Source organism: Pangasianodon hypophthalmus, chromosome 13 (assembly GCF_027358585.1).
Source record: "Pangasianodon hypophthalmus isolate fPanHyp1 chromosome 13, fPanHyp1.pri, whole genome shotgun sequence".
In the NCBI taxonomy this organism is placed as follows: Eukaryota; Metazoa; Chordata; class Actinopteri; order Siluriformes; family Pangasiidae; genus Pangasianodon; species Pangasianodon hypophthalmus.
Window position 1 is genome coordinate 10,496,517 of NC_069722.1, and position 65,595 is coordinate 10,562,111.

General features: G+C 38.6%; 2 protein-coding genes across 2 annotated transcripts; one reads left to right on the forward strand and one right to left on the reverse strand.

Annotated features, from left to right (window-relative positions):
• The first annotated feature begins 1,468 nt into the window (after positions 1-1,468).
• bri3 (brain protein I3) lies at positions 1,469-10,236 on the forward strand. The gene is made up of 3 exons (XM_026916762.3): positions 1,469-2,116; positions 4,126-4,240; positions 8,837-10,236. The coding sequence occupies exons 1-3, from the start codon at positions 1,936-1,938 to the stop codon at positions 8,967-8,969; spliced, it is 429 nt and encodes a 142-aa protein (XP_026772563.1). The 5' UTR covers positions 1,469-1,935; the 3' UTR covers positions 8,970-10,236.
• A 1,590-nt stretch (positions 10,237-11,826) lies between these two features.
• On the reverse strand, positions 11,827-53,082 carry baiap2l1b (BAR/IMD domain containing adaptor protein 2 like 1b). Its single transcript, XM_026916269.3, has 14 exons — positions 52,718-53,082; positions 48,904-48,979; positions 48,487-48,573; positions 33,479-33,540; positions 30,998-31,069; positions 30,605-30,739; positions 27,184-27,336; positions 26,242-26,397; positions 25,876-25,984; positions 25,454-25,667; positions 19,639-19,698; positions 18,733-18,898; positions 15,766-15,806; positions 11,827-12,843 (listed from the first exon to the last, which is right to left on the reverse strand). Exons 1-14 carry the CDS (start codon positions 52,766-52,768, stop codon positions 12,771-12,773), a joined length of 1,455 nt encoding a protein of 484 aa, XP_026772070.1. The 5' UTR covers positions 52,769-53,082; the 3' UTR covers positions 11,827-12,770.
• Positions 53,083-65,595: the final 12,513 nt, after the last annotated feature.

Sequence of the window (65,595 nt, forward strand, 5' to 3'; positions counted from 1 at the left end):
CTTCTTAAGCAGGGGTACCTTTCGGGCACTGCAGGATTTTAATCCATTGCAGCGCAAAGTGTTGCCAATTGTTTTCCTGGTGACTGTGGTCCCAGCTGCCTTGAGGTCATACACTAACTCCCGCTGTGTGGTTGCAGGCCGATTTCTCACAGTTCTCATGATCATTGCCACCCCATGAGGTGAAATCTTCTGTGGAGCACCAGACCGAGGTCTATTGATGGTCACGTTATACTTCTTAAATTTTCTCACAATTGCACCAATGGTTGTTACTTTAATACCCAGCATCTTGCTAATGTTTTTGTAGCCCATTCCAGATTTGTGCAGGTCAACAATCCTGTCTCTGAGGTCCTGAGAGAGTTCTTTGGTCTTACCCATGTTGGAGAGTTTGGAATCTGTCTGATTGTCTGATTCTGTGAACAGGTGTCTTTCATACAGGTGATTTGTTAGAACAGGTGTCTTCAATTCAGGTAACAAGTTGATTGGGAGTGTCTAACTGGTCTGTGAAAGCCAGAACTCCTAATGCATACTAGAGGATCAAATACTTATTTCCCTCAATGAAATACAAATCAATTAATATATATTCTTTAAAGTTATTTTCTGGATTTTCTTTTTGATATTCTGTCTCTCCATGTTAGAATACATCTCCCATTAAAAGTATAGAATGATCATGTCTTTATTAGTGGGCAAACCAACAAAATCAGCAAGGGATCAAATACTTTTTACTCTCACTGTATATATATATATATATATATGTAGCGAGAGAGAGAGAGAGAGAGAGAGACTGGTGTGTGAATGACCATGTTTATCACAGCCTACTAATGTAGGTTAGAAAAGGAACTAATTTATCTCTCGGATGTTCTACAACATTAAATCTAGCTATGAGCCGTTAAAATGCATGATTGTGTGGTTCATTAATAAATTAAACATTGTAATATTTTGCAAAGTGGAATAACACTCTGCAGACCGTGCCCCCCCTCCCCTATGGTGCATTCATCCATCCATCCTTCCATTTTCTGTACCACTTATCCTACACAGGGTCGCAGGGTCGCCTGGAGCCTATCACAGGGAACTCAGGGACAGGCAGGGTGCCAACGCATCACAGGACACAATCACACACATGTTCACACACTACAGACAATTTAGATATCAGCTTATAGTGCATGTCTTTGGACTGGGGGAGGAAACCAGAGTATCCAGAGGAAACCCCTGAAGCATGGGGCAAACATGTAAACTCCACACACACACACACACACACACACACACACACACAGGGCAGAAGCAAGAATTGAACCCCCAATACCGAAGGTGCCAGCCAAACATGCTAACCACTAAGCCCCTCCTCTGGTGCATTATTTTCGTATATCAGCTGCTGTGTGTTATTCGTCACATAACAGCGGATCTGGCAACACCGAGCTCGCTGCCGCTCTGCGGCGGAAACAGGCGCGTGCCCCTTTAAGAAGCGCCTCAGTCCCACTTCATCACATGACTGCTGTCTTGTGACAGAGCAGATAACAGGGCAACGTTTTATAAGAGTTCTTCGGAGTTCTGGTCACTAACTGCTGTCGATCTGCTCGCAGGCGGAAGAGATCTTATTTGGGGCTCGTTATGGCGTTTTTTTAGCGTGTAAATATTTCTTATCCACCATTCCTTTCCGCGAGAGTGTGATCTGAGGGCGCTTTTAGCAGCGTGGATCACTCGGGGACAAAGTTGGCGCATGGAGGAGGAGGCGGTGAAGTCAAGTTGCAGTTTCCTTCGTCGTGTTTGCTGTTGTTTTGCTCGCGCGTGTCGTCGCTAAAGGGTCGCGTGACACTTGACCAAACGAGTACTGAAAGGATTGAAACAATAATCTGAGCTTTAGCGAAACACGTGACTATATATTAGATTGTCTGTTTATTTATTTATTTTCTGCAAAGAGCACACATCATTCCGGCGGATATGGATAATAAGCCTCTTCTTCAGGACAGACCCCCGGCGTACAACAGCGTCCCCGGGGCGTATAATTACCAGCAGCCGCAGCCGGGGTACGGAGCGATCCCGCAACCCGCTCCCGCTCCCGCTCCCGCACCTGCAGCCTTTCCAGCACCGCCTCCGCCATACATCTTCCCCACTGCACAAGGTGAGCCGCAGGAATAATACCCCATCCCCCCTTTCTGCTCAGAAATCCACCTCTGTAACACATTCATCTCATTCCAACTCTCAGCGTCACGTGACGGCATCAAACTTCATTTGTGTACTGATGGTAAATTTGGTCCCTGACGTCACCACTCTGTGTTTTGTTTTGTTTTGTTTTTTTTCCTCTCACACATTTCTCTTGATTGTAAATAAGTACTGGGGGATTATACTAAACTACTAGTCACAGTACTGTTTATAATGTACGCGCGTGCGCTAGCCTGTTGCTAATCAACACACGGGAGAAATATGCCGCGGATATGAACTGCTCCTGAAACACACCCAATAAATCAAAACTAAACCTCAGTAAATGTGTAAATCTGTTCCCTCCATCCTCTGTTCTTCTGCTGTTCAACAGGGTTCTCACTACATACCTGTAAAGCGAAGGGGAGAAATGTGCACTAGTTCTCTCTAGCGAGTATAAACAGCCTGATGTCGGTCCCTCCACCACAAGTGATGATTTTTGCTTTTTATTTGCGAAATAAATGAAGCACCCTTTAAACCTAAACTTTTATAATGAGTTTTTCAAGCATGTGGTACAAGCGATTGCAAGTCAAAACCAAATTTTGTGACAGTTTCCAAAAGAGGCTCCACTTTCTATTTGTTGTACAACCAAACTACTGGTAAATCTCATAAATATTTGTTTATGTTTATGGTTTTGGGGTAGGTGGGTCATTTGGCAGCTACATCTGGTTGAAATGTTATCTTGTGTGCCTACAAAAATAAAGAAAAAATATTTCAAACATCCCAGTGGTCAGCTTTGGAGTACAGTCTCGGCTTTGGAGTGAGGTAGAATTTTGGAGTGAGGTGGACTTTGGAGTATGGTCTCGGCTTTGGAGTCAGGTAGATTTTGGAGTGAGGTAGATTTTGGAGTACGGTGGACTTTGGAGCACGGTCTCGGCTTTGGAGTGAGGTAGATTTTGGAGTGAGGTGGACTTTGGAGTACGGTAGATTTTGGAGTACGGTTGGCTTTAGGGCCTTCTGTGGTAGCTAATTTACTGTAATCTAGCAAACATTTTAGCAAACAGGCCAGGAATAACTCTACACAGGTAGGCAAGCAGTTAAATTAATGTGATATTAATGTAGCTAAGCTGTGAACTTGGCAGGAAGGTGGGAATGGCTTCAATGTTGATATGGATATAAGCACAATTCATCATCTATTCAGAACTATAGGGCTCTTGTTCGGCTGATGAACAAGCTGGCTGCCATTTCAGAGAATGTGCACCTTCAAGAAAGATTGTTCATTTAAGTGAGTACTAAATGTGAATGCAGCTGACCTCCAAGGCTGGTTATAAGGCTAATTAACATTTACAATATCTCCTAAGAACTAGCTGATATTAACAGGGTTGATGCTTCCAAGGACAAAGTAAATTCAGGAAATGCAGTCATCCTGTCATCCTGTCAGGGAGATCAGTAGCCAGATACGTTCCTGACAGGAAGTATGATTGTTTGACTATCTGTTTCAGAATGCGGCATTAACAGAGATGATGTTTGAAGATGAAACTGATGTGAACTGAGGAAATACTAATCTTAAAATCACTGCTTGATAACCTTTTTTTTAGGGAACCCCCATTAACGGTTATTTTAGGTGGCCTCTCTGACGATATTCATGGCCCTTTTCTCTCTTCTGCTGCTCAAGACAGCTTGTGCTTTCACTTTCACTTATAATTTACAATTATTATGTACACAGCATTTCTTTTCAATTGATTTAAAAATATGGCTTGTGCTGATTGTTTACCAAGATATTACGGATATAATTTTCTGCTCTCTCGAGATTTCCGTGTTGTTATACCAGAGTTTAAAGGTCACTTGGCCAGCGAGAAATCAGGAAGTTGTTGCTAAAAAAAATAATGGCAATGTTTCAAGCCTTACAAACTCAAAACATAGTCAGTCTCTAAGGCTTAAGAGTCCAGAGTTTCTAATTAATTATAGTTGTGATCTTATTCTTTTCCACAGGTTACCCAGCAGCTCCTGCCCAGGCCGCGGCCACAGGGACTCCGGCAAACTGTTCGAGCACATACACCATCATTCAGCCCTCAGTGGTGGTAGTAGGAGGATGTCCAGCCTGCAGGTGAGAAAATCAACTCAACATATAAATTTGTCTTGTTAGGTAAGTAGAAAATTGTAAGGAGGATGTGAATATGTGCATTTTAAGGTTGCACAGAGAAAGGAAACGGCAACAGGAAGCTCCCAACATTCTTGAACAACGTGGCACCTTCATGTCTGAAACTGGTTAATGAGTGCTTAAGTTAAAGTGTTTCAAGTGTCTATCTACTGTTCAGTATTTCAGTGGTCATTAGCTCATCCTGAAAGTGATCTTTTGTGCTCATAATTTAATCTTAACATTACTGATCAACATAGTCTCATAGAAAACCTGAGCTACACGTCATCCTGTCCACTTCAGCCTGAGAACGAATGTCATTTGGAGGCGCCTTCATTACGTGGCTTGAGGTCTTATTCCAAATGCTTCTCATATGTGGATCCTTGAATGTGGGACATGCTACTGAGCTCATCTACTCTAAATGCTCCCTCTTGCATTATATGTTGCTGCATGACGATGTTACTTAACGAGTTCAAGGATACAAAAAAACAAAAAAGAAGAGAGAAACGTCACTGGATTTTTTCTCTCTTCTTTCCTAACCTCTCTTACACAGTGGTGCTGCACTCTTAACATGACTGCTTTTATTCTTCTTGCCTATGGTGCTTGTAGTCTACCGATTCTTTAGTTCTCCACTCACAACTTTAGTTCCTACCTGCAGTTAGTTCCTGTTTACTTAAAAAAAAGATTTCTGTATGTGTTCATATGATGAGAGAAGGGAACTTTTTTCAGCTGCATTGTGACTGTGGGTATGACCATAGTGGTTTTTATAGGCTCTTTTCCTGTCAACCTTTTGAATGAGATCAACAGTTTTTCAGCTCACACTGACCTTTGGGTCTTTTGAACACTTGAATGAAACAAATGTTTTTTTTAAAAAAAAAAAACAGCAACCAATAAATATAAATAACAGTTGAGAATAGACCAATTTTTTACACGGTCATGTTTCAAAAGTGTCACTTGTACAGATTTTTAAGTTCCTCTGTGTTCGTGTGACCGGGATAAAGTCCAGTAATGCTGCTGGTCATGCTGTTTTTTTTTTTAATTTTTTTTTTTTTTATACACATCAGCATAGTCATGGGTGTGAGAACTCATGACATTTCTGATGTCACTCAGAAATCTAGTCCAAAGCAAATCTGCTCAGTGTGGGTATAGTTGTGTAGTCAAAAAGCCTTTCCAGACTATTAGTTTTTCATGCTGATATATATAATAAAACATCTGGTATAAAACACAGTTATAGCTCTCAATTGGGAATACTGTGGTTTTAAGCAGGAGAGACTTTCCAGCAGGTTTCTTTCATCACACATAGTGATGTGGTCATAATTGGATTTAAATTAATTTAACAATCCTTCAGTTGTGTTGTGTAAAACAGTGTGTCCTAAGTGAGTGTAAAGCGAGGCTTTATCTTTGGAGCTGACATAATAATAGTCCATTTAATTAGCCTGTTTGATCACACTCCTCTGATTGATTTTATCTTCTGTTTCTTTCTAATGGGCTGAGAGTGAAGACACTATGGAGATAAAGCGAATTTGTTCTGCCTTCTCCTTGCAGAAGATTTTACATTATGTTACTTTTTTTTTTTTTGTTCTTTTTTTAGTTTGTTTAACATTGTCTCAAGGGTGGTCTGGTAGTCCATGTACTTCTGGGAATCAGGAAGTTGACTTGGTCTGAGTCATATTGCTTCATCTCGATGTGCTGTTCACTGGGAAGTGCACACATCCCATTGGTCAGGAAAAAAACAAACATGTACAAAATGCTTCCTTTTTGTATTAAGACAGGTTTAGATGCAGAAATTTTACTACGGATGTTGCCATGAGCTGGTGTTTCCTCAGTGGTGGAGGGAATGACACATGATCTAGATTGAAATAGTCTCCTCCTCAGACGCTCCACCCACAGGCCACAGTGTGACTGATACCTTTTTTTTTTTTTTTTTTTTATACTTTTCTGGCCACGAGCTTCAGCATCTTTAAGGTGGAGATCTAATAGGCTCTCTGCACTTCTGGGTTTACACACTTCTGTGTGCCAGTGACAAAACAAACTTTTGAAAATTGCAACACAATGAACTTTTGAGGCAAAATATATTAATTGGACAAAATGAAAGTTCACTGGATCCTGTCTTTAAAAATGATTAGGGTTTTGTTTGAAGCAGTTTGTTTGTTAGTGATGAGTAAATGATGGTTCACGTGTTTGCCAGTGCGCTAAGGGAAAGCGAGCGAATGTTGGTTATTACCTTGTCAGTCAGATTTGATGATGTTAATGGTTCTTGTATTATTTACTCTATATACTGAGGAACCATACCCAACTCTAGGTTTCTAGCAAATACTGGGGGTCTGGGACTAAGATCCAGTAGTATCTATAAAAGATTAAATTAACGCATCTTGAACAGGTGAAACTGATCCTGTCAAAATGCCTATGTATGGGCTACACCACGTGATATTTAAAAAAAAAAATCATAATTAATATTGCAGTAGAAAGCTTTTGCAATACTAATGTCACAGAAGTCATCAATATGAGAATGAGCTGTACAACAAATGCAAAAAATGAATGGCAGTGTTTAATCATGGCACATCATGGGCTCACCAGATTGCTCCTGTATACTGCAAGGCATATTCAGGTCTTTGTCTATAGTGATATATGTGCTATATGCTTTTTTTTGTCCATATTGTGCAGTATACTGCTAACATAATCTCAGAAAATAATAAACTCATCAGTGGTGAAGGTGTCAAAACAGTAGCATCAAACATCCAGAGAGTGCAATTTTAAAAGAATGCTTTAAAAAACATAACACTAAAAATGAATGTGACTACTGTATGGTTGTGCTAGTCTTAGGTTTAATAACAATGTACAATTCTAAGAACATGCATGTTAAATATAGTCTTATATAGGCCTGGAGTCATATACACAGTCCTGGAGTACATAAAGGTGAAACATTACAAGAGTAAACCTGGAGAAATTCCATGTGAGTTCAATAGTCCAACAGTGTCAGATTTTCACTGTGAGACTTTATTTGATGAGTGATGTGTAGACAATAAAGAAGTTATTGTCAGAGGTGTAATGCATTTTTATCAGAGCTCTTCTCTTTTTCTGTTTCCTCTGTGTCTCTCATGGAATGAATGAATAAATAACTGCAGCAAACTCAGTGCGTTAAATTCACCTCCAGCTCAACCTTTATTCTTCTTTTTCCATTTATCGAACATCATATGCTTAAGGGACTGCATTATTTGCATATTTTCAGGTACAAAAGTTTGCACCCCTGTGGTGATAAAAGAAACAAAGATAATTATGTTTACAAATTATACATAATTTTACAACCGTCCAGATTCAGAAACTGCTCAGAGGAAATGAAAGCAGTGGGTTTAAAGGTAAAGAATGGGCATGCTAGTAAGTAGAACATTTTTAGAATACATTTTTAGGTGAAAGTATTTGAACTTATATTGTTCTGTTAGTTTTTCCACTATTAATATCTTATTTCTTGTTCCTGGTGACAATAAAGGACCATTTGTGATCTATCTTAGTATAGAATAAATTTCCTTGTCTTCTTTTTGTCTTAAGAGTCTGCAAACTTTTGCACTCTACTGTATGACCTAACTATGTCTCTTTTTACATCAGCTAATATTAATAGACATATCTGTCTGACGTTTAGTTGTCTGTAAAATGGTGTCTGGGTCTAAAGATACAGATTTATAATACATGATGTAAGGAATAAAACATGACAGAGGCATACTATTAAAATAAAGGAAAAAATTGAGCACCATGCAAAAATTGATTATTTTCCTAGAACAGCATGCCTCCTAAGTGTTTTATTCTTCTTATATCACAATAATTTGCCAACAATTTCATGAAGTAACTAAAAATTGTGACCTCATGCTGTGTGTCCTTTTATACTTACACTTAATGCTGTGGAATGTCTGTGAGACAAGTTAGTTCCTGTTGTTATAACTTTATTAAAGAGAGAAGAAGAGAAATGAGGGATGGAAAGATTTTTTTATATGCTGTAATGTAAATAACAAGACAAAAAAACAAAACAAAAAAAACATAGCTTGTCATATTATGGAGAAACCGGAATGTTCTCTGTCCTGAAGACTTTGCTGTGGAGGAAAACCTACTGATGTTACACCGACACTAGAGACTACTTCCTTAAATGTTAAATAACGTGCTTACAGGAATCTTCACCATGTCACTGATTTTTTTCTTTGTTAGACACACTTTAAATGATTTAACAAGTTGTTACTTTAGAAACAATAACATTAGAATGAGCACATTAATATAAAAGAGTGATTTGTCTTGCAGCCAGCACTATGGACAGAACTGCTCTTTATAGAAAATTAACAAACACATTCTGACCAATCAAAATAGAGAATTTAACAGTGCTGTGGTATAAAAGCATATCAACTACAGTTGATCAGAATATAAATGATAGAAAGAGAGAAAGTCAGGACCAGAACACAGACATAGATTCATATACAGCACAGTTAGTCACATAACATGATTTCTAGAATAGACATTGGGAAAAATGGAGGGGAAATTGCACTGTAGTAGAGGTTATTGAGAGGACTGTGCTCTTGTTGGCAGGGTGGGGGTGCTGGAGGAGGACTTCACCTGTTTGGGGATCATGTGTGCCATTTTCTTCTTCCCCCTGGGCATTCTCTTCTGTCTGGCCCTGCGGCAGAGGAGGTGTCCCAACTGCGGAGCCACTTTTGGCTAGACGGACCAAACCACAGCCACGTCTTGCGGCCCATTGACCATCGCTTGGGTTCTCTTTCTCTTTTTTTTTTTCTTTTTAAATCCATGTTTTACATATCTCTGTTGTTTAAAAATGCAAATCATGCATACTATCATAGCCCAATTTATAATAGCAAGTCGTCATAAGGTTTCTCAATTATTTTTTCTTTAAAGTATTAGCAAATGAAAAAGCAGCTTAAATTTTGTATTTTGACATGCTATGAAAGACTGTTGGTTTGCTTTTCTTTCTGCTTTTTTTTTCGTGTAAGCCAGTCGTCATGTCATCGACTCACTGGTGCCTTTAAAATGGCTGCGATTTAGAACTGCAGAAGAATGGAGACCATAAAGAGACTTAGCAAACAAGTTAAGAGATGATGATCACCATCTGAACTCCTAATTATGTCTCAATCATGGTTATAAATGATAATCACTTTTTTTGTTGATTTCTTTTAATTTACACCGATGAGGACTTCTTGTCTGTATTTCTATGAGACGAGGATCTACGCTGCCTGGCGCCTTGCTTGTGTGTGGTTGGGAATCATTGCCACATCTCATCAGCCTCATTCACAGAACAAAAACATGCTTTCCATTCAACATTTTAAATCAGAATCATGATTAAATCATGATCAGGCTTCTAGAAGACCAAACCACTTCCTCTCCATTCTTCACAGCAGGCCTGTTTTTAGTATGTTCATTATTACCTTTATGCCAAGCGCCTTCATTCCCTCTAGCACAATACACACTGTGCTGCTAGTAAACCTAAACCAGGTAGGAGGTATTTATAATCTCAATCAAAATGGTTTTCCTGAGTCTCAACTGTCACTTATTTCAGAAGCCAAATTCTGATTATAGCACTGCACTAATGATTAACTAATCATTTAATTAAAATGATTTTTTTTTCCCTTAAATGTTAAATTAAAAACTGAAATAATCATCCTGATAAGCAAATCTGCAGGTATAACACTCTAAAGAATCTGTTCATATGACCCACATCTAATGGATACATACAGTATGTTAGTGAGATCTGAGACAATACCATTTTCATTTCCTCTGCAAATGAAAGACAATCAGAACAGAATGAATGTCCCTTTGTGTTCCAGTGTTTTCCATTGATTAAAAAAGTCCTTGCTGCCATTATTTTATCATGTAATTAAATGTCAGGGGTATTTGCTTTAGACCACTGCATGTATAATCAGTTCAGACTTTTTATATGAACAAAACTGTAAATAAAACTTCTAGATATGCTGCTGTTGCTGTTTTTCACTTGTGTAGAGATTAATTTGCCTTTTCTGATATAGTTCTATAAATTTATCTTTATTTGTATATGGAACACTTTTCATTTTATGTCAAAATATGTTACGCAAATGAAAATAATAAGATTAAATAATATTTAAAGTGCAATAATGAAACAAAAAAAAATATCTCTGATTACTACAAATCATGAAAAATATAATCAAATGAAAAATGAAAGAAATACATCTACTGATAATTTTGGAGCAGTAATTCAGAGTTTTGGGGCAAACAACAGATGGAAAAAGAGTGATCATCTGGATTAAGAGTAGGCCAGTCTCAGCTGAGTGATGTTCTCAGGATGGGTTATATGGCTAGATATGCAAGAGCTAAACCATTTAGAGCTTTAACAGTCCTAAACAGGACCTTACTGACAACATGAGACTTGTATACTGGAAGTATACTGGATAATAAATATACTGGAGATATATACACTGGCTTTTTCCTGATGTGGGCTGCTGTACCATTTAGGGTTAGCCAGTGTCTTACACTGGATATCTTTCTTAAATTATAATCTGCAGCTTTGGAGACCATCTAAAAAACACTAAGCTCCTGTACTGAAACTTTGGGCTTCACAGAATTGGGTAACCTTATTGCAGGCAAACTTGGCACCCAACAGCAGTAGTCCTGTTTGACAAGAATTGAAGAGAAGGAAGTTTGATCAAAGCTTTTATGCTTTTTATAGGTCTTCCATTTTACTTATCTCTGTTCCAAGATCTGGCCAAATGGACAAATATGTAGAAATGATGGGCTGGACACCATATTGCACTATTTTATGATGCTAATTAACCGTATACTCCTAATTTGGTCACCACTAGCTCTCACCCATCACATGACAGCTACATGCTTCCTGCAAGACACATAAAGCCAGCCACATGTCACAACTTCTCAAACTGCTGCTCATACCACATTACAGGTCAGCTAAACACTTGGAGGAAAGTGCTATCTGTCCTCTTCAACATACAGACATCAACATACAGGATCAGTTAGTGTCACTTTGACTGACAGGTAGCAATGCCATCCCTCCCACCAAAAGAGCAAGGCCAATTCTGCGCTCGTGTGCTCCTGGCCACGGATAGCTGTGGGATTGTTGGGATTAAAACTCACGTCCGCAGTCTGGAGCTCACTGACGATTTTATTCAGCAATAATGAGGACAAAGTATCACCTCGATGGTTACCTTAGTTTAAATAGCAAAGGGATTCAATTTGTAGTAATCATTAATAACAACATCAAAATGACTAAGATTCACTATGACGATACTACCCCTACAACAACCTGTGGATTTGCAATTGGGAAGGCCATAGACACTGTAACCTTGTATCTACCAGTTTTGGCAGAAACCTTCCCTACTAAGCAGGACTGTCAGTCTGAGTTAGCCTGCTTTTGATTTTCACAGAAACTTTGCTTTAGCCTGGAAAGAGATTCCTAACCACTTAAACAACTCAAAGGTTTGATGTTTAGGTTGCACAAAATAACACACTGTACCTTAAATCCTACCTACCCTGAGGATACATATTCAGCTGTTTTATAATCAAACAGTTCAAAATGATAAAAGAAATAAAACATTTTTATTTTATACAGCAGTGATTCACAGGGCATTGGAAAAGAGACAACTGTGTTGATAAAACGAATAAATGGCTACCTTAAAGCTTCAAAATTAATTTAAGTACAATTTGTCTATGTAATTAAAGTGTGTTTAATCAGTGTGACTCTCGAAGACAAGTGAGGCTGCTTGTGAACTGGATACGGACATTGAAAAATAATTTTCAGTGACATCATAAAATTAAAGAGGTAAATGTATCCTCTCTGAGAAAAAGAAAAAAGGGTATTAAATAGTATTTGGGAATGGGTCTGTTGAAGCATAGCTTTACAATCTAAACACACTATCAAGCATTTGGAATTAAAGCATATGTTTAATCCTAGTGTACCATGATGTTCGAGATTTTAAATAACCTGATACAATTTAAGTAATCCTGCATAATTACATCTGCAACACTATATAACCTGAAAATTCAGTGCCTTGGTCCCATTTTTACATTCATCATTGTCCCATGACAATGTAAAATTCTTAACAATTAATTAAACATCCTAGGTTCCTCTACATCTCAGCACAGGGAAGGCGTGTTATTCTTGCAAATTAAAAGCAGTCATCAACGCCTCAGGTAAAACTCCGGACAAAATATATTATAAGCATATTTACTCTATAACAGATCTATCTAGCGCCGCTCTTGTTCATCGTCCAGGACAAACCCTATACGGCAGCACAAACATCTGAATGATTTTTAAATGTGTATGTGAATATTGGCTTTTATAATGTACAAAGATAAATGTGTAGTTTGCCTGTGTGCAATGAGGCCACCAAGGTATCTAGTCCAACATGGCCTAAAGCTCATGTATAATGTAGTACTTTGCAGAAGAAAGGTCTGCATTCACGCAGCAGTGGTGGTGATGCTGGGGGGAAAAGAGCTGCTGATGGCTAAGGGGTGGTGATAATCAGATCCTAGGAGCCGATCTGTCGTTGGTGACTGTGGGCCTCAGCTTCACGGTGGCAAAAGGGTTCCCGCCCCTGAGGAAGTAACACACACTGTTAAACACTGGTTTCACATGTCTAATCGATCTATATCTTTGTAAGATCAGTTCCCTGATATCAGAGCAATTTGATTTTTTTTATTAATTAAAAACAACAGTGTACTTTTTATCCATTCATAGTTATATTTAATGTTCTGGAACTTCCATGAAACAAGTTAGTTCCTGTTATCACTCATACCGATCAGCCATAACCTTAAAACCACCTGCCTAATACTGTGTAGGTCCCCCTTGTGCTGCCAAAACAGCTCTGACTTGTCGAGGCATGGACTCCACAAGATCTCTGAAGGTGTGCTGTGGTATCTGGCACCAAGACATCAGCAGCAGATTTTTTAAGTCCTGTAAGTTGTGAGGTGGGGCCTCCACGGATCGGACTTGTTTGTCCAGCACATGCCACAGATGCTCGATCAGATTGAGATCTGGGGAATTTTGGAGGCCAAGTCAACACCTTGAACTCTTTGCAAAAATTGTTCAGGAATGGTTTGAGGATCATAACAGTGTGGCAGGGCGCATTATCCTGCTGAAAGAGGCCAGTGCCATTAGGGAATACCACTGCCATGAAGGGGTGTACTTGGTCTGCAACAATGTTTAGGTAGGTGGTTCATGTCAAAGTAACATCCACATGAATGCCAGGACCCAAGGTTTCCCAGCAGAACATTGCCCAGAGCATCACACTGCCTCTGGTGGCTCGCCTTCTTCCCATAGAGCATCCTGGTGCCATCTCTTCCCCAGGTAAGCAACGCACACACACCCAACCAAACGTGATTTGTCAGACCAGGCCACCCTCTTCCATTGCTCCATGGTCCAGTTCTGATGCTCATGTGCCCATTATAGGCGCTATCGGTGGTGGACAGGGGTCAGCATGGGCACTCTGACCTGTCTGTGGCTACGCAGACCCATACGCAGCTGCAATGCACTGTGTGTTTTGACACCTTTCTATTGTAGCCAGCGTATATTTTTTCAGCAATTTGTACTACAGTAGCTCTTCTGTGGGATCTGACAAGACATGCTAGCCTTCGCACCCCCTGTGCCTCAGTGAGCCTTGGGCACTGATAACCCTGTCGCCAGTTCACTGGTTGTCCTTCCGTGGACCACTATTAGTAGGTACTAACCACTGTATACTGGGAAGAGCCCACACGACCTGCCGTTTTGGAGATGCTCTGAGCCAGTCGTCTAGCCATCACAATTTGGTCCTTGTCAAAGTCGCTCAGATCTTTACGCTTGCCAACTTTTCCTGCTTACAACACATCAACTTCAAGAACTGACTGTTCACTTGCTGCCTAATATATCCCACCCCTTGACAGGGGCCACTGTAACGAGATAATCAATGTTATTCACCTGTCAGCGATTTTAATGTTATGGCTGATCGTTGTACATTATAGCAGCTATATAACTATAAGCAGTGACATCAATAAGACAAAAAAAAACCACAAAAAAATTCGGCATGTCACGTTACTGAGAAACCAGAAAGTCCTGAAAACGTACTGCTTGTTACAAAGCAGTGACTCTGGAGACTCCTTTCATAAATGTTAAATAAACATCTCCTTACAGAAAGCTTCACCATATCAACCACTGTTCTATTTGACCACTATTTGAATATTTTGTTCTGGCGATAATAAAAGAACATTTGTAAAATGTAATGAACTAAATGTCTTATAAAATAAACTCCTTTGCCTTCATTTTGACCTAAGGCTGTGCCAGTTTTTGTGTGATGCATGCAGTTACCACCCCCACGGTGATTATTCATTAATGAACAGCACATCTACTATTGTGGAACTTCTGTGAGACAAGTTAGTTCCTATTATCACTTCCATTACAGTTTATTTTCTATAAACAGCATTACAGGGTCGCTCCCTTACAAGCCTCTCTTTTTTCTCTCAAGTTATAAGACCAAAAAATGCAGCTTGTCATGTTACTGAAAAAAAAAAAAAAGAAAATGCAAAGTCTTTCTCATGACTGAGGCAAAGCACTGACACAGGAGACTCCTTCCATAAATGTTAAATAAACATTTCTTTACAGAAAACTTCACACTATCAACCATTATGCTTTTCTTTGTTAAATAATAGCACATTTTTAGTCATTTATTGTTAGCCTTACATTATATGAAGCATCTACGTTTTTACTACAGAAACAATAACGCAGTAGAACTAGCGCATCAATAGAAGCCTATTTATTTTACAGACAGAACTACTGTAAGAGCCATGCTGTTACAGAAAAATTAATCCATCTGCTGATTCGAGGATTCAACAGTGCTGTCTATAATAAGCATTAACAAAGAGTAGGTTCAGTAACTAGCCTAAATATCCATAACTACAAGTCAACATTTTATTTGTTAAACACTTAAATTTTCCAATGGAACTGTATGTGCATCTGACTGTGTAATGACTGGCACTGGCGTCTCCTTGGCAATGTAAACACTCCAATAACAGTGATGGAAAAGCCGGTAAGAATGACGGAATGTTTCCCGGAATGCTTTTGTTTTATAAAAGTCATGAGTCAGGCATGTCCCAGGAGTGTTTTGGATGTATTTCTAGGCCCATGGTGCTCAGAACAAGTGTAGGCTTGATTGCTGTTCTTCCACTGTATTACAATATAGACTGGCCAAACTCAGACTGGCCAAAAGGAAATGGCAGAACAAAGAAAATCAGATATTTCTCAACTAGAAATATCCCCATTGTTCTTTTGCAGTCAGTGAGTTCATCCCAGTCGTTCTAGCTAATATTAAGAATGTAATTATAACTTGTGTCTGATAGGAAGCTTCTGCTGATCACATTGAGCTGTTGAATAACATGGTGGAAAACATGGTTCAAGAAGTTGTTAATATAAATGCTCTTTATGTTGCCTCTGAGTATTAAGGATATCAATCCAGTGACAGGATAATCCACATTAATTGCGTACTCACCCTAGAAAAGGCGGCTTTGAAATTCCATTTGGCTGAGAAACCTATGAGAAAAAAGACACACATCATCTTATCATGCTGTACCCAATTAAATCCCCAAACACATACTTTCTGACATCGAAATGTGTCTAGAGCAACATTTAGGATGTGCTTATTTAGGATGAGCTGTGCATTTTGAAAAGTAAAGGTCAACAATGATAACACAAAACCACAAAAAACTACCTGTGATCATGATCTCAGGGAGGGGCCTGTGTTCAGCTAGTTAGACTGGTCTGATGGCTAACTCTGTAAAACTTTCACCTAGACTGAACCACAGCCTGGAATCCAGCCCTGCTGCCTGTCAGCTTTACCACAAATTCTGTTACAGAGCAGCTGTGTGGAATAGTTTATATCCAGTATAGCTGAACTAATCTATACCTGGCTTTTCCTAACACACTCTTACAGCACTATTCATGATCATGAATATTCATGATCAAAATAATTATAGCTGTAGAAATAGAGTATTGTAAGCTAATATAAAAATTATAACATAGGACAGTGCTGTAAAATTTAGGTTTTAAATGAATCATATTTAAATGTTTGAATCACATTACATAAAGTCAGTAGCTTGAAGCACAATGCAGTGTGGTGCACTGACACAGTGTCAACACAAGATGGCAGACTAGATAGAGGTCTCCACTAGACTGCAGTCTTCAGAAGTAATAATTGTGAGGAAAAACAAAGTATAGCATGTGACCAGTCCAGGAGCAGCATTTAATATACTAAACTTATCAGGGTTAGTTCTTTCAATACACAGCTCTACATCCCTTTTGAGTGAAGCTAACAGAAATTGACAGAATTGAATATTTATATATTTTATATACATTAATACGTTCTAGAGTCTGTACTGTTAAAATAACTTATCTATGATTGATCACATACTCTATGTTTACTTATTTGTGACTATCTCACACTAGCACAATTCAGGACTCTCATTCCCCCATCTTCTGGCTTTGCTCTTCCTGACGAAAGAAGTGCTTGTGGTGTGCCATCTCTGTGCTTACCTCAGTTTTCCAAGACTATTCAAACCCAAGCCCTGTCTGAGTAATTACATGCCACAGGGCTGGTGAGTCAATCCTTGGCAGGTGTTGGCCAACAGGCCTTTACACCTCCATAGTTGACTTTTTGTTGGAAATACTTAATCACACAATGTGAATAGCTAAGTAGCTGAATGAGTGACTTAGTCCAGTATGGGGGGTGGTTTCAGGTTGAGCTCAGTGTGGAATTCCATCAGCTAGGCTGAGCCACGACCCGGATGTGTGGAGGCTCCGGGGCTCACCAAGGATTGGGAGGGCAATGAATATTTCACTGGGTTTAGAGAGGAGTATCCCCTTTCACTGCATCAACATTCAAGCTTCCTACTGGCAAACACCACAAAATCAAGGCTGTCTTTATCCTCATATAATGCTTCATGCCAGTGCTAGTTAGCTGCCTCGCCCATTTCATCATACACTTTACATGGTGACAGAATCTGAAGGTTAATAAGACCACACACATGAGGTAGCTGACAGCACCTGTGTTCATTTAGTTAAACAGATCATATTTCATGCTATTCTAGCACTGACAGTAAACCTGCTGAAGGGGAGAACAGATCTTGACTACTAACAAAGATCCATTTTATTTTGTGATATAACAGGCTTTTGTCAGTGCAAACAAAATTATTTACATGTAACCACATTTTTGCTAAACTTTGCATAAATGCAAAATGTTTAATTCCTAGTTAGACTTCCTAGAGGGCCCTAAGCAGCCTTCAAACATTTTTGAGCGACATATATAGGCTAATGCCAATATAATTCTAGAAAAGGTTTGCATAATACACTTTAAAGCAAACAGCACAGTTCACCTCAATGTATGTAAACACAGCAGAGCTTTCAGGGTGACTCTCAGTAAAAAGGCTTTTTTTTTTCCCCAGTTATTGTTGTTAATGCCACTGCTCTGGTCTAGCGTTAAGGATTCAGCATTGTTCCAAAGGCAATCCTCTTTAAGGTGTAGCTGATCCTATGATCTACTCAGGCACATGGACTGTAATGATATCTATGTCACACTAATGCGTTCTGTATCTCTGCCAAGGCACACACAAAGCAGATGCACACTACAGACTCATCTAAATTCGGTCATGTTGACCTAATGGCTCAGACAGCTATGTGATTTATCTTCTTTGTTATGTGTGTGTTTATTCAAAAAATCCTGTGCCCACTGTAGCCTTAGATTCCTGTTCCTGGCTGACAGAAGTGGAAAATGACGTGCTCTTCTGCTGTTGTACCCCACCCACCTCAAAGTTTGGTGTGTTTGGTGCTTCTGAGATGCTCTTCTGCTCACCACAGCTAGAAATAGTGGTTATTTGAGTCAACGTAGCCATACTGTCAGCTGGAACTAGTCTGGCTATTCTCCTCTGACCTCTTATCATTATCCAGGGCAGTTGAGGGTTAAGGGCCTTGTTCAAGGGCCCAGCAGTGGCAGCTTGGCGGTGCTGGGATTTGAACTCACAACCAGTAGTCCAACGTCTTAACCACTGAGCTACCGCTTCCCAACAAGGCATTTCCATCCACAGAACTGTCACTGACTGGATGTAATTTGGATTTTTGCACCATTCTGTGTAAACTCTAAGGACTGTTGTGTATGAAAATACCAGGAGATCAGCAGTTATTTAATTACTCAAACCAGCCCATCTGGTACCAGCAACCACGCCAAGATCAAAACTGTGATCATATTTTTTTCCTCATTTTTATGTTTGATGTGAACATTAACTGAAACTCTTGAATTGTATCTGCGTAATTTTATGCATTGTGCTGCTGCCACACGAATGGTTGATGGGACAATAAAGTGTACACCTGTTCCTAAAAAAATGGCCAAAGAGTGTGTATTCAGATTTTCAGTCAACTCAAAACAGCTCATTCTACATATGAAGAGATGAGTAAGAGAGTTACTTACCGTGTTTTCAGAGGAAGGCACATGTGTCTGAATCAGGGACTTGGTTGAGTTCCTCCTGACGGCAATGTCGCTGTAGTCAGGAGGAGGCAGCAGCATATCATCCTCGGGGTCCTGCTGCGTGAGGTTGGCCACACTCTTACTACGTGCCGGAGGATTCCCAACAACACTTCAACAGTAGGCCACAAGTCAGAACACACCACATACTGATGCACAAAGGAATCCATATAACACTTTTTGCATGTTTAATAATGCAATGCTTATAAAGAACGGACAAATAATATGATCTTAACACTGGAATGTTTCTTTCACTTTAAGTGCTGGTATAGGTCCAAAGCTGTCCTTTAACTCTCTTCTGTCCTATATACATAGGCTGCCTGAGACAATAATGCAATTTATTGAACATACAGGATCAAAACAAAAGGGTGGATCATCTACAGGAAGGCATATGCAATGTACTATACAGAGAGACCCTTTTAGTGGCTTTACTTTCGTCCCCATGCACACATGCAACCCAGCTGAGCTTTTCCACCCAGCTGGTCAGTTAAGCACCAGCACACTGAGTGAGCCATGTTTTTAGACTCTCAAGTACTTCAAGAGAATCAAGTTGAGGAACACAATAGACACACAACGTATTGTTTTCAGACTGAGGTCCTCAGGTCTTTAACCTAGGTTACTTGGTAATGTATTTCCTCCTAATGTGCCTTTTATGTTACTATTCAGGAGCTGGGGCATTGCAGTACTTTCTAACAATGGGGAGCTAAAGGTCTTTAAATGTAATGATCCTAAAATAGAGCCTGAACCTAGCTTGGGTTTCCTTGTCTTCAAAGGAGAACTGATCAGTATCAGCAGCAATCAAGAGGATTACAGAGAAGTGTGTGAGTGTGTATGAGGGGGGAGTCTGATTACCTGTTATTTACCACAGGTTCTACATATGGACGACAGTAGGATGATGGAAACCAGCCCCTTCTGTGAAAAGAAAGCAGAAATTAATACAGAGTGTTCAGTTATGTACACTGGACAAAGAAATAATAAAATGTTAATCAATATGCTACAAAGCTATAGGCATGAAACTCATACATGTCTTTCGCTTTGCATAATACATCAGAAAAAGAAATTATAACATGCAAACATATCAAAAAAACATTTAAGGTGAACTGTTTTAAATGACTGCTCATGCACAAATAAAATGTGTGGTAAATACTGAGAAGACAGATTACGACAACTTGAAAGTTTGTGTAATAAAATTGCACTAAATTCAGAGTCTGCAACAAAAAACAGAGTGTTTAATTCTGGTGCTATTCTGGCGTTGTTGGTTTGGGATAGTAACACTGTGAAGGTCTATATTATTATGCAACACATAAAGAATAAAGAAAATAACTTCATATCTAGGGCAAGTGGGTAAATATCCTACCAGACAGAGAACCCTGTTGGAGAAAGAAGTTCTAATGAAGAGATTAAATTCTTCCATAAGACCTTAAAGTGCAGGATCTGATCATGGCAACAGATCAACAATCAACTATATACTGAAGAATGAGGCAAAAGAGGTCTGGATCAAGATTTCTGCTGAGCTTCTTTAAATACATGGATATTTTTTCTGCAGGCAGAAACATAGAAGGAACAAGCTCAACCAGTGTTTCCTCATCATATCCAACCAATATATGGAGGAAATAGAAAAGAAACTCTGACTCAGTGGTCACCATAATTTTCCACACAAGAAGAGGAACAAGTAACCAAACTAGCTTTTTTTGAACAGTACAGTGTACATAAAAGTGGGCAGTAACTTGGATATAACTTGGGGATCAGATGAAAAGTGGCACAAAGTACAGGTCTCTTTTATCAAGCTAGATACGGATGGATTTAATCGTAAACCTTGACTTGATCGACATCAAATCATATAATTTAATGGACCTTTATACATGGAATATACTGCTGAGTTTAAATTGCTTATTTTTATTACATTTACAGTATTTAGTGGACATCCTTATCCAGAGCAACTTATAGAAGTGCTTTGGAGTCTCTGTCAAAAATACATCCTCATGCTAGTTCATTAGGCCAGAGACAAATCAGACCATCAAGAAACTTTTGTGAGCCAACACAAACCCAAAAAGACAAAACTAATCATTCAATTATGACAAAAGAAATGCCACCGTATAAATGTAGGATGGGCCAGTCTGTCTGTGCATAGCCATAATCCGTAAACAAATTTCTCATCTGACAGTGGATTAGCACTCACTTTTTATTATTTATATTATATATTATAAAATATTTTTATTGGCATAGTAGTGAGTCAAAATAATTTCCACTTCTGTTTATCAGGCTTTACCCTGATTGTTCATTTTGAGTTTAAAAAAAAAACAAAAAAAAAACAAAAACTTGCACTTCAGCTTTCAGGCCTTACTCTTGTTTCATGCTCACAGGTGTCTGTGCACGTGAACTTTTATTATAGGCATCACTATCTTTTTATAGGCATCACTATCTGCAAATCAGCTGTGATGTGCATGCTCTTGGTAATTTATGGGTGATTGGCATTGCAAGTACGACTTTTGTAAAAAAAAAAAAAAAAAAAAAAAAAAAAACCTTTTTTGGTTGGTTTGGTTTATGCAAACATTTACACACAACATTACTAAAAGACTGACTAATTAGACCCAATTTGGATATACACAGAAGATCCTGAAACTTGGCCAGAAAAGTACTATACACAAAAGATATTAGATATTCCATGGCTGATGTGCAGGATGTCTGAGTCAAATACTACCTGGCACTTTGTTAAAACAGCAAAGGCCCCACATAATTGTGAAACCAAAATCCAAAAGTGAAAAGTGAAACAGACTGACCATTGCTGTCTCCTGCATTGATGGTGTGGCTAAGAAACGTCATTGTTCAAACCAACTAATAGGACAGAACTTGTACACATAAAAGATCATACACTTAAACAGAAGCCAAGGAACATCGTATATAAAGTACAATGCAATTAAGAATGTAGACCTGGCCAGTGGAAAATAATAACCAACACATGAGGGCTACCTCCTCTAGTCAAGACTCTCCTGTGGACCTGCAGGTATAGAACAAGAGTTTTGAGATTTCTTCACTGTACATATTTCAGAGAGGAGAAGATCTGCACCTCTGCATCTCTCCAGACTTCAATGCCTGACTTGTAACCTTAATAACCTTTATCACATCAAAGGTGTGAAGACCCACTTGAAGTGATGAAAACCCCTCAGATGAGTCCAGTCACGACTCCAGCCTGACTCACTTCTACCACACAATTCAATGACCTTGATGACTGAAAACATAAAGATACAGGCATGAGTACCTTCTCTTTTAAAATGTTTTTCTCAAGACCAAAGATAAGATGTTCTGATAAGCAGAGACAATATATCATTTTCAGTACCAAATACCACCACTACTCTGCTGCACAGCCAGACAGACAGCTGTAATGAGTTTCACTCATCTGGTATCTAATGGATGCATCACACAGTTTCACCCAAGTTCTCAGCCTGAAATTACACTGATGCATCTACTGAGTGTCAATCCATCCTCTGGCTTACATAACCAGTAGCTGTAAACCCTGCTAGAAACCGGCTGTATATACAAAATGGAGTTAATCTGTCATTCATTTCAAAGCATGTTTCTTGTTCTGAGTGAAGAGCTATATAACTGTTTGACTTACACTAACAGGCACCACAAACTTCTGTATAGGTCAAAGTGAAAACTCTTTTGGTCTGATCGTAAAAAGCAGGGATATGTGATTGAGCCCCCTTATGCCAACAAGTTTCTAATTTTCATCTTGTGACTGTATTTGACATTAGAAAAAAGAAGAATGTTTTATTAATAAAAACATTACACAAGGATGAAATTTATTTTAAATAGAAGCACTATGTCCAAGTTAATCTTACTGTTCTCAGGTTTTAGATGGCACCCATCTCTGCATAGCTAATGTAATGGTAAAGCTGCCGGTAAGTAAAATTGCATTATACACTAACAGTACTCTGCCATGCTTTAAAGTAGAAAATACTGTATATAGATGGGAAATATTCTTGTGCAATACACTGTCTTTGTCACTGCACCCTGACAATAATGTGAAAACTCAATTGGTATTCCTAAAGGACAGAAACTGATTGGTTTAACTGCATCTCATTAAAACACATGCTTACACCATCTGGAAGAATTCACTCTAAGGCTGCTGAAGTGAAAGGCTTCATAAATATTTGGAGTAATGGTGGAACCCAGCAATTTTCTCCCACATAGCTGTTAGTCTTCCGCAGCTGTGCTCTGACTGGTTCTGTTCATCTCACTAGAAAACTCTTCAGAAGCTGGTGGCCCTGTCATGTCTATAAAAGCTATTCAGTGGACATGAATGAAATCAACGTTCTTTCTGCCACAGATGATTTGCAGAAAAATCATGGGCAGTTGTGTATACTGATGTTCTCCACTGAGCCTTCTACAATAGCCCTAGTGATTATGCTGGATCACTGAAAAGCCCTGAGCAGGTGCAATGCAGCATGGTTGAGTTATCTGTCATGGTAGTGGATATGCAAACAATTTGGCCCTTGTATATCTGCACAACTTAAGTTAGACTTACTACCAATTTTTTGGACAGGAATTGGCCTTGCTTTTCCAATACTTTCAGAGGGGATTGTATGTAGGTCTTCCCCATCTGTTGCCACAAATTTGGAACTGTATAGAATGTCTTTGTATGCTGTAGCACTACAAATTCCTGTAGCATGACAAAGCAAGTGCACAAAGCAAGCTCCATGAAGACATGGTTTGCCAAGTTTGGAGTGGAAGAACTGTACTGGCCTGCACAGAGCCTTGACCTCAACCCCACTGAACACCTTTGGAATGAATTAGAATGCTGACTGTGCCCCAGGCCTCCTCGGACAAAATCAATGCCTGACCTCGCTAATGCTCTTGTGTCTCAATGAGTAAGTCCCCAAAGCCACATGGCAAAATCTAGTGTTAATCCTTTCCAGAAGAGTGGAGGCTATAATAACAGCAAATGGGGACTAGATCTGGAATGGGATGTGCAACAAGCACATGTGAGGCTGATGAACAGGTGTCCACAAACTTTTGGCCATATAATGTAGTGGCATCTCAGTTAGTGGATTTGAGATCTGAATTGAAGAGGGACGTCCACATGCACCAAACTATGAATAGAAAGAAGTGATCTAAGTAAAGAAGTGCACAAAGGAGTAGTCCTAAATCTTTCTATAAATGTTTCCAACCTTGTTAGACTTTACAGGAAGAGACTTTGAGCTATTATTCTTTCCAGGAATGTCTTCACAGTTAATAATTGTAGGAGTGCCAATACCAATTGTCTATCTCGTACCCTCCTGTTATTCCTCCTTTTGCGTGTGTGAATCTTTCAGCAAAGTTACATAGTGACCTAGTATTTGCAATAAATTCCGCAGTCATACAGCAAACATTCATGTTCTCCTTCTAGCCTGTGATCATGTCTGACTACATTAATACAATATGGAGCTTTCGGCTTAGCAGCTGGTGACCATGGTCAAAGCTGCAGGTTTGTGTATGTTCATCTTTATAGGCTTCATGTGCATTGAATAGTTTCCATCCGACCGTATGGTGAGCGATGCTTACTGCATATCTCCTTTTCTGCTGAGTTGGTTCCTCCCTCTGCATGTTCATCAAATATACTACATAGATGATTAGTAGAACTTGTGCCTTATACATTGTTCACGTGGTGGAGTTGTTTCCCCATAACATGCACTGTTTATATAAGTTGCCTTGCATGCCTTGTCCTGGCTGAATCCATGATTACTGGCCCGGGTCAACTTTGGCTCAAGGCCTTGCAGAGCCTAAAGAGCATACTTTGCTATGCCTAGTATGCATGGTACGGTGTTATTTTGATTAAACAGTAGCCATCTGATTGTCAGACTGTTGCTTTGCTATGTAGGTAAGACATGGGGTCCCCTGTCTAAGCAAAGGCTGGCCCACTGGATGTTGGACATGATCACCTTCGTCATCACAGTAGAGAGTGGACACCCACTCTCTACTGTGACATGCCACTCTATATTAAGATTAACATGCACTTTTTTCCAAATTCTACAAGGTCCCTCCCAGTGGTGTAAGCATGGTGATCACCTCTGAGCACCTACAAGGGCAGTCCTAAGGTGAGTCCAGTTTCTCATGACATTGTTAGTATACTTTATCCAAGTGTTAATGACAGCCCCTGGCATGTAAGAGTGGTGAAATAGAATGCAAGTTACTTACATAACTGTGGTTTTATAAACCCTGGAGAGTTGCAAGTTTTGATTATAATAAGGAACCTGTGCCAGCTTGACAAGGGAGTTCTAGGGAGTGATTGCTGTATCATGGCGGTATTTACTGCAAACAATGTGTCATGAACCACTGTCTCACTTTGCTGGAAGACTTGCGAGCGCATTTGCACAAGGTATCCAGGTGTTACACGCTGCCCTTGGTGGTTATCGAGGGGTTCATACAACCAGAATTACATACGTAACTAGTATTAAATGCACTACCTAGGCCTTTTTCATATGAAAAAATAGTGTTACAATAAAACTAAATACAATACAATTTATTTTTCATATATTCATATTTGTTATTTATTTTATATATTCATATTTGGTTGTATTCATAAAAAGTGTCAATAATTCTGAAGTCAACTTTATACAAAATGTAAACAAACACTCCTATGAATACCAAATGTAGCTCAGCAAAGTGAATTCATATGATGCCTTACTGTTTGGTCTTCTCCAATTCTCCATAAAGCCAGCCGTCTTTCTCATCAGGGATGAGCAGGATGATGAAGTCACCCTCATCAAAGCTCAGCAGGGTGTTGTTATTGCCAGAGTTGTGGGGGAAGATAGTCCTGACGCGTGGCCTCCGGCTCATATTGTTCAGCCCTGTAGCCATCGAAATTGACCTGACCATTTGACTCCCATCATTACTATTATCTGCCAATTAAGTGGGAACAAAAAATACTGTGATGATCCTGATCCCTGTGGTATGAAGTGTTTTACCAATTTCATGTAGTATGAAACTGTAAAGGTGTACGTAGTTATAGACTTGTAAATTAAGAGTTATAGTTCTTAAATCTTAAATATCCAGTGTTTTCATGTAGAATAAACTCAGTGCAGTAGGATTTGTTAGACTACACCTTACCAGTCACAGTCTCTTGCTTTGCTGTGTCTTGGTTGAACATGTTCGCTAATGGACTTGTTTGAGCCTTTAGTGGGGGTGCAGGAGGTGGAATCACTGCATCAGAATTGTTCTGTGAAATTATTACAAAGGTGTTGTAATAACAGAAGCATGGTTAGAACTTGAATGAACAAGATAGGAATAAATGCTGTGGCATCTACACATATTACTATGATTTCATTCTGGTCATATATTACTATGATAGCATTCTGGTAATTATGCTGATGGTATGACATGGTAATATGTGTCTACCTTGGGAAATACATAGATTACAACAAAATATCTTTTGTACACAAGTCATTTCTCGTTTTTAGACTGAGAAGCACCTACCCTGCTGTGGCGCTTTACGGCTGGAGAGGCCTGAGGGGTTATAGACACTGGGGTGCGCAGACCTTCTATCATTGACATCACACTGTCTGGAACGTTGGTAATATCAGTACATTTATCTTGCCAGTTAGGTATCTGGTCTGTTAGAATATCCTTTGCCTTTAAAGTGAGAACACAGTATACCAGTTAATTAAAAACTACTGACAACATATTTAGTAAAAGATTCAGGGGTAATAATTTTCTCTCGTTTTCAATAACCATAATGAAACCATTTATCTCATGATAATTTGCTTGTCTTAGAAAACCCTTAGTCTGGAACTGACTTTGTCTTCTGAATGCAATATATGATGTACAGCACAGGCTTCCAACCCCGGTTCTGGAGTACCCCCTGTCTTGTATGTTTTAGTGTCTTCCCTGCTCTAACACACCCACTTCAACTCAGGAAGGGCTAATTAGCTGATTAGTTGAATCAGGTGTATTGGGAGAAGGGAAAACACTAAAATGTACAAGACAGTGGGTATTCCGGACCAGGGCTGGGAACCTGTGGTGTATACTACATGAGGAAACTACTAGTTAAAAAAGCTCAATGGTATTATTCAAATATTTGCCCTTCTCTGTGATCCTCTCAGCTATAATATTTCATTTATTCATTTTAAATATCTGGTACAATTTCTTTTGCTTTCTTCTGTTCTGGAGACTGAAAATGTCATGGTAAGCCTTCTTGCCTTATGTTACATGATTGTCTTGTTGCAGGATACATCTGTGTTTTATGTGTTCTTGTAAATCTGGAAATTCTATTTTTGTAGATAAATTGTTACATTTTCCTTTTTCATTTCAAAAATATACAGGAAGCAAACTGAAAAAAGTACCCTTAGATATGGCTTTATAAAATAAACATTAACTTATCTAACAGAACCTAGACATGACATGCTTAATATAATTAACCTTTTCATGGAAAGCTGCTAACTGGTAGGAGAAAGTACAATGTTTGTCCACCAGGAAGCAGAACCTCCTTTTCTCCTCAAGCAAAGCCTCTTTACAGCCATCTGCAATAAACTTCTGCATGTCCATCTGGCGGTGCGTGAGGGTCTCCAAACACTGTTGAGGAAAAAGATAACGCTTATCGGCTGTCTCACAAGTCTAGTGTGCTTTCTTCGCTTTCACAGAAAACAAGCCATTGTGAAGAACAAAAATGAACAGAAATGGCCCATATGAGGCCTATTCATTGTCAACCACAAAGAGACCAATCAGAGAGTGTCATCTCTACTCTCAGCCTTTTTAATGGAAAAGAATACTTAATCTTAAGTCGCTGTTATCTTTTAAGTCAGGAAGGGTGGCAGTGGAATGAGACAAGGATGAGGGATAGACTGGAGGTTATTATGTTATTTTGTCCAGAGTGCAGTTCCACTTTCAAAAAGATTTATTAATAAAGAGGAGTGATAAGATTCATTAATGTCCAGGTCTAAGCTGATATAATGTGCCTATGCCTACCTTTTAGAGGCTGTAGAACACTGTATATATCATTGTAGACTACTGTTGGACAAATGACAGAAAAAAAATATGGTATACTGCTAAAATTTCCACAAGCTTAATGATGACACATGGTTATGGGTGATCAATCAACAGCATCATGAAAGTGTATTATTCACACAGACCCACCCTGATTTATAAAACACAGAGAATGACAGGGAGTGTACATATCACTGACTAAGAGACTATAGTCAACACTGTTATCTTGCCAACTAACATAAGGATTATTACAAACAATTACATACAGCCATTCCCCACCACTACCCAGTATTAACGTTTTAATGATTCATGCTCTCTCTTCCTTCTCCTACCCTCTGTCTCATTTTCTCCTTTCCAATTTGTAGACTGATGAGACATGATCATGCAATATGACTCAACTATATTTCAAGTCTCCATAAGACATGTGAAACAGTTTCTAGTCTTGGGTAAAAGTCCCTCTGATGCATAAAAGATCATCACAAGACAAAAGTTGGTTTTGTTATTTAAAAGATTCCTGGTTATTGTTAGTTAAAATGCATAACACTAACCTTCCATCGCAGTTTATGCATGCTACATGCTCAGAGTGTTTCTTCTTTTATCAAATGAGTGAGTATTCTCTAAAAAGGGACTTCATTATATTGTTTTTGAGGCACAGGTAGTTTAGATAAATGGCTAAAAAAAAAAAAAAACTATTAGATTCAGTGGTACAGGAAGGACCTGGGCGATGGTCAGAGGGCCCACTGCTTCCCTTTTATAAATACGCTTCCTCCTTTGAATGCCAGCACGTTCAGCTAACCATGTCTCATCCCTGTGCAAACACAGCAATGCCAAACAAACCGTGTATTTCTCGGAGAGACGCCAGAGCATGTGAGCCAAGTGGGCGAAAACCCACAAATACACATGCACATATACACACAGACACACACGCACACTATCAATGACAGAACAGCCAGGCCAGCTGTGCTAATATCTACTCTGTATTCTCCTAAACATTACAGGAAGAGCCACATAATTTCCACACCAGCCTGTTCTGCTGTACTTTATAGAAAAAAAGGCATTGGTAGCTCCTGTTCTCTCAGTAAGCTCTTAGTATCTCTGATAGGGACATACGAGACCCAGCCTGCTTATAGAAAGGACAGGTGGGAAAGCATTACACACAGCTTCACGTTTATCACCCGAGACCCTCTGTGATAAACTGATAAATGCTGAAGCCTGTTGCTATGGATACGTAAATTTCACCAGGGGAAGAGAATCAGCAGTAATGTCAGACACAGTGAGAGACACACCATTCTAGTTTAAGTAAGTCTTTTTTCATTTACCTAAACTACATGGAGATTCATTGTTTTATATTGTATATATACAATATGATTAGAATTGCTAATTGATATAGTTTTTATCCAATGTGGCCAATCAATTATGAGAAATATTAAATACACAAGCATTTTCTCTCAGCTGATTTATTTACACGTTACAATTTCAAGCCAAAATTATGATTTCAGAAATTAATAAATGTGAAGAAATGCTTTAATTTTTCATATAAATCATCTCATGGAAAAAATACATGATAATCTGACCTTGAAAAAAAATCCCCCCAAACACTCAAGCATTAAAAACTACACCTACATGAATGATGGCTCTGAGTGAAATATGAAAATCTATGACTATTGTACTGCTAGTCTGTGGTTGTACTGAATACTCAAGGATCAATCATAACAAACAAATGTGTGTCAGAATCCTAAAGAACTGCAGAAGCATTGTTGTTTGTTCATGTTACAATTCTGATTTTTGCTTAGACTGGATCTGTCCATCTTGGTGGTCCATATTCGTAACTGCAAGTGATCCATATCTGTCTTTAATGTGAATATACCTGTCCCCTAAAATGGCTTGCATACACACACTGATTTGCAGGGCAATTGTTTCAAACACTAATCAGTTTCAGTAGTTTCCTTCTTGTTTTGCTTGATTCCCCAGATATGAAATAAATCTCCAATTTCCCCGTCCTTCCACTGAATATAGTCACCACTGTTGCTGTCCTCCCTTGATGTTTTGTCATGCTACCAACATCAGGTGATGGCAGCAACAGTCTTATGTGCAGACCTGTTGGGAAAATGCGACATGACTTTTGATTTGATGTTCTCATTCATGTCACATGGCAACATAGCGAATAGATATCTAATCTAGGACCATATATGAACGTGCTGCAGGTTTGATTTGAAACAGTCAGTTTTGTGTGTCCACAACACTCCTGGGGGGAAAAAAACCGAATCTTTGTCACATTAAGTCACAAAATCGATTTGTGTCACTTCATTCTGGTAATGTGAATGTAGCCTTAGAGATGACTCAGCTAGTGCTTTATGTCTGGACTGGAAAGGAGAATCTATGTCTTATTATAACCTTTGCAGGGCAGACAGAGGTGTTCTTTATCAGAGAGGGTCAAAATACAGTGTACAGAATGTACAGAATGTAGAAAAATTCACTGAGTCGCATGGTCATGCGGAGGCAGAAACACAGAGAAGCACTTGCTCTTTGTAGATTACCCTCTTCAGCCGCTGACAGTTGATGATTTCCAGTTAGCATGACATTTTGTTGACCTTAAAAAGAACAGCCAGAGCCATTTTACATTTGAATTATGTTGGCAATTTAATTCACTGTTAACTGCCGCATTGTCTGAGACATTTATGAGTCAAATAAATGTGCGTGTGTGTGTGTGCGCATGTGCAGGTACGGGTGTGTCTGTGGATTTCATAAACATAACAAAGTCTAATCACTGTTCATCATTCATAAACACATGAAACACATTTGTCTCTATTCGAGAGATGGTGATTTGAATATGGCATGATTGCTCGAGCTCTCTCACCTCATTCTCTTTGCTCTCATACTTCAGCGCATTCTTTCCTTGGCTCTTCCTCCTCAGCTTTTTCAGGTCAGCCTGAGACCTCTCCAGAGAGTCCTGCTTCATCTTGTGCTCCATCTGATACTTCTTAAACGTGGCCTAGGGATGGACAGAAGACTCGGTCACTGCCTCCACTCAATCAGAGTGTGAAGTGCTTGGCAGGCAGAGGCTTGTACTACAGGGACTGTCCTTGTGTCTCTAGTTAAGAGTAACCACAGTGTGTGTTGTGTACAAAGATGAAGTATGATTCAGAGACAAGGTCTCTGGAGTGAAGAACTTGTATGATTGATTGTCACTGTCTATTTCTAGTGAAAAACTCAATTTCCAGGCTCCCTGTAGAGTTAATATCGCACTCACCGTCATGTATTTCACATCCATATCTGTCTTCCTGTCCAGCTCAGCAATAATCTCTCGATGGAAGCGTCTGAACTGTGGAGAGAAGCAGAGATGGATCAAAAGAAGGAAGAAAGTACAAGGTATTTCATAAAGAATTGCATTAGTGCTGGGACTGTATTAGACATACAAACAGACACAAAGAGATACGTGAAAAGAGGTAATTGAGTAAAGCACTACAGGCCTTGGCTGCTGTTTGTAAGTGTTCAGTGATGAGAGTTTGAATAAAAAAAAGATGAATCACAGAGAGAGACCAGGGAAGACCACAGACTCCCAGTTTCATTATACTGCTTATTTTTAGCCTCTGGTTTCTATGTGGAGATAATAAACAGAAACCCGGAGGTGGATAAACATCAGATAAGTCACCTTATCTCAGACAAGCCTTTACATATTGCAGTATAAACAGTATAACAATATAAATATATAAATATATTACACTATTAAAAAACATGGGGATGATAATCTTGTGTTTTTCTACGTATTAAATAATATTGGTGTAACACCAGTGCAGTATAAAATGGGAATGTATAGGACCAACTGTCATATTCCATTTACTGAGAATCAGACAGTATGCTAAGTAAAATTCTTTACAATGCTGATAGTAAACGCTGGACCATGGCACGTGTCTAAGTTGGCCTTGTCATGATACTTTTCAAATTGGTTCTTGAAAGAATCAATACAGTCAGTTTCCTGTGCGATGCAGGGTAGTGCAAGCATACAGCATCTAGTAATATCACTGTACACTTTATTTGGAACACCTATACACTTGCTCATTCATGCAATTATCCAATCAGCCAATCAAGTATCAGCAGCTGCATAAAGTCAATTTCAATTCAGTTCAATTTTATTTGTATAGGGCTTTTAACAATGGACACTGTCACAAAGCAGCTTTACAGAAATAAATGGATTCAAAAAATATATTGTAAATATGTGAATTTATCCCTAATGAGCAAGCCAGCGGCGACCCTGGCAAGGAAAAACTCCCTGAGACAAAGTCATGCAGATATAGGTGAAGAACTTCAGTTAATGTTCACATGGGGAATGGATAAAATGTGATCTCGGTGACATTGACCATGTCATAGTTGATAATGTCAGAAGGGCTGGAATGCATGTTTCAGAAACTGTGCTTTTCATGCACACTAGTCTCTAGAGTTTACACAGAATAGTGCAAAAACAACAACAACAACAACAACAACAACAACAAAACATCCAGCAAGTGGCGAGTGGTTCTGTGGATGGAAATGCCTTGTTGATACATCCAGTCAAATGACCAAAATAATACTGATTGTGACAAAAATGTGGACTCCACCACTGAATCTCTCTGGCAGGTTTTAATTTCCTACTTTGTGTCTTTATGTCCAAGTTCCTTCCATTTTTGAATTATGACTTTTACTATTGGTAACAGCATCCCTTATCATCATGTAAGAGCATCCCTTTAAATCTGATGTCCTTTTATACCTTTCTCTAACTCTACGAAAGGTCAATATTGCCTGTTTTAGGACTTCTGAAACCTGTTTTCCTGTCCCCACTGATCACAGTAAACTGATTGAGAGCTTGAGCCTTCCTAACCCTTTCATCCCTTCAATAAGACTTACAAGAGAGTCAGCTGATGAGGAAACTGTAACTGGTTTGCAATGAAACAACACTATTAAATGGGAATTCTGCTATGTATATACTGTAAAATGCAGGAACATTGCTCATTTTTATTACCCCAAACCGTGTTTAAATATGAAAAGATGATCTTTAAGGTACTACCTGTGAATGGTCATTCATTCTAATACATTAAACTGCTATCTAATATATTAATCTGCATTCTAATACATTAAACAGCTACTTCAAGCCGTACCTGATCTATATTTAATAAGCACAAACCTTTAGAGTTTAAACACCAAGTCTTTTGTTTGTACGTTTGTGGGAATATCAATTAACCTGCCACACTTGGGACAGATGAGCCAGCAGAAAGCATCTGGGTTGCATTAACGCTGTGTGTTGTTCTTTCGTCAGAGCTGGCCACAGGTGCAGCACAAGGCATGCTCAAACCTGTTTGCGAAACGTTACTATCCAAGCAGGTACACTTATTCCCCAACTTGTGTTTGTTTAGAGCTCCTTACATGTTTATCTCAACTTGAATCTGAATGTTGAGTTGAGAGAAACCTGAACTGAATATGGGAACGAATAACTGAGGAAATTGAAGAGACTAACCATATTGTGGGGCTGTGTGTTTGAACACTACAAAGAACAAACCCACAATGATAAGCAAACAAGAGCATTCTGTATCTGTAGGGAAGTGTGAAAGGTCCTCATCCTTAATTTAGAAACCAAAAAGTGTGCCAACAGAACAATTGACTCTCTGATAATAACGTTAAGTGACAGGGTAAGGAAAAGGAAATTCAGAGGTTTCGCTCAGAAAACAAGTGTATGTGGAGTTTATTAGAAAAGACTCACATTCTCTTCCAGCTCAAGTAGGACCTTCCTGTGGGCTTCGGAGATCTCAGTCAACACCACTCCTATGGAGATAAATCACAGTAATCAGTCTCTCTCTCTCTATCACACACACACACACTTAGAGCTGAACCACCTCCAGGTACATGTATCTGCAATATTCAACACAATCAACCACTTAATCAACCGCAACCCTCCCATGACAATGAATCCCAGCTGGCCTTGTTTTCCAGTACTCTCTCTTAGAGTAGGTTACTGTAATTAAAATGGTGCTCAACCAGCATGGATCTTGGGCTCATATTCCTCCCAGCATGCTCCTTCACACTGCAATCAAAGAGGCATTAAAATGCAGTCACACAAGCCTAGAGTAAAAAAAAAAAATATATATATAACACTTTTTTTTTTTTTTAATAGCGAAAGGATCCGCCCACAACATGCTTAGTCAAGAGCTATTTGTGACCTGCCTATCAGCATGCATAACAGATGCATTTGAAGGTTGAGTAGAAACACAAGAGTTCGTCCTGGCACTAACACAAGCCAATTTGCTCAGAAATCTGGACAGAAAAAACTTGTCTTGTTCCAGGGGCTCGGTGCCCATTCAGAAACGAGGGAGAAAAAAAGTTTTCCATGGAAACAACAGATAAGCTGTCTTTCTCTCTGCCTCCTCATTCTGTGTCACTCTGCACTGCTGGGTTTGTGCTATCATCTGGCCATATGATTCTTCAAGACTCCAAGTTTCCATCCATCTTTCTAGAACAGATACTATGGAAGAAAACAAAACACAAACAACAACAACCACAAAAAAAATGCAAGCGCAGGATGATATTTACATGTAGTCAGTTTATGTGTGGTGGTATTGGAAAAACCCTTCACACGGTAGAATGCTGATAAGTTCTGAACTGAAACTGAAGTATACTTCTCTTTTGCCTGTATGTCAAGCAGAAGAAACATTATAGCGGTTTAAAATCCGCAACTTAAGATTTCAATCCAATTCCACTAAGACACACCAATGCATTGATTGTCCAACGGCAAATAATATTTACTGATTTCATTTAAATTGAATTCAATATGCAAGTAATAAGATATACAAACGATATTTTATATGTTAAACCATTTGTCAAAGTATTATAATTTGAAAAACTTATATGAAAAAGTGTCACTTGTGGCATTTAAACTGTTTCCACATCAGTGCTGAAATAATCACTGATTAATTCACTCAGTTATGTTTCTTATATTTCTATTAGCTCAGTCAAACTTTTTAGAATTTTGTTTGCTGTCATCAGTGCAGAGCATCTAAGTGCTCTTCTCCGTTTTGATGCGACAGTGCAGGAGCATTGTGGGCATTTTGAAAGTCGTACATATCTATCCAAAAACTTCATCAAAGTGTGGCATTCACAGTGTGAGGAAATCACAGCAAGGTTTTAGACATCTTTAGGCAGACGGACAGTTTTTAATCACCATGGTGGTTAAACTGGATCCTTACCCAAAATTATCTTTGCAGAAAGCCTGGGCACAATTATAAATTAAACAAATATAATCTTTGTTTCTTATAGTACATTATTAGCCAAAAACCTAATTTTGGTCAAAATTTGATTTTTCATTATTTTTGCCTGATTTTGAGAAGTCAGCCATAGCAACATTTGATGCTTTTCCTAGACCACCAAATACGTATAATTAATTCATGTGTATGTGCAGAAGTAGCTGCGAATTCAAAAATGTAATGCTCCCTTCTGCGTTCTTTCTAAAGCCAAACCCCAAATACCTAGGATTCTAAATTGAGAGACAGAATGATTGGCAGGCAAATAGACATACCTCCTTGTCCTAATTAGACCAGATCTTTTAAAAAAAAGTGCTTAGATCATGCTTGGACACCATAGAGACGCAGTTTTTTCCAAGCATATACTTATATATTATTGTCAGCTTCTAGCATGTGAACGACACCAAATATTACAAATCTTAAAAACAGCTGACCCAATCTTTAATAATGTTTCTACATTAAAAGGGTCTAAAGCTACTTTCTAAACTGCTATGCTTTTTACCAAAATACCTGATATTTACCCATTACACTGTAATATGATGGAGACAAATACACCTACTGTCAGACAAAAAAACCTACTGTATGCTGATTTGAAAAACTGAACCTTAATACGTCCCCTGCCTCGAAATGAGTCACGAGACTCTCAAAGCTGGCAATGAGCAACAGGTGTGTGTTGCGTTTTTCACAGCCCAGCTGATCAACGTGGTGATATCGGTCTTCCTATCTCCCACACACTTCTGCTGAAAAACACAGACCTGCACAGGTGTAAAATGTCATTAAGTGTTCCTTTAAGCAGAGTGTTTACTGTGTAATGCATCTCAGTTCATGTCTCTATCTGGACGCAAAAAATCCACAATCATGGACCTATCAATGGAAGATTTTTTTTCTTTTCCTCTGCCTTCAAACAAGCTCAGTGGAGGATCATATAGCCGAAGTTCATGATGGTTATATACTTCATGAAGTCAAGAAGCAGCCCTATAAAAAGTCAGCCTAGCTGAAGTTTAACCCATGATCTTTGGAACCATATTTTGCATGCTTAAGAAATGAGTGTTATGGAATATTTGGCACTCACTCCCTTTCCTTCTCTGTTATAGATACAAGCTGCTCACATTTACAAACCTTATTATGTGCCTTTCAAGTAAAACTGCATCTTTAAACAGCTTTTATTTTGATGATGATGAAACCCCTCACAGGAGTACTGAAATGTCCGTACTATCGAATAAGGTTTCATAAAAGACCACTAGCACTGCATTACACTGATCTGTGTACTTCACTAGGCTCTCAGAGAAATGTGCAGCTAATTATTTAGCAGACCATCTCAGGATTCCATAAAATCGCTGTGCTTCTAATCATTAAGCCTGAATTTTGGACAGTGTGTCTGCGTAGGGAGTGGGAGGAACGTTTACAAGCACACGATCAAAGCAGCACTGTGAGCTGAAGACTGAAACTTCCACCGCTCAAAACAACAAGTCCAACGAGGGTGGATTACACAATGGGGAAACGAGCATGGATAAACAATCTCGATTGTAGATACATTGCAATTACAATAGATCATAAAATGCTTGATCTTCTGTATTATGGCAGGAAACAACAGATCCAAGATTCCAGTACGGAACACTGACGTGGTGATTCACACCCATCCTGGTGATTCACACCCACATATTTATACATTTATCAGATTTTAGGTGGTTATGTTTGATTTCGCACCGGCAATTCACATAACCAAGGACTCAGACTGGGACTCAGACTCAGTTATCGATAGTTTCAACAATTTTGAACTCGAGCGTATACTTGAAAAGTATAAACAGCCAATCGACAAACATTTAATTTTCTTCTTAGAGAAGCCGTGATGGTTCATGTTTTAAAAACTGGAGTCACTAAACTATGGTCATTTTTTAAATACATTAAAAATATATCACAACAATTACAAAACTATGGGTGATAACAGCTCAGGGTGTAATGATATACAGAATCTCTTTCATTCAGAATCTCTTAATGGCCCATAACAAAACAAAAGCTATGCATTAGAATGTAACAGAATGAAAGATGTCTAATTAAACATTAGCTCTCTGGCCAAGCTTTCAGTGGTGTGAATCTAAAGGGGGCGTGTCTGAAGCATGGGGCTACCCATTCTGCCATCATGCCTGCATTCTGCATCAGGCTACAGAAAGATCTCTGTAGCCCTAGATGTGCTTTTGAAGCCTGTTCTTTAGTGCAGAGTAAAGGCTGTCTGGATGCAGCAGAGAGTTTGCTTTGCATATGCACGTGTGTTGCTTTGCATTTTCATGTACATGGTATTAGTGCCAGTGTATTGTACTCACATTTGTCTGATCTGGCACAATGGTGCTTTTCCAGAGCTAGTATACTGATTCATGAAAACCAGCATGCTTAAGAGAACCCCAATAGCTGCTCCTGACTTGAGATTAAAGAGGAAGCTACTTTTTCCAGAGGAAAGACTGTGGGCTTGATTTAGTTTAAACGTTTATTACACTACACAAAATCGAGTCTCGTATCAAACTATACAATATGATACAATATGCCATATCATTACACCCCTAGTGACTGCATATGTTGAGGTAAACACATTTGTATGTAAATGTATTCTAAAAAATGACCACTGGAAGATTAGAAGATTGCCACTTTACTTAAATTCAGATATAACAAGTTATTGGCCTAAGATGTTAAACACAATTTAGATTTTTTTTAAAAATGTGAATAATCATGGACCATGTATGTCCATGTAATTTGTCATTCCTTCATTCATCTTCAGTAACTGCTTTTTCCTCATCAGGCTTGTGGTAGATACAAAGCCTACACCGGGCATGAGGTGGGAATACAGCCTGGATGGAGCACCATGCACACATACATTTTTTTCCCAATAACCTATTGCAAGCTCCATATAAATCATTGCAAAGCAATTTTTTCATTGCTAGATATTCTCCTTTATTTTACTGTTTATGAATTTGAGGAACCCACAGCAGTCTTATGCCTAACATCACAGATGTTGCACTTTGGTGCTGTGACTACTATGTTTTGATCACAGTGACCTCACACCCATACCATTGTCATTTGCTTGCCACTCAACCACGAAAGCATGAACAAACCTTAAAGGGAACGCTGCTCTCCAGGTGTATGTTCAGCAGTTTTTTAAGCTAAACCTATATATCGGATGCGGTTAACTGCAACAGAATCTGGCTGACCATTGTACTAGTTCATAGACTAATTTATAGCGTTTGAGCTTAATTTAGAGCAATGTGGCCACCCGAAATGTGACCCTGTGGTCATGTTAATCACAGCTGGTCTATCAGATTGGCTCATCCCTGCTGGGTGTGTTTTCACTGCTGTCCAACAGCCTGCTCTGCTTAGCTCCGTTTAAACAACATGAGAGACTAAAGGTCACCAGAACAGCCTGGTAAAAGCTTTCATTGTGGCACACGGGAAGAGAGAGGGAGGGTGTGTGTGTGTTTTCGTGTGAGTGTACATGTAGGGATGGTGGCCACCGCTCCTTTCAATGCTATACAAATGACCCCAGTGGGGTGTGGGCATCAGGAAAGGACACAAAAAAGAAAGTCAAAAACAAAACCTATTCTTTATCACGAGGCCTTTTCTGAGTTAAAAATAAGTATATAAATGTATGTTCCTGCAAGGTAAGTGTTGATATGTGTTGACTAAATTTGATTGGGTATTGTTCTCAATAAGGCTCAATGATCGTGAGAGATGAAATCAGTTAAGGAAGGAATAAAAGAGAACGCCCACACTTGTAACTTGTTAATACTTTAGCAAGATTTTTTGTCCCTCATCTTCTATCACATATGGAAGCCCAGCAGGAGGAATGTTGGAGGAGCTCTGGGGTTTACTAGAGGACACAACCTACTCAAAAGCAAGAAATATGAAACTCCAACTTTCTTGGACCAAGAACCTTCTGCTCTTTTCCTTGTTAGTTCCTTATTATACTGCTTCCCTACAGCAAATATTACATACCCCAGGGATAAAACAGTTCCACTTATAGCAAATATCTGAGTAATAATTTGCATGAAACAGAATAAACACTGTGTTTCTCATACAGCACAGTACAGCTCATCTATTGCTGATTTTCTTACCTGTTATCGTTGTCCGTGAGAGAAAGTGAACTTCACACACCCCAATAAGCCATTAAAATTAACCAATTATATCCAGCTTTAAGACTTGAACAACACAAAGTTCCATATCAGAGGGATGTTTTGTACAAAGATTTGCAAATGTCTTTTTTCCCCATTTTTCTCCCTAATTTGATCATCTCCCAATTCCCGCCCACCACCCAGCTCTGCCCTATCATACAACAACCACCAATCAGGGAGGATGAAGGCTAACACATGCTTCCTCTGAGACAGGTGAAGCCAGCCAACCACATCCAAAACCGTTGTCCATTTGGTCCTTTGCCCCCACTTCATTACACATCCTTCCTCTATCTCCACCAGCAGTGCAGAAAATACTTGTGAAACTGATACTTTTGGTTCATTTTTGTTCATTGGGTCTCCCACTGCACAGATTTAAATGAACCAAATGAACAAAACACATTGGCTAAGGGGCATGTGGGTAACGCTGAGGATGAAAACCTCTCGCAAAAGCCTTACATTCTTTAACCATAAATATGGTGATGAAAAATAAAACAAATCTATTCAGTATTTCCAAAACATGTGATACGTGGGTGGGGTGCCCAGGTATACTGTTGACAGCCCAAGCACATTTTGTTTTAATGTCTTATTTTATCTTATGTTGAAAAAACTTTGCTCTGATATGAATCCAGGAAGAAAAAGAGAGTGAGAGAGATAGACAGAAAGACAGAATTAGAGGGAGACTGTGTGTGTGTGTGTGTGTGTGTGTGTGCGGCTGGAGTAGCAAACCCCATGGTCTTCACCTCATGGTCCCATGACCACCACCAAAAACTGTGATTGGTGTTCTCGATGAAGTTCACATGGAAGCAAACTCAGACCTCAGGTAGATTCAGAATGACTGTGTGATGTCTGCATTCACATCACATCAACAGATGAACCACACTGAGGGAATCATGTGCAAAATTGCCAATCAGTATAGTTCTGAAGGCAGCTTTCCTGTCTCTCAACCCATGGGAGAAAGAGTGTATGGTTTATATGGGCTACTTTATGGAGCTAGGCAGCTTTCTTAGTGTGTTTTGAAAAAAGAATTTCTGATTGATATACAGGTCAAAAAAAAACCCTGAATAACTGAGTGAGAGATGATTAAGCAAATAACATCCTACCTTGCTCTGTGGCATGTATTAAAATGCTAGAGCGGAGCCAGCTGACCTCAATTTTGGATCAAACGGGAAAGATCCAAATGAAAAGAGAGTTCATTATTGGATGTTGTCCCACATCACTTGTCTAAGATATATACAGGGCTTTATCGTAACCACCAGGCACTTGGGGGAAAAAGCCTGTCTGTTTTAGTTAAGATGTAGACAGTAGAAAAGTTTATATGTAGAAAGCTTAAAATTAGAAAAGTTTACTTTCTTTCTTCCTATTCTAGGAAAAATATGGAAATGCATGCAAAGCAATTAATGTGAATATAAACTTTTGTAGTGTCTACATCTAAACTAAAACAGCTTGGTGGTTACTGTACAACTCTTTATATATGCACACTCCAGTTTCTACCGCAACAAGCTTGACCATGCTGTTTGAACACATCCATACTGACTGGCACAGGAGATCAAACAGCATTTACTATTACTTCAGAATACCATTCAATGTGCTTTTTCTTTTGTGGCCATAAAAGTGCAATTTTTGTCAGCTGAAGCTTTTTCGTGGCATCATTAATAAATATAGTTAATTGATGTTAAATTTACACTCATCTGTTAGCTAAGTTGAACATACATTGATAGATTTTTATTTATTTTTTGCATTAATGAACTCAAAACATTCCCCATTTACCTTGACAGAGACAAGGGCACCACATCATTCAAGCAGGAAAATCGAGACGAGGCAACAGATTACTAATGTGAGATTCTAAAGTGAGGGGATACCAGGGTGAGGGGGTGTCAGTTTATATCAGAAGTTCGAAAATCTTCACAACTGTCAATCATTCCCGATTCATACGTCAATTGGCTGACCTGCCATTTTACTGAGGTTAAAAAAAAGACTGCTCTTTTTGTGCATTTTTGAATGATAACTCACAGCAGCATACTCTCATGTTCCTATGCAAAAGGTATAAATGTAGGAAAGTCTAATAAAAGAAACTGAAAAAAGATGTTCACCTTTTTACTAACCCCATACAATGATGAGCCAAAAATATTATGAACACTCACAGATGAAGCAAATAACATTTATTTTCTTGTAACAACAGTGCATTTCAAGGTCTGGGATGTATTAGACAGTAAATGAACAGTTGGTTTTTGAGGTCGAAAGCCTGAGCGACTTTGACAAGGGCCAAATCACTATGGCTAGACGACTGGGTTGAAGGATCTCTGAAATGCCAAGGCTTGTGGGGTGCTCCCAATCAGCAGTGATGAGTACCTACTGACAGTGATCTAACGAAGGACAAACCACAAACCGGGGACAGAGTGTTGGGTGACAAGGCTCATTGATGCGTGAGGGCAACGAAGGTTATCCCGTCTGTTTTGAACCTAAGGAAGGGCTACAGTGGCTGGGTACGTGTGCGCTGATTTACCTGGGGAAGTGATGGCACCAGGATGCACTGTAGGAAGAAGACAAGGCGGAGAAGGGATTGTGATGAATTGGGCAATGTTCTGCTGGGAATCCCTGTGTCTGGGCAATCATGTGGGCATCAATTTGACATGTGCCATCTACCTGAATATCACTGTGGACCAGACCTCTTTCAGCAGGATAATGCTCCCTGCCACACTGCACACAGTGTTTGGGGAAACAATAGTTTGAGGAACATGACGAAGAATACAAGGTGTTGCCCTGGCCTCCAAATTTTCAAAATTTCCTGGAACAAGTTCGAACCGCAGTGGCTCCACCTCACAACTCACAGGACTTAAAGGATCAGCTGCTAACATCTTTGTGCCAGATATCACAGGCACCTTCACAGGTCTTGTAGAGTCCATGCCTTGGCAGGTGGGAGCTGTTTTTTTGGCAGCACATGGAGGACCAACAGCATATTAGGCAGGTGGTCATAATGTTTTGGTTCATCGGTATATAAATAACCTGCTATTTTTACAGTGCATCAAAATTAATGAATTAGAATTAAGTTTGCAGTGCCACCAGGCCAGCAAAAAGCACTCCAAAGTAAGTTCCATTAGCTGTTTGAACCAATAAATGTCATCCTACAAGGTAGAGATGCCCTCAGAACGATTTGTCACCAATTCTGTATAAGCAAAATACAACTGGAATCAGTTTAACCCAACTCAACACTGAATAGGTACCCTGAGGTATCAAAAACATATTAATCGAAACAGGGATCTGAGCAGAATGATAGTAAGGAGATGCCATGTTTCATAAACCGGTTATCAAATGAGTTTTAAATGATGAAATGTCATAGCATAATTTTACCAATTACCATTAATGTCAGCAATCTTCACCTATACTGTTTTCCATCACCATGACAACAATGACACAACAATGCATCATTATGAGGCACTGGAGTAACACCTCCCCTTCCTTTCTCTTGCAGAACGCACACATTTTCTGAAATAGAGGATTCTTGATAGGGTTTACTGAACAACAGTGAAAACTGATACCAACCATAAGGAATGTGTATGGGCATGAATTGTATGAATGCTGCTTTCACACACCACTCACAGAACATGACATTCTACAGTAAACCACCACATTCTGATTACATTCCACAGAAGATTTCAGTGCTATCTGATCTGCTGTATATGGCTAATGACGGCAGCCAGGAAGTGAGACAGGATTCCAGGATCCAAAAACAAATCAGCAAAGAAAGAGTTTCTTTTTGCACTTTGCCCCTTTCTGTCTTGTACACAGCTGTGAAGGAGAGTCTCTTATTCCTCATGGCAGCATGGAGGGAAGTCTGGGTTGTTGGGCAGGTCAGTGTAGCTTAGGTGGGAAGGTTAAGAATGGTTTCTGCCCCTCTGATTCCTGACTGTGGAGGTGGAGGTGGTGGGAGGTGCCCAGGTCAGTGTCGTCAATTTGCCCATGACTCTCAAGGCTATCCGATATCAACTTTGCCACGTCACGGGAGCTCCAGTTTCACCTCGCAAGAAAAGCCAAGAGTCATGATGTTCCACTTACTGAGTGACATGGAGTGTAAGGTCTTTTATACAGGGGTTATCTGGGCAGGCAGGAGCACATTTCTGCTCTTATCTCTGGCTAATACCATGTGCATTGTGTTAGCGGACGTTCTCCAATGTTAGTGTTTGCAGAAGACAAGGTCATGGAGGGAGGACAGCCTGGGTTTCAGTACAACAGTTGCTTATGACCTGTTAGTTTGGTCTCCTTAAAGGCTTTTGTAGCATGGCAGTCAAATCACCTTACAAACTGAATACTAAAAAAAATGTAGTATTCAAACGCACTTCATTATTACTGAGCTCTTACTAATATACTATAAAAAACAGAACAAATATTAGCAGTAGCACTACACCGTGTTCTTACTGTATAAACCACTGAAAATGAAAATTGCCACTTTACTAAGCAAAAAATGTATCACAAACTTCAACATTTCAGTCATTTTTATGTATTTAACCACAGTAAAGTTTTCTTGACACTGATATTTCTTAGGCTTTCACAGATCCACAATAAAGTTTCAGACATAAAAAAAAAAAACTACTGGAAACTGTGATCACGTTTAGGAAGCATTCTCTGTTCTTTATATTTCGATTAAGAATGTAATTTTATTTTAAAGAATGCATAATGAAGTCCTTTTCCTACATGAAGCAACAACGGTCATTGTAAGCAAAACGTTTAGCAATTATGAGAGTTGACAGCTATATATTATGCGACTAGTAAATTGATATTTGAATAGTATTTAAACAGTGTCATTTGTTGTGACAGCCCTGTTGTATAGCGTTCTTAACACCATATTTGCACAAGAAACTTGTTAGAATAATGTTTATAATTTCGAAATAACCTCTAATCTCAAGTTAGGAACACAGGTTTAAGTTCCTCTATAATAAATAACTGTCATAGATCATATTCAGATGGGATTTACTCTGTGATTTTATTTCCGTTCGGATCGTCTGCATTAGTGTTTGTCTCCTTCCTCCCAGAGAGAAATTACAGACTAAATGTACTGCTTTGATTCTGCTGCTTTCTGATGAACTCTGCAGTGGTCTGAATCTTTTCATTCTCATCCGAACAGACACCTCTGTGATTCTGCAGGCAGAGGTCAGCTCTTGTGTTGGTGAAAACTGACCATTGATACTCGCCGTATTTAGTCGCCTAGCATGCATATCTACATTAAATGCTTCCCAAATCATGAAAAATTGCTTTGGATGAGTCTCTCAACCAATGACTTGATATGGGTTGTATAACTTTGTGTTACTATATACACTGGGAGCCCAGCCCCTGTATACACTGGGAGAAAGTACTATAAATTAGCAGAGCAAAATCCCATAAGATGATTAAAAGGGCTCTTATAATGACAGATACAGATAATGACAACATTCATTTATTTCTGAGATATAAGTGAATATAAAGTGGCTTTGTACCTGTATAAAGCCACGTTATATTCACTTATATCTCAGAAAAAAAATAAATGTTGTATAACTTAGCATCTTAGCATCTCCCAAATACATAAATATCACTGTAAATGTGCCCATAATATTCTCTGTATTAAAACCACTACTGCAAATAAAATAACACATGACCCCACGTATGAACATAAACATCCGGGGTTGTAGGAAAAACAGGCCCATAGGAACTCACTCATCCCATGTTAATTTAATTGCAGTCCGGATGCGAGAGTTTGATCACTGAGGAGACATGTTTCACCCAGAGACACCAAGCTCCACATCTCAGAGATATACTCAGCTGTATTCTCACCACTTTCCTAACAGGACTAGTTTAGTCATAGATTAAATACATCAGTCTGTACACTGCAGCAATGGCATGAATGAAAATCTCAGACAGTATATGAGCAGCTTTATTTTCACCTACTAAACTATACAGCTTCTCCATCTCCATCACCTACTCTGCACTGATTAAAGCCTGTTCATCAATCAGCACTGCAGTATAGACACACACACACACACACACACACACACACAGCTCTCTTACATTATCATAACTCTCTTATCACTATCTCTCTTTTCTATTAAGAGATTTTCAAGTAATATTTTCTGTAGTACACAGAATAGCAATTAAAACAGAAACTTTGTCGCTCTCAGATCCTAATAGGACTGTAAATGAGTGCTTTATTAAAGGCAGATGCACCTAATTGTAAACCAATTATACCAATTATATTCTAAAAAAATTAAACTGAAATAAAAAAATTAAGTTCCATTGTATTTATAAACAAAAAAAACCATTCTGGTCTAAAATGGGCAAAATTATTTAAAAATATATATATATAATTGTTTAAATCAAAATATAGCAATATTCTTGACATTTATAAAAATTGTTGCAGTTTAGGACTTATTTGATTCAGCTGAATTTGAAGCAAAAAAAAAAAATGCTATGCCATTCATTGGATTCTGGCAGAAAAGTATTTTATTTAATTATACCAGAGCCATGCTGTATTGAGTCTAGAGAGCAACAGAAATCAGAAAGAGTGTTCTGGAGGTCTTATATTCCTAAAAACAGCATTGTCTATCCATAAGTGTGAACGCCATGCATGAAAGGGTTAAGGGAAAAAAAATGCTACATTATAGGGTATTAAAAAACTTATATCCAACATATCCAAGTCTCATGTACAAGTCAGGAACAAGTCTGGATTTTAAAAGACACCTGAGAGTATCTCAATTTATAATACTATAAGAATACAATAGAGTCAGATGTCTTTCAACACATAAACACAATATGCAGAAGCATATTGTTGGCAGATCACATGTTCGAAACTATACAATCTCTGCGAATAGGACTCCAAGAGGACAAAAGTGGCTCTGATCTCTGGAGGGGGAGGGATGACACTCTCCTGTTGATCAGAGTGACTCCAGCCAATCACAAACATCAGTTAGCACATGTATGCAAAAGTGGAAAGCCAGCATCTCCTCCAAGCGTGCCTTATGATGTTGTCTGAGCGACCATTTTGGATTCATATGTCTCTGAGAAGAATGTTAACTTATGTTCTTTCAAGGGTGGTAGCTGTCATGCAAGAGGGAACTGGCAATTAAAATAAGAGGAAAAGGGTTAAAATGAAAAGGAAAAAAATCAGATCATAAAACAATTGCATTATGTGCCATCTGCCATTATGTCAGTACTGGCACAGGCTCAGGTTTATTCAGCCAAGTTAAGACTGTCAGAAGCAAGCTGAACAGAAGGAAAACCAAGGCCACGCTGACACATTGACGAAACCTCACCACTCAGGCTAATTAAAAATAACTCCATAACTTAAGAGCAAAATGAAATCATTTGCAAAAAAAGTGCTGAATGCAAATGGATGGTGATATTCGCTAATTATAAAACCTAACAGCACTCTTCTTTAGTCTGGTGTAAGAGCATGGGAGAAATGGTTCTTTGATGTAAGTTCAAAAGTATGCTTTACTGGCAACACAGCAACTGAGTAAACATAGTACTCAATTTGAGGAACTTGCTGAACTTGTATAAAACTTGCTTAACCATGGTGTTCTAATGTGCATAGGATCAGTACTCACAGTCATGTGCTGTTTACGCCTGGTAAACTTCACAGTATAACTCAATAGCAAGTCTGAGTGCGGAAACAGAAACTTTCACAGTACACTAACAGAACTGCACTGCTTAACAAAAGTCACATAAGGTAAATTTTGCAAAATCACATTTGACCCACAGTCTGTTCCTCATTACCTGCATACCAAGCCCACATCTTCTCTGTAAATCCTACTCCTATTACACAATTCAAGGAAAATACAGGCACTTTAAAATGCACACAAATGCACCTCCAGCCCATGCTTTTTTCCCTGAGACTTAACCTACACGCTCTGGCATGCTGTCTGTAAACAAAGCAATCTCAAAGTGAAATCAAATGGAAAGGAATATGATAAGTCTGTTCTGCTTTACAAACAGGAATGGGGATCAGAGGTATGTCAGTATGGTGGTAGTGTCAAGATTATTCACAGAAATTCCTTTAAACCTAAATGAACACTGATGTAGTTCTACTATGACTGCCAAAATGAAAACGATTTTGCAAAGGTGATCAATAGGTACATCCTATTTACTTTATCAGTACTTTTAACATGTACATCCTGTATACTTTTTTGTTTCCAGACTTACTTTAAAGCAGGAAAGTAGCAGTGAATAACTATTCTCAATACAGCCAATACGTGGAGATCTGTGGGTTCCAAGCACCCTTTGCAAATATCGAATAGTTCTTGCCAAGCTATATAGAACAACACAGAGAACAGAGATGAACCTACTTTTCAACTACTTTCATGAAGGTAGCTCAGTGCTAACCCTGTAAAATCCCTGCTACACTTTACCGTTTTGGCTGCATGATTTGTTTTAGCGGAGAAAAAAAAATATTAAGGAGAAAAATAAAAAAAGCCTAACGAAAACAACAAGGTTCCCCTAGTAGCCTACCGGACCCCTAGTAAGCAATAAATCTATGGATTAGTGTTTCAATTATTCAATTCTTTGGGTTATTAAAAAAATACTATATACAAAAATATTTATTCCAATTAAATAGGTAAAATACCACTACAAAACTCTTAAATATACATACCAAATAAAAACTTCTCTGCTTTGCAAAAGTCAATAGTAAGTAGGGTAGATTTCTTTCTATAGTTGCTGAATCATACAATAAAAATAAACAAATAAATAAATAAAATAACAGTAGTGACCATTAGCCTACTGAGCATACTTGTCTGCTGGGCAACTATGAATAAAACACCAGTAACCCAGACATGGAAGTTTCTTGTTCCAGGCACTTGGGCTTATGATTTCTCCGCCCCAATTATGTATGGGGAGAAGAAAAGAAAAAAAAAAAAAATAAAAAAAAATAAAAGAACAATGTTTATCAATGCTCCTAAGTCTTAACTAATTGATTCAAATTGTTTCACTGCTTATGGTTTGAAGGGATGTACTGCGCACCAATAATGAAATTCTTTGCCAACTATTTTCATTATTGCATTTTTTTGATTACTTGTTGCAGCACTGCATTAAAAGACCTGAATCTTGGCTCACTGATGAGACTCCAAACAAACATGGTTAATTTTTTTTTTTTTTTTTTTTTTTTTTAAAGTGAAACCATTGCATCTGGTATTACAGCATCCCATGAAGCAAACTTGCCATTTATTATTTGGCATGATGTATAGTATATGTGAAATGTTTTCACAATGGAATTGTCTGCTTAGTAGCATTACGCTGTGGTTGAGAGCTGGGACACACCCACGAGTCCTTTCAGACGAGGCTTTACTGACACTCACCTAATTCTCTTGAGACCGGAGATACAGCAGCGTTCTCCCCGATCTTACCCACAGCTTCAAAGTACATCTTTCCAGCCAGGGTCATGGCTATAAGAGAGGAAACACACGTACCATCATTTAAACATGCATAGATAGTTAGCTAGACAGACAGACAGGCAGACAGACACAATTACAAATCTAATTATGCTTCATTGGTTTATGTCTCATAAACAATTAGGGTAGCATTTACTAAAATGGTATGCAAATGAATCAAAACCATAGGGGTGAAAACCTTTGTACTCAACTCTATGTTTTCATGTAATACTACAAAGTATTACCAAAATTAGCTTGAATACATAATTAAGCTGAACTATAAATATATACCAATGACACACAATACTGAACATTTAAAAAATGAACACTGAGACTTGTGCTTACCCATGACGGCTTTCTCGTAGCTCTTTCCAAGGTTGATAAGGTTCTTCAGCCCCGGGTTAAACTGTTCCATAACATTCTGGAGAGAGCATTGCAAGTAAACACTTGGCACTAATGAATGTGTGAAGTCTAAGCCTGATGTAATCAGTAGCATCTGGTTAATACCATATGGATTGGGCTTTTAATGCCAGTTCATTTGTTTATAACCAAAATACAACCAGGCCTATAAAGCATGAAGGATGTGATGGCATCAACCTGCTGAAAAGCTATGATGAAAAATTATGCAACCTATGAAAAGTCAACTCACAAGTATGTTTTGGACAAAACACTGCATAAAGTCATGCTGCATGAACACATTCTCATTGTGGGTGATTGTTTGGGGACTGGAATATAACTAGACTAGATATTAAATGTAATAAAATTTTATGGCTATCTTCCCTTTATCTTCCTTTTAAGTTTATTTTGCCAAGACAGTATATTTACATTTTACATACACTGCCAGTAAAAATATTTGCACATATTCAGGTTTTTATTTTTTATTACAGTTTATCCACTACTGGCAAATAAATAAGTAACAAATTTGACAAGTGTTCCATTAAATACTGAAATCTTTCTACTTAAGGACTTCATTATCCAATATCAGATTCTAGTGGGACTTTATGGGCAAGTGCACTTGTTTGGTGAAGCAGTTGCTGTAAGACTGTAAGTTATTGCAAGCATAAATTTGTCTCATAGTTCATATTAGACAATGTTAGTGTCAACTGTAAGACAAATAAATGCTGTAGAGAGATACAAACAGAGTTTTTATAGCTAGCTCAAAATTTTTTTTCCCAATAAAATAAAAATAAAGTCACAAACAGTTCTCAGTTCACTTAGACCTATTTCTAACTTAGATTTTTCATGATTTTGAAACTATTTCTTGAAGTTTTAAGGTAAATAATGTACACACACAGGGTTCAAAAACTTCTAACTGGCAGTATATAGTCAGATGCTAATCATGAGTAATTGCTCATGCATGTCTGGACTGATGTTACACACTGGTCAGCTGTAAAGCATTTTGGGAACCAAATGTATTGCTATGTAAAGGACTTGTCTGCTGTCTTTTGAAAACCGACAGGAGTTTTCAAGCAATGTATTATTGCATTAATATACGGCAAAACAATTATTTAATATTCTGTAGTTTATAAGCTCATATCTGAGTCTGTAGTCAGCACAGTGAAAATGGAGAATTATTTATGACGATATCAACTAGTGAAGTGAATCCTCCTAGTGCTGAGCATGAGCTCAATCAGCTTTCAGTGCTCACACATGAGAGGAGCCATATTTGGCCAGAGAACAAACAGCTAAAAAAAAGTTTAAACCAAGTCCAACAAAAGAAAGAAGACTGCAAGCTCATGAACATTTAAAGGGGGCCTTGCTAATCTTTGGTCTTTTCATATGCATGCACGGTTTATGGCTCAGCTATAAAATATGCTAGTAGTACAGAAGGTCAGATCTCTACTTCTTGAAGCTCTATACAGAGGTTAAGGAAACAGTAAGATCACTATAAGACCTCCTGTTATCTTCACTGCACAGCCCCTGTGTGTGAGAGGCTCCATCTAAAGCGTTCCTTAATTTGTCCCTCTGAAGATGAGGTTCTAAGTAGAACCATACCCATGCAAAGATAGCTTCCCTTTTAGAACAAGTTCCACACAGGACCCTTTTGGGAAACCAGAACCATTAAACATCTAAACAAACCTTTGTGAACTCAAACCATCACAACCATTCATGTGACCAAATCTACATTAGAGCCCACAACTATCAATGAAATGTAATATGTTTAATGAAAAAGTATTGCGTTGTTTTTCAAACCATCCTTGGTTATTTTATAATTTACACGCCATACAAACAGCATTACACTGACCCACTGTAAATGTGCATATGGATGGCATTAAAAAAAAATCTATTAGACAGTTTGGTTTTCTGTACACGTGGAAGTAAAGGGAAGGAAAAGCAACTCAATATTGCACTGGCACGTGGTTTCTAACTAATTATTCATTTACAAGGCCCTATAATTGCTGTCAATACCCTTCCAGGTAACAAGCCCTCTTCGTGGAAACGCAGTAACAGTATCACAGCTGTATGAGAATGGCTTGGATGTATTTATGGGCAGGGTGTGGAAGCAAGGCCTTGAAAACTGCAACCTCCCCCTAAGAAAACATTTTTAATGTCTGTGCCTGCATTAAGGTCAGGACGATGGGGGACGGAAACAGGAGTTGATATTTCGGTCCTATTTGTTTGTCTGCTGATAAGACAGGAGATATTTCTTTTGAATGTCTGTATGCTGAGTAGACAGCAGCTTATACAGCATTCATGTCCTTTCCTTCTGGGGAAAAATAAATCCACTGTTTTTCAAGATTGTAAAGTTCCATTAGAAATTGTTTCCGTGTTCGGTTTTCTTCAACAGTTTTCAAAGATCATTAACTGTGTCATCAAAAAGGAAAAAAAAGAAATGGGATATGTATCAAGAGAGCTATTTCAGTACAGGGCACAACCAAAATAAGGGTATGTCTGAAGAACAACAACAGATAAAGTGAGTGTTAAGCTGGAAGCAGAATATCCATCGTTTGTCCCAGAATGTTAGGTTAATTTCTAGATATTTTTTTAAGACCTTTAAATTCTGTTTCCAGACGGTCCAGAACAGATTTATCTGATACCTTACTGTCTTATTTTGACAACAACATATTCCAAAATCTTTCAATAATTCCCATACTTGTTTTAGACCTGGGACTGAGTACCTTTAATGTTTGTTTCCAGACTTACCAGAACTGTGGAAAGACGGATTTAGAACCTTAGTATGTTGAGTCTTACTTTCACAACAGAATATCCATAATTTTTCCGACACGTTCTGTTAATTTATATACTTTTCTTTTGTTAATTTAAATTCACTTTTTAATACTTTTAGGGATCCATTACTTTTAAGTTGTCAGACTTTCCAGAACTGTGTAAGGACGAACTCACTTGAGAGTATCTTGAGATCTCTCTGAAAAAAAAAATTATTTTGTGTATTGTTATTGAGTATGTTTTTTTCCAGACTTTCCAGAACTGGGAAAGGACAAACGTAGAATCTTTGGTTACTGACTCTTATTTCGGTAGTAGAATATCCACATATTTTTTTTTCCCCCAAAACATTTTTCTTAGTTTACATACTTTTTAGGCCTGGCACCAAGTACCTATAAATTTAATGTCTAAACACTTTCGAAAACTGTGGAAATCCAGATAGATCCAGATATGTTGAATCTTACTTTGACCCAAAAAAAAAAAAATAATCCATAATTTCTCCAAAATATGCTTTTTTAATTTCCATATTTTTTCCAGGGGAGCAAGTACCTTAACATTTCACATGTTTTCAGACTTCCCAGACATGCACAAGTATTTAGTAGTTATGTGGTAACTGATTTCAGGCTATAAAATGTCTCTGTGGACATTTAGATGAGCTTTGACCTTTTACATCATTTCTGCTTGTTACATTTAGGTGTGCCTCACCTGAAGCCTCGACTTATCATAGCTATGAGTTAAGTATGACATAAAAGCAGATAACCAACACACTGACAAACTATGAACAGATGCTAAATCATATTTTCTTTCATATTTCTTCTACGTTTTAAAAAAGCTGTCATGAATTTCCCCCAAACAGTCCAACGACCTGTACTTCGATAACGACCTACTTTTGCTTGGTAAGCAGGTAAATTAGAGCGAGTGGTCAGGATATTATATTTCTCTAGAGCTACTACCTGTGAGAGTGTAAGGAGAATATGAGGTGACTTCCGCCGCTTACCTTATAGGTGCTTTCAGTCAGTTTATTCACCTCGTCTGGGTCTCGCGACATGTTTCAGTCCTTCGCGAGTTCGCGCGTGTAACAAAAATACAAAAACTTTCTAACCTGTCGATACTCCCAAGTAATGAAACAACGACCAAAAAAAAAACCCTCCGTTAGAGACCGGTCCTCATAGCTAGTCGATTTTCCCCACACACCACACTTAAAACTACAGAAAGAAAGAGGAAAAAATCCCCAAAACGACGAACAAGGAGGAACAACCGGGCGTTTTCGGTTCAGTTTCAAAGCTGTGCTGTCAAACTCGCGCATGTGTGAGTGAGGAGAAGGGGGCGGAGTCAGCATAGGTAAGGCTAGGTAGAGCGCGTGACGTCAGGCTGGATTTGGGAACGGCGTACCGCGCATGTTAGAGCTGAAAGTGAAGAAACCGCGCCCCCTGGTAGTGCACAGCAGCACTGCAAACACCTGCGCTACACACACACACACACACACACACAGAGAGAAAAAGAGAGAGCCGGCTGATGATCATAGTAAATGGGAGAGCTAACATCTAATATATATATATATATATATATATATATATATATATATATATATATATATATATATATATATATATATATATATATATATATATATATATATATAACACTAGGGGGAAAGGGGAGAGGGAGTTTCGGCACACTTGCCTCGCATTGTGGGTTCAATTCCCACCTCCGCCCTGTGTGTGTGGAGCTAACATGTTCTCCCTGTGCTTTGAGGGCTTCCTCGGGCACTCCAGTTTCCTCCCCCAGTCCAAAGACATACACTGTAGGCTGACAGGCATCTCTAAAACTGTCTGTAGTGTGTGTGTGTGTGTGTGTGTGCGATAGTGCCCTGTGATGGGTTGGCACCCCACCTTGTGCCCCGAGTCCCCTGGGATAGGCTCCAGGCTCCCTGCGACCCTGTGTAGAATAAGCGGTAGGATTTACAGAAAATGGATGAATGAAAATGAATTATTACACCCACATAAAAGCAGATCAAACAAATGGGATGTCACATGCAAATAAATCCAATTTTACAATTCAATTCAATTTTATTTGTATAGAGCTTTTAACAATGGACATTGTCACAAAGCAGCTTTACAGAAATAAATGGATTTAAAAAATATTGTAAATATGTGAATTTATCCCTATTAATTTATCCATTAATCCATATTAATTTATACATTAATCTGCACTCATTTGGAAAACTGTTATGCTGGACATGCTTCATGGGCCTACAGAAAAACAAATGTGTACTTATTTCATACAAGGACATCGATAGAAATGAAAACATTATGTAACTACAATAGTTTGAAAAAGTATTAGCTATTAGTCATCAAAAAAGTTAGTGCCCAGTAATGCCCAACTTACCCCTTAAATAAGTTGACAAGGGGGACGGAGATGTTAGGAGATAAAATGTAAGATTAAATAAAGAACAAAAATTTTAACTCTCCTTAATGACTTTTTTAATTGGACACATTCAATATTTCAACTTTGTAAGTTTTAACATTGTAATGATGAGCAATGTTTAGCATAACGGAAGCAGTGTTTTGTGTGTGTGGGTGTATGAGTTTGTGTGTGAGATAGATAGATAGATAGATAGATAGATAGATAGATAGATAGATAGATAGATAGATTACTGTGATTTATCTCTTTAGGTAGGGGTGGTGTTGACTGAGATCACACAAAGGTCCTATTTGAGCTGGAAGAGAATGTGAGTCTTTTCAAATAAACTTCACCTACACTTTGATGTTTTCTGAGCCAGACCTCTGAGTTTCTTTTTCCTTACCCTGTCACTTAGCTTAGAGATTTAGAGAGAGAGAGAGAGATGGGGGGTTTGATGAAAAGTGATTTTGTGTTCCATCTTCTGTGTTTGGTCCTAACCCTTACTCTTGAATGGAAAGACGAACCATTGTTCCTTCTTACTGTTCCACAGCTGTAAGAGGATGGAAAGACCCTTCATCCATTGGCTTGACTGGAATATTTTACTTACCAAGCATAGAGCACACTTAAACACACTTAATGTATTTTGTCCTGTGTTTTTTGTTTCAGTGAAATGCTTCCAAAAATATAATTTTAAAGGCTTATTAGGCTTTAAAGAACAAAAATAACAGATTGCTATCAATATTTGCTGATATTCAAGGTTTCAGTATTGGTATCGTTATCAGAAAAGTGGTATTGTGCCATCTCTACTAAACACAGAAAAGGTGCACACCTTTGGGGAACAAATGAAGGGGCACAGACAAGGGGCTGAGATAGGACCAAAACGGAAATCAAAACACACACTAGCACATGGAGGTGAAGGGAAATGGGATTATTTGATTTTTGTTTTATTTTATCATTGACTTGTTATTATTGATATTCCTGCTTTTATTATTATTCATTTTTATTTGTATCAGTATTGTTTCCTAATGCTTTGGCAACATTCTATTCCAACAGACTATATACAGTCATGCCAATAAACTCACTTTGATTTGAATAAGACCAGATGACATTTAGGTCTACTATGCACTGTATTAAATTGCAATTGCCTTCCACAAGAGGTCTCTCAAAAGCAGCAAAATAAATACATATCTGAGAATGAGGAATGGTCGGCACACGCAGAGGGCACTGATAAAAACACTTGTCGTGTATGGATGTAGTGGTATATAAATCCATGTGTTATGTGGAGTTTATTTATCCATCATCCATGCCACTGATCACGTGATGACTGTGCTATTGTGAATTGAGTCTGTGGTGGTATACACTATATTTGTAGTGTATCGTTCTCTGCTGAAGGACACTTATATTATGGAATCTAATATAGGTATCAGGTAAGTGTAATATAAGTACACTTATATTATGGAATCTAATATAGGCATTGGGTTGTGTCTTATTTTGTAGGCCTATACATACCGTGCGAGTAGAGATTATTGCTCAGTCAACAAGTCCACTGTCAAAAACTCAAATAAAAGCCAATCCCTGAAGTCTGAAATCTCTCAAGGCTGCTATCTGTTGAAATGTCACGTTTTTCCTTTTTAAACTCACTGCTGAATACAGCAGTGACAATGCAGAGAGGCAAACAAATAAGCTGTCCCTCACAGACCTTGGAGCTGTAAGGATGGACAGCTTTCTGTAAATTCTGTGGAAAAAGCAAATAGAATACACTGTCTAAGGAATATACAATCCCCTCAGAATGTATAGGAATGGCAAGGCCAATTCTGTTCTTTTGACTATACACTGAACACATTTGGGTGAGATGGAAAGATGAAGATGAGATGACAGATCAGAATTTCAGCTTTCATTTCCTGATATTTACATCTAGATGTGTTAAACAACTTAGAACATGGCACCTTTTGTTTTTTAGCAAGTGATCCAAAATATTGGAACATATGTCTGACAGGCATTTCTTGTTGCCTGGGTGTGCCCTGTTAGATTATTTAAACGATTAAAAGCTTTGAATGTCTACACTTGGTTTCAGCTCTGGGTTTTGCCTGTGAAGAATGCATTTGTTGTTATAAAGGAGATGAAGAACAGAGAGCTTTCTATGGAAGAAAAGCAAGCCATTTTGAAGCTGAGAAAAGAGTGAAAATCGATCAGAGCCATTGCACAAGCAGTGGGCATAGCCAATACAACAATTTGGAATGTCCTGAAAAATAAAGAAACCACTGGTGTACTAACAACCAGACATCTAACAGGTCAGCCAAACAAAGCAACAGCAGTTGATGACATTGCGAGAGCTGTGAAGAAAAACTCAAAAACAACAGTCAGTGACATCATCAACAGCCTCCCCAGGGTAGGGGTGAAGGTCTCACAATCCACCATTTGAAGAAGACTTAGAGCAGAAATATTGAGGCCATACCACAAGCAAACCACTCATCAGCAGTAAGAATCAGAAGGCCAGTTTGGAATTCACAAAGAAATACAGGGATGAGCCACAAACGTTCTGGAACCAGGATTAACCTCTACCGAAGTCCTGGAAAGGCCAAAGTGTGGAGAAAGAAAGGATCTGCTCATGATCCAAAACATACAAGCTTGCATGGGCTTGCATGGCTGCTTCTGGAACAGGCTCACTAATCTTTATTGATGAGGTAAGTCATGATGGTAGCAGCAGAATGAATTCGGAAGTCTACAGAAACATTCTGTCTGCCAATTTACAGAGAAATACATCCAGTCTAATTGGGAGGAACTTCATCATGCAGCAAGACAATGATCCAAAACACACTGCCAACACAACAAAGGACTTCATCAGGAGAAAAGGTGGAAATATTTAGACTGGCCAAGTCAATCACCAGACCTTAACTCAATTGAGCATGCATTTCACCTCCTGAAGAGGCGACTGAAGGGAGAAACCCCCCGAAACAAACAACAACTGAAAGAAGCTGTGGTACAAGCCTGGAAAAGCATCACAAAAGAAGAATGCAACAGTTTGGTGAGGTCAGTGGGTCTCCAGCTTGATGCATTTATTGCAAGTAAGGGATATGCCACCAAATATTAAGTGTTATTTTAGTTAGTTTAATTTACTTTAAGACTATCTGTTCCTAACCTTTGCTCACATAAATATTGGGTGGTCTGCCACCAAATGTACCACGTTCTAAGTTTACCACAACAAAGGCTGAAATTTTGATTTATCGTTTCATATTCATCTTTTGATCTTCAATGCAAATGTCTTCAGTGTATAGGAAAAACAAAAGAGTTGGCCTTGTCATTCCAATAATTTTGGAGGGGGACTGTAATTTCCTTTATGATGGTTGCACTATGTATTTATGTGTTTTACACATCCTTCCATCCATTCATCAGTTTGAATTTTGAACCTCAGAAACCATCCACTCACTGCATTTACTCAATATTTCCTAGCTTCCATCTGGAGAATAAGAATTTGTTCAGCCAAATGTTCTCTTCATAATGTCTTCTTGAATAGCATCCGAATGAACAACACTCTGTGTCCCTATAGAGTTCTAGTCTGTGATCTGCAAAAGTCTATGATCTGCAAAACTATGGCAAGCAATGAACTTCACAATGACTTGCAGATCAAACAGAACAGGTTACTATGAATTTTATGTGCATAGGCTTTTGATCTATGTAGTTTGTTTTAGGCGTTATGTCTGTAGTTGAGGTTATAATGGTTTCCACCATGCTATTTCTCAACTATAGAAAGCCATCATCAACCGCCAGAAGAATGAAGAAGAAAATATTCCATTCTTGGAATATTAAATGTTGTACTAGTACTAACACTAGTAAAGCTGTTAAACAGTAGTCTCATTTGAAGCTAAAAGCTCTTTATTTGACAGCCTTTCCATGTTTTGCTATTGGCATTGTGAATCTTGTATACTTGACTTTGGCATCTCATAGCTTTAACACTCTAGCAGTGCAGTCTGCTGCAGTATAAATTTCATCATTTGAGTTAACACAGAGTGCAGAATCTACAGAGACTGGCCCTGCCAGATGAATCGGCCCTCAGCTGTCACTGTTTCACCACCAACAAAATACAGAATGGTTCTTCAGTGTGGAAACACTTCTTCCATATGCTGCAGCCCACGTCCTCAGCTTGAATTTTAATCCGCAGAAACAACACAGGTGCATATGTCCATGGAAGTTTAGCTGCAATTTCAGTGTCTTCTCTAACATTTCAAAAAACTTTTGCCTAGATGGAAGTGGAATACAAAGCGGGAGTGCACCATGATTTACATAAACATGCATTTGTTGTGAAAGTATCGGCATCAGTAGTAACGCTCCTGTTGGGTTTATTTTTGGAGCATTTTAAAGATAGCTGAAGGCATGGTTTAATTTTTCTTTTTACATTTATTATTATTATTTTTTACATTTTTATTTATTTTTTGGCTAAATGACAGTTCTAGCTAAAGTCAATCATTTTAATATCCTCATGCTCCTTGGGCAGTTAGTCTGGAATAGAGGCAGAGTAATTAAGGATGGATGCTGCTTTAAAGGGCGCTCACGTAAAACCTTTAGAAGCATCTTTCATCCACTGAAAACTACTGTCTACATGGTTCCAACAAAAGATCTATCACTTCAACATTAGCAAAGGGTTGATTCAGTAAAGAACAAATTTTTTATTATAATTAAATGCTACAAAAACGCATTATAGGGCATACTGATTAGCAGTGATGTCTACAGAATATTTATACACAAATCATGAGCCAAAAAGGATACAGAGGTGTATTTTGTACAGATTTTTGGGGCAGGTTGATTGCAACAAGCCAGAAAAAGAGACAGGATAAGTTTGCACTTTGGGTACCCTCAATGCTGCTTTGCTGCTTTTCTCATTTATCTGGTTTGAAAAACTACAAAAAACTCACAATGTTAGCAAATTTCTGGTTTTGGTTTCAGAGAGGTCCTGTGACTGTTTTGAAATGAGAATTATGACACCGAGACAACATTCAAAGATGTCCATACTCTATATGCACTATTCTTCCACTCCAACCTTGGCAAACCATGTCTTCATGGACCTCGCTTTGTTCACAGGGGCATTGTCAAGTTGTAATGCTACAGAATACAAAGGCATTCCTATACACTTGTGGGCTTCCAACTTTGGGGTAACAGTTTGGGGAAGAACCATATATGGGTGTGAAGGTCAAGGTCAAACTTTCGGCCATATAGTGTCTTTGTGCCTGTGCTGGTATTACATATTATCTTCTTTATAATAGCAGGAAGACATTCTTGGAACTTTCTGAGGACATTGGGAAAAATAGTGGCTCACCCTATAACATTTGAAGATGTGTTGAGAAAGTCCTGTTAACGTCACTTTGTTAGCCAGGATTTGTAAACCTAGGATGGTGTTGCAAGGAGGGCAGTTAGCACTTCTATGTTATGCTAGCTTGATATAATCTGAGTGAACTGAGTGAGAAATAAGTCACTGCAATGTCTATGGTTGGCATAAAGATGGTAGCTGAAGTAAGATTTTTGCTAATTCCTACAGTATATATTGCAGAAAAGCATTCTTTCTTTCTCAGTTGATAAAGTTCACTGCAGAAGCTATATATAATAGCAAGACATTAGCAAGGAAAATCAGTTTACAGGAAGTTTAAGTGCTGTGCGATGATCGTCAAACTTCCATGTTAAGCTTTTAAACATGGGCAGGGACTAATTGATCAGATCAATATCTCATATTGCTTCAGTGCCCACAACACAGTTCAAATATAGTTCTCCCAGAATATATTTAACAAGATAACAGACAAAAAAGATAATTAAAACAGTAGCCAGCAGTGCAAAGTCCATAAATGTATACAGACAATAAACTATACAGTATATTATACAATAGATAAAATGAAATAAACAGAAATTTGTAGTCCATTCATTTCTGTCATATATTTAATATTGCCCTCAAATATTTGCCCCGATAATATTGTCCAAAATGTGCTTCAGCACAACATACTGTGGTTACTCTAAACTGTCAGACGGTGGCGCTGGACTTATTACTGCTCCTTGTTTGTGCTGATATTGAGCAAGAGAATTTGATTTTGATTTAAGATTATTATTTTGCTTAAGTGTGACATGCCTCTGCACTGGACAAACTTTGCCCTGCATGCACAACTCCCACAACTGTCCATGTAGCATTTTATATTTATATTTATATTTGTACTGTACATATTTTCCCAGATTTTCACAGGTTCCTGCATTGCATCATACTAAACACAGTATTCTATTGTAGAAATCACAGAAATTCTTGAGTGCAAATAACAGAATATGTAGGGTAGACTTGGCCTGGAAGCTCCATAGCCTTCTTTCAGATGGAGGCTTGCCCATGGGAAGGGTGAAAGGGATCCTTCATGTTGCTGCGTGCCTCCTTTATACATTGCTTGGTGTAGATGTCCTGAGTGGCAGGAAAATGTGTCCCAGAGATGGACTGGGAAAGCTTCACCACCTGCTGCTGTGCTTTCTGCTGTTTGAGATGAAGTAATTTCCATATCAGACCGTAATGCTTCTGCTTGGTGCTTTCTACACCTGTGTATCACCTTCTGCAGCTGTGGATGGTCCTACATGGATAAATATTTATACTTCTGCACAAATCTCACCCTTGTTCTCATGGATAAACCTACCTGAATACTGTAGAGTTGTACCCAAGAACTGTTGCTATAATCGTAAAGAGGGTCTTGTGCTCACCCCAGGACTTATCCACAATATGCTCATACTGAAAATCCTTTCATTGCTACATGTCAGTATGCTCTCTATTACACACCTATAGAAACAGTTGAGTATGGTATGCACATGCTGGCCCTCTTTAATCTCCTTCACTAATGACGAGGTGTTGAGGGAACAGTTTGTGTGCTGCTCTCTCCCAGTGCAGTTTTGTTCCACTGTCACATTTTCATCCTTTGATTGAGAGAAAGAAGGAGAGTGAGGGGAAGGGAAAGGACACTGCTTTTGTCATGGTGATGATGTGGAGATGTCAAAATCTCAGCAGACCTCTCCTGTTGATGTGCTTTGAAATATTCCCTTTGCAGTAGTGAAGGTGTCATTCAGGCTGTGTTAAAGACTGTGTGTTAGAGGTGAGATGAGCAGCTGGAGTAGACGGAATCCACAAACCAAAACTGCCCTTACACTTCATAAATCATTAAACTGGATTTATATGTCTCTTCTATGTCTTTTTAATCTCACTTCCTGTCTCTCTAGCTTTCTCTCAGCATATGAATGTCTATGAAAGCATGTTTACAGAGACAGAGTCTCTGGAGAGCATGCTGCAACCGGAGCAGGAATGAGATCATTGGACTGCACTCTCATTGGCTGCCTGAAGGAAAAATGATTTCTGCACCCAGAGCCCTTACTTATTTGATTCTGTTCCTGTTCCTGAGACTGTGCATTAACTAATACAGGGCTACAGGCAAGGGACTGAGGACTGTGTTAGTGTAAGAAAGAAATGGTGCAGGCAAAAATGAAACTGTGAAGTCATTTTATGAGCTATATTTCAAATTCCTGCATAATTGGATGGCAGTTAAACAGGGAATATACATTAACCAACCACTGTATTAAGAACACCTGTACACCTGGACTTTCATTCAATTATGTAATCAGCCATTCATGTAGCAGTTGTGCAATGCATAAAATCATGCGGATACAGGTCAAGAGCTTCATTTAATGTTCACATCAAACATCAGAATGAGTTAAAAAAAAAAAGTGATGTCAGAGACTGTAGCATGGATGTTGGTATAAGGAAGGCTAGTTTGAGTATTTCAGAAACTGTTGAGCTCCTGAGATGTTCACACACAACTGTCTGTACAGTTTATATAGAATGGTGCAAAAAACACCCACTGAGTAGCAATTCTGCCTTATTGTTTATGAGAGAGGTCAGAGGAGACTGGTTTGAGTTGACAGAAGGTCTATGGTAACTCAAATAACCACTCTTTACAACCGTGGTGAGCAGAAAAGCATCTCACAAGCTGAAACCTGAAGCAGATGGGCTACAATAGAGTAGAAGACCACATCGGGTTCCACTCCTGTCTGCCAAGAACAAGAATCAGAAGCTACAGTGGGCACAGAGTTACTGTCGACTATTACAGGCCAGGAGTTACAGGCCACCGTCAACTATTCCTATAAAGTGGCCGGTGAGTGTATGCAACAGTGCTGAAAGTTTGTCTTGCAGCACACAACCTTCTCTGCTCTGACCTTGAAACCCTAGGGAGGGTTTTAAGTAGCTCACTCACAGATCAGTCAAACGAACCCTAGAACAAATGATCGATGAGTAGCACAGAAATCACTGCCAGCTTGCAGTCTCCCCTGACTCCTCCAGATGTGAAACACATGGCCCGATTGACTGACCTTCAGCAGGTAACTTGGCTTGCTTTGGGCTACTCCTTTCTCTTCTGACCTGAGGCCAGTTTTGCTTACTCAAAATGGATCCTTGGCCATGGAAAAGAGAAATGATTTTCTCCTAGCCTGAAACAAAGCACTGCAGTGGAATTCAATACCTGCCCACTGTTCTGAGATGGAAATTAACCAGTGTATGTTGCATGTTGAAAACACAGTGACAATAATACAACTAATGAAAATTCTTTTCTTTCAAAACACGAACAAAACTGAGAAGAAGAAGGAGGAATTGTGCAGCTTGGAGTGTTAAATTAGAGTTGTGGAGCATTTGTCTGGGCTCTAGCCTGTCAAACGTGGCAGTGTACAAAGGAGGTGAATGATAAAGCCTGTCCAGTTATTCAGTTCATGTTTTATTTTCCAAGGTTTTTTTTTTTACTGTTTGTGTGACAGTCTCCAAAAACCCTGTGGGTTTTGACCAAAAATTGAGTTTTTCTGCTTCTACTATACTTTGACATCTTTACTTCAAGAAAACAGAATTTTTTATTTAGGGACACTATCTAACATTTCCTTGGTTGTCTGCCTGCAAAGATCATGTCAGGTAAAGGTCCAGTTTAACAAATGGTAAATGCAGTCAGTCCGCCTAAAGACTGCCTTGATGGCTAAATGTGATTTCCTCATGATTTGATGAAGTTCGTGAATAGTTACATGTCATAGCAAAATAGACATAACCCTAATCATTTCAGTTTGGAATCAGATTCTAACTCTTCCAAATGTTCACAATGCTCCTGAGCCATCACGACATCGTCAAAACAGAGAAAAGTTATTGCACAATCTGTAAAGATGCCAGTGGACAAAGTTTTAAATGTTTAAATGACCTAGAAGAAAAACATTAATAACAAGAATTTTAGCCAACAGAACAGAACTAACTGAATTAATCAGTGATTTTCCCCACCAATATTAGCAGAAACAGAGATCAGTTGGGAGAAGAGATGAGCATGTACTTGTGCTTTGATGGTGTGAGTGCCTCTTACCTCAGGTGATGAGTCAGAGACTGATGTAGATGATGCTCCTAATCAAAGTGAGAACTCATTCCCCATTGTAAATGCTTTTAATGCTTTAAAAAATTTTTTCATAAGCAGATTAGGCTATAAATGTAGAGGTAGTTGGGATCATCTTTCAGTGGAAAATCTTCAATAGTACAATGCTATCACTTTACTTCTGGCATACTTGAGATACATACAAAAGGGAAACCTGTTGTTTTCAGAACTATATACAAGACAAGACAAGACAAGACAAGAAAAGGTAAAATAAGACTTTAATGATCCCAAGGGGAAATTTGTGTTCCAGCAGCACAGGAAGACAAGGCATAAATACACATAAGAAATAAAGTAAGAATAAACTAAAGATAAAATAAAGTAACATAAATATTGAAATATTGAAAAATAAAACAAAACTTAAAGGTAAAAATTTTAATATGTATACATAGCATAGATATAATCTAAAAACCTATAGTCAGGTCCATAAGCATTTGGACAGTGACAATTTTTGTAATTTTGCCTCTGTACCCCACCACAATGGATTTGAAATGAAAGTGTAGACTTTCAGTTTTAATTCAAGGTGTTTAACAAAAATATTGCATTAACCATATAGGAATTACAGCCATTTTTTACAGAGTCTCTATATTTTCACAGGCTCAAAAGTAATTGGACAATTGACTGATAAGCAGTTTCATGGCCAGGTGTGGCCTGTTTCCTCGTTATTTCATGACAAATTAAGGAGATAAAAGGTCTGGAGTTCATTCCAAAGTTGAATTTGCATTTGGTAGCTGTTCATGGGAATTCTCAATATGCGGTCCAGGGAGGTATCAATGCAAGTAAGGACACCATCATTAGGCTGAAAAAAAAAACAGACCTATCAGAGAGATAGCAGAGGAGTGGCCAAATCAACAATTCTTAAAAAGAAGGAATGCACTGGCAAGCTCATCAAGACCACGGAAGACTAAAGTGGATGATTGCAGAATTCTTTCCTTGTTGAAGAAAAACCCCTTCACAACATCTACAAAAGTCAAAAACACTATGGAGGAGGTAGGCGTATCATTGTCAAAGTCTATAATCAAGAGACGCCTTCATGAGTGTAAATACAGACAGTTTACCTCAAGATGCAAACTACTGGTAACACTCAAGAACAGAAAGTCCAAATTAGTCTTTGCTAAAAAAAAAAAAAAAAAAAAAAACCCTCTACAAAAGCCTAACCAGTTCTGATACAAGATTACCACAGATTACCTTGTACCACAATGATGGAAAGAGAAAAGTATGGAGAAGGAAAGGAAGGGCTCATGTTCCAAAGCATACAACATCATCTGCCAAACATGTGGAGGAAGTGTTATGGCATGGGCATGTATAGCTGCTAATGGAACTGGGTCACTGGTGTTTATTGATGTGAAGTAGCAGGATGAATTCTGAAGTGTACAGAGCTATACTTTCTGCACAGATTCAGTCAAATGCTGCAAAACCGGTAGGACGGCACTTCACAGTACAGTTGGACCCAAAACATACCATGAAAGCAACCCAAGGGCTTCTTAAGGCAAAGAAATTAAATTCTTAAATGTCTGGTGCCCTCAACCCAAGGTACCCTATAGGCAGAAAGGGAGGAAACTCCTAATATTTATGATTGTTAGTTTGTCCAATTACTTTTGAGCCCGTGAGAATTCCCATGAACAGCTACCAAATGCAAAGTCAACACTTGGAATCAACTCCAGACCTTTTATCTCCTTAATTTGTCATGAAATAACGAGGAAACAGGCCACACCTGGCCATGAAACTGCTTATCAGTCAATTGTCCAATTACTTTTGAGCCTGTGAAAATGGAGAGACTCTGTAAAAAAAAATGGCTGTTATTCCTAAACTGTTAATGCGATATTTTTGTTTAACACCTTGATTTAAAGCTGAAAGTCTACACTTAAATCAAAGTGTAACAAACTTCCAAAAAGGGCAAGGAGGAGGAACCGAGTGAACTCCAGCGTAACGTTTAGTAAGAAAAAGAACTCAAATATAACAGCCATAACATAAAACATATATGCATCTCTCTCTCCCCCTCAGACATTTCCAACCGCTCCTT

Bases quoted from the DNA above. Each gene is read 5' to 3' on its own strand.
- bri3 (XM_026916762.3), top strand. From the start codon at position 1,936: ATGGATAATAAGCCTCTTCTTCAGGACAGACCCCCGGCGTACAACAGC. The intron at 2,117-4,125 runs GTGAGCCGCAGG...TCTTTTCCACAG, and splicing joins CATCTTCCCCACTGCACAAG to GTTACCCAGCAGCTCCTGCC. The intron at 4,241-8,836 runs GTGAGAAAATCA...TCTTGTTGGCAG, and splicing joins GGAGGATGTCCAGCCTGCAG to GGTGGGGGTGCTGGAGGAGG.
- baiap2l1b (XM_026916269.3), bottom strand. From the start codon at position 52,768: ATGTCGCGAGACCCAGACGAGGTGAATAAACTGACTGAAAGCACCTAT. The intron at 48,980-52,717 runs GTAAGCGGCGGA...TGCTCTCTCCAG, and splicing joins TGACTGAAAGCACCTATAAG to AATGTTATGGAACAGTTTAA. The intron at 25,668-25,875 runs GTAAGGTGTAGT...CTTAATTGGCAG, and splicing joins AAAGCAAGAGACTGTGACTG to ATAATAGTAATGATGGGAGT.